Source organism: Ctenopharyngodon idella, chromosome 20, assembly GCF_019924925.1.
Source record: "Ctenopharyngodon idella isolate HZGC_01 chromosome 20, HZGC01, whole genome shotgun sequence".
Taxonomy (NCBI): Eukaryota; Metazoa; Chordata; class Actinopteri; order Cypriniformes; family Xenocyprididae; genus Ctenopharyngodon; species Ctenopharyngodon idella.
Window position 1 is genome coordinate 23844185 of NC_067239.1, and position 72089 is coordinate 23916273.

Consider the following 72089-nt stretch of genomic DNA (forward strand, 5'->3'; position numbering starts at 1 on the left):
TAAGAATAATATTATGATGAAATACTATGAAATATTTAGAAACTGTTGACAAACTGTCTGTTCTCAGTGTGGTTCTCTTAAATTCTAGTGGGGATCAACCTTCTAGTATGTTCCCGTAGGCTAAGATTATATGAATAGAAAACAATCTTTCACTTGTGTCATACATACAGCAACAGAGTGTGACAGATGCCTGGAGCACAAGTCTGGCAGTGTCTGCAGTGACAGCTGCGCATCAAGGTCACATCAAATGATGCTGGTGCTTTATAATTCAGAGAAATGAAACTTTTGTCCCATTAAATTAATAACACATTTGAATGGGTTTATTATTTGAATGCATATCTAATGATACTGGGGTAAAGTACAGCATCTAACAGTTTGACAGTTTAATACTGTGGGGTAAGAAGTCTTTAAAGTCGAGATAAACAATATTATATAGCATCACTGTCCAGTGTCCATATTTCTTCATTTTTTTTTTTTTCATAAATCATTACTATTGGCCACCCTTTACGTTTGACTGTGGATTTTGCAAATATTCAACCAATGAAAAGTATTAAAAAGAGCTTGTGGCTAAACCTTGTACCTCCATTGGATCCTCAAACTGGTGGTAAAACCTAATAACTCAACACCGTGAATGAAGCGCACACATTTTGGACCGTTTCTGCTTGTTTGCAGTGCAAGGGTAAATAAAGAACTGAGATTGATTGATTGATTGATGGACTGAGTGATTGATTGATTGATTGATTGATTGACTGAGTGATTGATTGATTGATTGATTGATTGATTGATTGATTGATTAATTAATTGATTGATTGATTGATTGATTGATTGATTGATTGATTGATTGATTGATTGATTGATTGATGGACAGTCCATTTCAGGTTGATTTTGGTAAAATGTTAATAATACAATTACACATGCAAGGGTCTGACCATATATAAAGCCACAATATCAACATTGACAAAACAAGTTTTCCACCTGATGATATGTATTGCATAATTGTATATTGTTTCTGACGTCACTTTGGTTAGTATGTTTAAGTGTGAGAGAGAAGACCTCTCTAAGCATGTAGCTGGATTTGCTGACCTGGCTTAAGTCAGACTCTTGGGTCATGTATTTTTAAAGGCTTTCAGATGATGAAATGACAAAGAATCAGAGCTGGGAATGCCCATCGGTGGAATCCCAGGTTGCCGGGAATAGCCCTAGTTGAGTAGGCCTACTGTGCATTTAATAAAATACAATACCCATTATTGAGAGAACTCAAATAGTTCAGAGAAAACAATTCCCTGAGCTAATTTAGTTTAGTTAATTGTCTACTACATGAAGTGTGTCTTGTGCTATACATTAAAGAACACAAGTCCCATTTCAGTAGATTAACAAATAGATTTCAAACAGCGCAAAGCCTCACATTAAAATGTTCATTTAATATGTAGAATGCTGGTCTGAATCATCAGTGGACTTACTCATCTCAAATGACTCAGAAATTTGTTCTTAAAGTCACTGCTTTCAATTAAAATATCAAATAGCACTTCCTGTATTATTGTCTACTGGCAGGAAAATAAAGTACTGCATATTTAATGGAAATCAAGGAAATCAAGTGTAATATTGCTTTCACTCATGCTCAGATTATGAATCAAAACTGTGACTCCAAACACAAGGAGAGAGACAGATGCATGCATGAAGAAGTAAGGGACTGTGACAGGCCACTATTACATATTGAAATATTGCTCCATTCATCCACAGGCTTTATAAGCTGGATGTTTTTCTATTCTGCCTGCTCGTACATCACTGTCAGCTGTAGTCTCGATCACAACTCCAATGACTGCTTTTTAAATCTCAACTGAATTGTCCTGCGTTCATGCAGGCTATAAGTTGTCTGCTGGGTGGTCATGCTACATGTTCTTATAAATGATCGTGCTCTTATGAGAAGGACAGCTCTAATTTTCCACCAGTGTGGAAGTATGTCACAAGACATGAGTCTTTTATGGTGTGGCCTTGGTAATGGTGCATTTGATGCAACAGAGTAGGATACATAAAATGCTGTGCTATAAGCTCTAGCAAGACAAAAGGAATCAGCCATATTATTTGAGAGATTTTTTGGATTTTTAAAAAAAAAAGTATCTAGCTTTCGCCAGACCGCCTTCCATATTCAACTTACAAAGAAAGTGTAATGCCTCTCGCAGTTTAAAACGCTTACGTCCTACGCCTTCCATATTCAAATTATGAAAAACGTTGCATCACTTATGCTTTTTTTGCAAGTTGAATATGTTACACAAACGCATCGCTTCATTTCAGAAGGTCTTTATTAACCCCCCGGAGCCGTATGGAGTACTTTCATAATGGATGGATGCACTTTCTTGAGCTTCAAACTTGTTGGTCCCGTTCACTGCCATTATAATGCTTGGATGCGTCAGGATATTTATTAATATAACTCAGATTGTGTTCATCAGAAAGAAGAAAGTCATATACACCTAGGATGGCTTGAGATGGGTAATTTTCATCTTAAAGTGAACTAATCCTTCAAGATACATTAGAGTTAGTGAAACAAAGGAGTTGGTAATTTCATTCCAAATAAAAAAAATCAAATTCCATCACATCATCTCCTCTACACAATGCTATTAAACAAAACATATGATGGCAGAAGTGATCATGACTTTCAAAAACTTCTCGTGATGAAGGTATACCCACATTTGCACATTGCTATTGTACACGTTGTGCTATAGTGAGCATGTGAAAAGTGTATTTTAAACAAGTTTTCTAAAAGTCCACATCATTAAAAAGTGCTTATATTTGAAATCTTCATGAATGACAGCACTGCAGCTTTTCCAGGAGGAAGCCCTCAATTCAGCATATCGTGAGGTAGCTCTGGAGAAAACTGCATGCTAAATAATTGATTATGTACATAAAGCAATGCAGGAGGAAAGAGGGGCAGGACAGAACCTTAGAAGCCTGTAAATAAATCCACAAACACCTAAGCTTCAGCACAGCGCCCTGGTATCTGTTTTGTTATCTGGTGTAATCCACAAAATGAGCCCACGAGTGACTGGGGCTTTCTAATATAAATCTATTGATAAAACTGTCAGTCTGTCATAATTGTGGCTATTAAGAAATGTATTAGCTGTGGCACAGCATCTTTGTGTGAGATCTTGAAGGAGTCTTTGGGGACTATGCAAATACACCACAAATTGCACAGGGTGGGGGAAAAAACTGTTTTGCATTATTCATAAAGGATGCCTTCAGAAATTACAGCACACTACACTGCAGGTGCACTTTTAAATATGAACTGATATTAACAGGAAAGATTAGTGGCCAAGTCATTTATTTGTGATTTGTAGTTGTTTGGAAGGCATGTACATACACAAAGCAAGCTGTGACATGAAATTTGTTACAACAGACAAAGGAGTAAACTACACTAAAATATACTCATTAAGCAGCTGATCCTTTGCCGGGAGTATGATTGACAGGCGATCTAACCAATCATAATGCAGAATCTGCTGTTTTGTCCGACAAAGCAGTCAGGGGAGTTAGTAGATTAACGTAGGTTGACTTGAACTTGAAAAATGGTGTACTGATGTCTTTCCGCGGTTGAAACAACATTCCTTCAGATGTTCATTGATGTTTATTTGATGCTATAAATGAACTAGTAGGAAGGAGATGATCGGTTCACAAGCTGCTTGAACTGAGGCGCTACAGAGATCTGTCAAGACACATTAAAGAGCCACAAAATGGTATTTATTGTTTACATTTTTTTAAAAATTACAAAATTTGAGACTTGTTGGACATAGCAACAGTAACTAAAGGGAAGGGCTTTGCGAAAGGGTCAATTAATTTGAAATAAATATATAAAATAAATTAATCAAATTCATTTGATAGTGTGCAATAAAAGGAAAATGTGTAAATATCTCCTAAAAACAATTCCGCATTGAATGTTTTAAGATATTTGCAGTCCATACATTTACAAAATGTTGTGTACTGTATCTGAATATGTTCCAAAGCTTATTTGAAATTCCATTTCAATGGCTGGATACTTTTTAAATTGCCCTTACAAATCCTATTTACATCTTCTGAAATGTGAACTGTCAAGACCAGTCAAAATAAAAAAGGTGAATTGTTTTCTTTCTTTTTAACATCATCTTGTCAGAGAGAAGAAATTGCCTCAAAATACTGAGACATGCACCATTTAAAAGAAATAGAAGAAATTCCCCCCGGGCACAATGTTAGTTATATATTTTGCGATGTTTTCCAATCTAACAAGCAATCTGTAAGTAAGATAACAGATCACAAAATTACTGCTTTGCACTGAATGATATATAGTGGCTTGATTTTTTTCATTACCTAAATAAATTCCCAAAGCCAATGATGATGACAGTCATTACTCACAGGGATTGTAAAGGCTTTTAATATTCCAAAGAGCAACTCAAACTACAGCTCCATGTTGCAGCATTAGCCGACAGATGGTTGTGCCAGCATGACTATAATGGTAAATAAACGTATCAGAGAAGGCCTGAGCTGCTCCTTAACCATCCAGGTGGACATGGGTGTGAAAGTGCACGATTACACACATAGGACACAGACAAGCTTAAATTATAAAGTACAATTGGTGACTGCAGCAAATGGCTGGCTGTTGGTATTTATACAGCTACTATACATGGCAATGACAAAACCAGGTCCCTCTATAGCTGCTCTGATCAAAAATTAAACTCAAAGTGCTTCACTTAAAGCTCGATTTCTCCTATCCAATTTTAATGTGCAGAGACAATTACAAGAGTGCCATTCGCGGGTTGACTTCCAGATAAGTGTTATCATTGTGGCGCTTTTAAAATATTGCTTTGTTTATTTGAGTTGTCTGAAATGTCAACTTTTAGCTCAACTAATGGCATGAGAAACAGTGGTAACAAGTAGAGGAAAATTTGTCAGATCTACCGAATAAGAGGAAAAATATTTTTGTGCCTTTGGATGTCAGAATCAGAATGCAAAAAAAAAAGAAAAAAGGCAGAAGTTTTACAGAATACCATCATCAAAAGCCCTTTGAAGCTAAACGCAGACGTGTATGGTTGCAAATCATTAAATGGACAGACTGGACTGATGGAACCTGCTATGATTAGCCTACTATTGAAGCATGAATTTGATGTAAACAATAGATCTACATAATTTTCACATATGCAGTTCGGGGGCATTTATTAGCCCTACAGTTACAGAATGAAATAATATTTAAACCTATAACATTTTATCTCACAGTTCTGACTTTTTTCTCACAATTGCCACAATTCTGAGGGAAAAAGGCAGAATATCGAGTTTATATCTCGCAATTCTGATTTTTCTTCTCAGAATTGTGAGATATAAATTCGGAATTGAGAGAAAAGAAAGTCAGAATTTTGAGTTACAAACTCGAAATTACCTTTTTTTATTATTTTATTCCGTGGCTTCCATAGACACCTACTGCTGAACTGTAATTTTCTTCCACAAGGAAGGCTCCGCCCACAAAACACATCATCACATGTTTTTAACCAAGACTGATCTTAGCACTGGGAAAATGATCAATGAGCTGCATGTACTTTCTGTTGACAGTCTTGGGTGCTTTAATGTTGAAGTGAATCATGATGTACTGCAGGGGTTCCCAACCACGTTCCTGGAGCCTCCCCAACACTGCATGTTTTCCAAGTCTCCTTGATCAAACACACCTGATTCAGATCATCAGCTCATTAGTCGAGACTCCAGGACATGAAATGGATGTGTCAGACAAAGGAGACATGCAAAATGTGCAGTGTTGGGGGGGGGGCTCCAGGAATGTGGTTGGGAACCACTGATGTACTGCCATTGTACTGAATTCACCCAATTGGATATCAATTCAGTTATATCCTTTTGCATTCCATATAAAAGCAAGAAAGTCACACAAAAAAGAAGTGAACATGAAAGTGAGTAAACGATGACAGAATTTTCATTTTTACTGAACTGTCAAAAGGGATAGTTCACCCAAAAATGAAAATTCTGTCATCATTTACTCACCCTCAAGTTGCTCCAAACCTGTATGAATTTCTTTCACAAAAGAATATATTTTGAAGAATGTTGGAAACCAAACAGTTGATGGACCCAATTTCATTTTTATAGTATTTTTTTTTTTCCATACTATGGAAGGCAATTTGGTTCATCAACTGTTTGGTTATAACCATATTCTTCAAAATATATTCTTTAGTGTTCAGCTGAAGAAAGAAATTCATACAGGTTTGGAACAACTTGAGGATGAGTAAATGATGACAGAATTTTCATTTTTGGGTGAACTATCCCTTTAAGGGCTCAGCTGGTGAGGAACTATGGCTCTCATAGCTATCCTTTCACAATTTTTCACAGTAAAGCAGTCTCTATAATAAAATGCTGAAATTGGATCTAGAAAGTATCGATTTAGAGTATGTAACTGGATTATTAAGTGAATGTTTATCAGTAAACGCAATGACTGCGGCTTTCTAGCAGACATACACTCCTACACTTGCCCCAGCACTGAAATAGATCAAAGAGAATCCAGAAAGTGTTGATTTCCTCTGTGTATGTCCTTATTTACCAGAACAGCAATGATGAGTCAGACTGGAATACCCTGCAGCTCTGTTTCATCAAAACTAAATTAACATTTGCTGAAAAACCACGAGTGGGGTTAAAGAAAAACAGGCAACTTTTCATTGCGTTTGCCGAACCACTTAAAGTAAGGTGGTCCTTTTCAGCTCTTCATGTTACTAAAACATCTTTTCAGTACTAATAAATCACATTTGTTCTTCACAAGATGTCCTGATAAGGTTTTTGAATCTATAAAGAGAATATCTGTCTCACCATTAGCTATATTCTCAACAATATTGGCAATTTCTTGTTTTTTATCAGCGATGCTTTACGAAAGACGCAGAATGCCTGAATGGCTGCACGCCGTCCATTTTTATCTCTCAGGCATGTCATACATAATGAAGTATAGTAAGAGTGTGTGAAAAAGGATTTCTGACACTCTGAGGAAGAATCGGTGCTGAGCAGACGTCCACAGAGCATGTCAGCTGGGGATTAGCAACTCAACAGTGGAAATGAGAACAGATTCCTCCATCTTTCTCGCTTAATTCCTACCTACAACCATATATCATGGTGTCCTGACAGCATGAGAGTACAAAGGACAACTAAACAGTAATGGAATATAAAATCCCTGGGATGATGGAATGCAGAAATAGGAATAAAATGAGAAACTTGAAGTATTAGCACACAGGATTCCTTATTCACCTAATGTTACAGTAGTCAGATAAACTGGATCCTAGTCCCATATCTGTTGTTTAACTACAATAGCTGATACCTTACCCAGTCTACTGCCTATTTTAAAGGGTTAGTTCACCCAAAAATGAAAATTCTGTCATTAATTACTCACCCTCATGTTGTTCCAAACCCGTAAGACTTTTGTTCATCTTCGGAACACAAATTAAGATATTTTGGTAACACTTTACAATACGGGTGCACTAATATGCATTAGTTCATGCTTAACTAATGCACAGATAATCATGTGTTAATGTATGACTCATGAAGAACTAAACCATTAATTAATGATTATTGCATCAGCAACTAATAAAGAGTCTATATGATTAATAGATTAAGTAATATATGAATTGTTATGAATTAAATGTGTCATAATGTATTAATTCCTTAATAACATATTTTATTAACTAAAAGTGTAAGTTAATGTGTTAGTAACAACATGAGGGTGAGTAATGACAGAATTTTCATTTTTGGCCGGGTGAACTAATCCTTTAACATTTGGGCCAGTCCACGGATCTACGATAGGCCACATCATTCAGCATGGAAAGCCCACTGTGCATCCTCTCTCAAAAGCCATTACCAGAGGAGAGGAGAGCAGGTGTGTGGGCCAATAAGCGAGGAGACCCCACATCAAGGCTGTAATTCACTTTTTCCATCTCCATGAACTTATGTGATTATGATAAATATGGTATTTTTTTTGCAAGGGGGCATTTGAAATGAAGCATTTACAAAACAAAAATGAAGTAGGGCAATGGAAGGTGGACCCAAAGACAGGCACCCACTGCCTTTCTCTTGATTTTCTCATTTGCTTTTATCACTGCCGTCACACGTCCACAGGCTATTTTTTTATACCTGGGTAGAAAACAGGAGTGTTTTTAGATTAGCCTCGATTTCATTGCATTAGTGGGGTGTTTTGATTAAGACACCTACCCTGAGGGTGCTTCTATCCGATAATGAGGTGAAGGGGAGACAAGTGAACTGGCTAGAACAATGCTAGTAACTAGACTAGAGATACAAGAAGCCTTTTCTGACATTCTACTCATTGTTTTCCAAGAGCCGTGTGCCAAATGTCTCCTTTTGGAGCTGGAAGATGAGGAGGATTTGAATAATGAAAGCGCAGTCATGACTACAAAAGAGAGCTTGTTATTTTCTTACTTTTTGCTGGCAGTTGCTATTTGGCGAAACAAGTACTCTTGATATAAACTATAGTCGAACCTCAAATGCACTTCTCTTTGAAAATATACTTCAAAAAGAACAATCTTTGACAACTCCTGATTTAAGAAAAAAAAACCTTTGTAGTTAATACAATGAACAAAAACAACTATAGAACAATTCATATACAGTACACTGATGAGCCAAAACATTATGACTAGTCATAGGTGAAGTGAATATCGTTGTTCATCTCCTAACAAAGGCCACATATTAAAGGAATAATTCACCAAAAAATGAAAATTATTCCATGATTTACTCACCCTCAAGCCACCCTAGGTGTATATGACTATCTTTTTTCAGACGAACACAATCCGAGATATATTTAAAAAAATATCCTTAGTCCTCCAAGGTTTATAATGGTTGTGAATGGTAGGCCAAATTCTGAAGACAGAAAAAATTTATCCATCCATAAAAATGAAGTCGACTTGTGCCAAATGAGTAATCCTCTGGCGCGATGTATGACGCAGGATGTTGGAGTATCGTAAGCTTAGACGCCTCTCGCAGTTCAAACAAATACGGCTGGGCAACAAACTCAAGCGTCATTTACCTGGGGAAGTGATGGCAGCAGGATGCACTGTGGGATAACATCAAGCCAATGGAGAGAGTGTGATGCTCTGGGCAATGCTCTGCTGGGAAACCCTGGGTCCAGAAACAGTGACTATTTCAACGTTTATGGATTGGTCTTATTTACTTCTTTTGTGTTGTGCATCACTGTAATGCAGATTTTTGCTTTTTTTAATGAAAAAGCTTTTACAAAATCAAAATATGTGTTATAGTGATGATAAAAAAAGGAAGAAATTGAATGTATTTCTGATTTGTTGTTTCTGTCGGCTGCATGAGGATACAGTTTAAATATGCAACTTCGCTGGATAACAAATGCATAAAAGCAAACAAATGGATATAAACTAATGCAAATAGATGGTAACAATCGTGACATTAAACAGTTGGGTCAGATTTGCGTGTGTTTTTGTCACATTGTTTTAGGTAGGCTACTACTAATGTTAGCATCCTCTTAGCCTCGACAGCAAACATAGGCTGTTCTCCACTAATGCAGCATCTAGTCAACAAACTAATTACTTAAGTGAAATGAAAACAGTAGTGTGCTGTGTAACATACCACTTTGTTGTCTACGTTTTAAATCCGTTTTTAAGTGTCCAGCTCTGTGCAGCACGCAGCCTCGCGTGTCAAAACAAACCCCATGAGGCATCAGTGAGTTTTTATTTCGCCTCTAGAGGCCGCTTTCATGCTGTTCAGTGACAACACACTCTTTTCCAGCAACGGACGCAATCCGGAAAAATATATAATCAACTTGCAGTCTGTGTTCTTCCGACTTTATTTTGTAGTAAGTAACGAAAATGCTTTGGGGAAATGTATCGGAGTAAAAGTATACATTTTATTTAGGAAATGTAGTGGAGTAAAAGTAGAAGTTGACAGAAATATAAAAACTCAAGTAAAGTAACATTACAGATTCTCCCAAAAAAATACTCAAGTAGCCTAGTGTAACGAAGTATTATTACTTCGTTACATTACACCACTAGTTGCAGCAGCTCAGTATAGAGTATTACATGTAGTAAAAGTGCTGCAGAAAAAGCTTTCACAGTCTGGAAGAGATAAACTGATGTTTGGGAAGGAAAGTAGGTCCTCGGGACATTTTCATTAAGCCTCCTCTCAGCTCAAGCCAGCCCAGACACGGGTGGGTACCTCTTCCATGTCCTCACACATCCAGTTGGGCTTATGGACACAGTTAATGTGACGCCTTCAGGGAGTTCTGGAAGTGCAGTGAGTAAAAGATGAAGGTGGAAGCAGTAACGTCCTGATGCAACCAGCCACTGTACGCTGACGATAGCGTGGCTCTCTCGAGGTAGCGCCAGAGTTGCAGAGTGGTGATTCAAAATGTGCTAATAGCCTGACGGAGGCCCAGAGAGAAGTCGAATCTTGTTACACCCACACTCACACTGTGCTCATTATCACCCATAACACTAGAGGAGCAGCGACAAAATGAGGGAGGTTACACATGCATCTAATAAGCAGATTTGTAAATGTCCATTTTATAAACGTGTAAGAAGACATGCAATCTGTGAGTTGTTCTTTATGCACAAATGCAATACACCTTGAAATGCAATGTAAAAGCTTTGGATTAAACCATCTGTATTTAAAAAGCTCAAACCAAAATATGCACAGCTGCATTTTTAATATGTTATTATTCCACTTACTCATGCAAAAAGCACTTACATATTACACAAGAGGGTGACTTAGCTAAAACATTTCTATAATTTACAGAACTCATTACAAGATAATCCAAAATCCTTTTTAAAAATGTCTTGCATTTCCTTTTTTTTAACAAACCTCTCAGTAAAGGGTGTTAAAGTCACGTTAAAACAAAATAGCGACAAATCTTTTCTTCCGTATTGACTAAATGACTGTATAAGTCAGGCATATGTCAGAAGTCCACTGTTTCTCCGTAATATCGAGTTATATTTGAATTAAAGATTACGAGGTACATTTTTAAAAAGTAATAATAATAATTTAAGATATATTAACTTACTATAAAACTTTGTTTGCAATATAATCAGTAACATGCATTTAGAAAATAGTTTGGTTGAAATAGATTGAAATTTCATTTCATGTCGAGAAAAAAAATGCAGAAATAAGATTACAAGTGAAATAATACAATGAAATAATTTGATAAATAATTGCATACAGGAGAGCAAAATTCAAAAGCAAAGGTTTGTTCCACATTAAAAGAACCAATTAACAAGAAAGTTACTCAAGTGGCATATTTTATTATTTGCAGTGTAACCTCATTGCTTATTTTCAACGCATTTGCAATAACCTTCATTAAATGTGGTCAGAATCCATCCCAGACCACCTCCAAATGTTTTCAGTGATCCAAACATTATCACAATGTACCTTTAGTGAATATAAATGCAAATTTTATCGTGGCAAAGTGCAATCCAACTGTGATTGGCTCACCAAAAACACTCAAAAACACTAATATAGGCCCACTCAGTCCAGCTACCTGCTTCTCAAGCAATTACTGCTTCTGTATAGTATTGATTATCAGTGCATTTCCATCAAGATGAACTTGCAGCATGCATAAGGACACTAGTTAATAGTCTAGAGCAGCTGTATTCAAAAGGCTGACAGCTGGCTTCACTAACCACTTAAATTAAATAGCACAGGCCATGAGTGAATGCAGAGGAAACGGAGCAAAATAACAAAAGACACGAATAGGGGAGCAACAGAGGAGAGGAGGCATGAGCTCTGCGAGCATTGTGGGCTGAAGATAAAGTGCTGATCCAGCAGACAGTGTCCTACACAGATTGGCTCATGCGATGGACAAATTAGAGCAGTGCCCAGACACATGGTGCAGCTCCAGCGGGGTTTGACTTTGCAAGGCCTGTGGTGCATTTGATTTAAACACTCACTCAAAGAAATTGGAATAAAGATTCTGATCTTCTGAAAGGCCTCTTCTTACACATGTGGTATACTTTCTTAAGTGGAACACAAAAGAAGGTTTAGCAGAATGTCCAAGATGCTTTGTGATTATACTATGAATGAGAACAGCCATGATCACCATTCACTTTTATTATAGAGCAGCTCAGACAATCTGCAAGTAGTTGACTGTTCCACAAAAAGAAAGTCAAAAGGGTTTAGAACAATATGAAGGAAAGTAAATGTCTTTTGTGCGAAATAATACTTTAGAAATTTAAGAGTATAAATGTCTTTTGTTTTTATTTTAGATCATTGTCAAAATAAAAATCAAGTAGTGGCTGCTTTCAGTGCCCATATTTATATCAGATTTATGTTTTATTAAATGCTTTACTTTGATGCATCAAATAAAAAATGGATTAAGCAATTAAATCATCATGCATAAAAGAATATGTTCCAATCGTAGAGTAAAATAAAATAAACTGATTTTAATATTTTAGTGGAAAATAAAAAATAAAAAAAATAAAAAAAATTATTAAGACAATGATTTTGCATTGTATCCTGCATTCAGAAAACTGCATTTTGCCAGTGAGACTCAAATGCAAACAGAAAATGAACAGTGTCATCTAGTGGTTGCTTCAATGAGGACAGCTTTCATCTCATAGAAATATACCAATCTCCACTGATCAAATCAATGTACAACCATAAGAATATAACAACAGCTGTCAGGTTGATATTTTCCTTTGTAGTATGTTTTAAAATGCCTGAACAGATAGTAAAATCCATTAAAGTTTGCAGTGACCTCACTGTGTATAAATTGACTCCTGGTGACCCATGACAAATTCCCAACTAAATTAGATTTAAAATTTGTGAAAGCTTTCATTAATATTTGATGAACACAGCAGACTACCATCATCCTCCCTTAGCATAGTTTTTCCTCGCCTGCATTTAACCAGAGAGCCTATCAGTACAGTAGCCTTGTTTAGACAGTGCTGGTAGTTAATCAGTAGGCACTCTACTTAATACTGTCAGTGTACAGCAGTAGCACTGTCAGAAACAAATCCTTACAGAGTGCTGTGTTGGGTGTTTCTCTGATGGCAAAGGATCAATGAGTGATCATGGGTAAATCAATATGCTCTGGGGCCCTGAAAAAAAGTAAACTCTACGCCTGTGGTTTGGAACAGAAATCACCTCATTTCAATAATCAGCCAATCAGAAAATCTCTAAAGTAGTCTTTAAAGATGCATAAAAAGATGAATATATAAAGAAATCCATGTATTGGTGGCAATTAGCCTACGCACACTGCAAATTAACGTGGCCATTTAAGCCTCTCTTCGCTTTTTAAAAAAAAGAAACTTTGGCTGAACATAATTGCTCACTTCGTATTCTGAATGAATTTATTCCAAAAGGAGACGTTAAATTAGTATGCTATAAGTGATGCAAGATCTCTGATGAGCTCTGTGCGCTTTTGTGCCAAGGATTTGTCTTCCCCTTTTGACATAAATGCGATCAAAAGGTGATCTGTACAGCTTAGAAATTCTCATGGGAGCTTGTCACCGGCTTTAAAGATTGTCACAATGTTAAGTGTTACTAGGTGGAAAGCCATTCTCGAAATGTCAGGAGGCTCTAACATGTCAGATGAAAATAAAAGCATTTCTTCACATAATATCACAAAGTCATTCTGAACATGAATGAGCAAAAGATGAGTGTAATGGGCCTTACCAATGGCATTCTTGATATACCTTTAGAGACAAAACGGTAAACAAATATCTGACTGGAGAAATGAACATGTTATTGACTTCAAATGGCTTAAAATGGCCTACAAATGACTTGTTGCCTTTAACCACTGTGTTCTGGCATCATGTCACCCAAGACATTGCATACTAAGTTGTTCATGTTCATGCACGCTAAATTGGAAATGAGATTTGATCATGCTCAAAAATAAGTTAAGACTGTGAGGATCATATATTCAATTGTGATTTCTCTGAACAAAAAAAAAGCACATAGTTATCTTCTTTCTAAGACTTTTTGTAACACAACAAAACTAAACAGACACCACAATCTCAACTGTTTTCCATTTTCTAAGTTCAGGAACTAGAAATCTGGAACTAGAAACGGCGCCCTCTGGTGACTGGGATGTGAATACAGGGGGGAAAAAATCTAAACAAGGACTGAGTATATGGACCAATGAACAAATGAATTGTGCTAATATGTCTGTAGTTAAATCTGTGAAATGTAAAAATAAATAAATAAATAAATAAAAAAGCTGTGCAGTTTCACAAATCCTTATGGAGATTAAAAAAAAAAAAAAATAGATCTTGAAATAGGCCCGAAAATATTGATATTTAGGCTAAAGCACAAACAGCCAATCAACATATTTTTTTTAAACAAAAATCTATTGGTTGATTATCTTCAGCAGATGGGTCAGGCAGAGAAATTAATTATGAAGTAATGATTTATGAAATGTTGATTCCTATGTCATAAGAGAGGGGACATTTTTTTTTTTTTTTTTTAAGTTTTTTAGTAGCCTACCAGAAAAACATATGTACAGTTTAGTAGAAAGGTGCAGTTACTGGTTTTCATATGCCATCTTTGGTGAATAAATGTGTGTAAATGAAAAAAGTGTGTCCTTTCATTTTGGGAAACGTTTACTTTTACTCTACGATATTCCAAAGCATAATAGGCTCTTACCTTTTAGTTGACAACATTTCAGAAAAACATGCTGTTCCTTGTTATAAGTAAGGAGCCGGGTGTAATAAAAAAGACCTGATAAAGATGTCTGATGTAAAGACATAAAGACTTGTGTGAATGAATCATTCTTTTGAGCTGATTCTTTTCAATGAACAATTTGGTTCACAAATCACTTTGAATGATTCATTTAAATTCAGCTGATCCAGTTGCACTGATTTAAAGGATTAGTTCACTTTCGAATGAAAATTACCCCAAGCTTTACTCACCCTGGTGTATATGACTTTCTTGTTTCTGACGAAGACAATCAGAGAAATATTATTAAATATTCTGATGCATCCGAGTTTTATAATGGCAGTATGTATTACCAAACAAGTATGAGCTGAATAAAGTGTCTCCATTCACATCCATCCATCATAAACATATTCCACATGGCTCTGGAGGGATAATGAAGGCCTTCTAAAGTGAAGCAATGCCTTTGCATAAAAACATATCCATAGTTAACAAGTTATGAAGTAAAATATGTAGCTTCCTCCAGACTGCCTTCTGTATTCAAAATAAGTTGAATAGAGAAGGCGTAGGACGTACAGCATAAGCTTTTTGAAGAATATGGAAGCCAGTCTGGCGGAAGCTACATATTTAATTTATAACTTGTTAAATATGGATTTATTTTTACACAAACGCATCGCTTCGCTTCAGAAGGCCTTTATTAACCCTCTGGAGTGTGGAGTACACGTTTATGATGGATGGATGTGGATGGAGACACTTTCTTCAGCTCATACTCGTTTGGTAATGCATACTGCCATTATAAAGCTCGGATGCGTCAGGATATTTATTAATATATCTACAATTGTGTTCGTCAGAAAAAAGAAAGTCATATACACCTAGGATGGCTTGAGGTAATTTTCATTTGAAAGTGAACTAATCCTTTAATGATTCAGATGGAATGAGTCAAGTTAAAGAACAACAATGTGTGTAGGCCTTCTCTTTCTCCAAGTTACCCACACTCCGATCACCAGGTTTAATTGTGAGTCTGCTGAATGACACAAACCGCTTTTGACATCTCCAGGGCTTTTTGTTAAAACTACAGATCATACTTCTGCATTTTTGTGTCCCTGTCTCCAGACAGTTGGATCGAGCAGTATTTCCATGTTGCCTGTAAGTGCCAAATTCCACAATGTGCTACTGCATGGTTCAAGTGGCTGCCATAAACTCTAGAAATGCCATAGAAAATTTCAAACAACTACTAAGAGTGGATCTGTAAGACCTCTGTCTGTGCACTTGGACTCAACATAATACGTTTCTCTTGAGAAGACAGAAACACCTTACAAAAGGTCCTTACATTAATTCTCCCTAGAGTGATGCAGCAGGTCTGAAATGACTCGCAGGCAAGTGCTCTAGAATACAGCGAGGCCTGTTTGCACCAGATAAGGTAATACTTGAAAAGTGCTGTGCAAGTTTCAGGATGCCAAATTGCTCCAGGTGGTCCTAGACCCCTAAAGAGGGATCTGTACACGGCTGTCTTAAATGGACACACATTTCGTGTGTAAATCAATATGCTCTAGGGCCCTGCAATGGTCCAATGAAAAAGTGAACTCTATGGCTGTGGTTTGGAACAGAAATCACCTCATTTCAATAAACAAACAGCCAATCAGAAAATCTCTAAATTAGTCTTTAAAAATGCATAAAACTGCAACTGCAAATTAATGCTGCCATTGAATGCCTACAAAGAGAAACTTCAGATAAGGTAATACCTGAAAAGTGTTCTGCAGGTTCAGGATGCCAAATTGCTCCAGATGGTTCCAGACCCACAAAGAGGGATCTGCACTCGGATGTAGTAAATTGACACACTGTTCAACCTGTCTCACACTCTCATTCATCACTTTTATTGTCCTTAATGATAAGAGGAAAACGCAAAAAAAAAAAAAAAAAAAAAAAAAAATGGCATACACTAAAAGGTTTCTCACACATTTAGCTAAATGACTAAACATCTTCCATAATGGCCCACAAATTTGTGGTATATATAAATATGAATGACACTGTGGGCTGGTATAACCCTGTGGGTAGATTTTATGGAAATTTTATAGCATTATTAGACTGAAACAATATCATCTATCTCTACTGCATAACTGTGATTCAAGTCAAGGTATATTATTAAAGTGTGCTGCTGTGTGAGGTCAGAGACAGTCTTGCTGCACATCAATGACAACATACAGGCTGTGCAGTGTTGATAAGCTCATGGGTATTATTCATCTGCCTGTATGAACCGAATGGACAATGAATATGCAACAAAACGACCATAGAAAACATTATTACAAAAGAAAATACACCCACTGTAAAATATGGTTCAGTGCAAAAATGAAAACAAAACTTTTGCTTATAATGACAATAAAATGACAATAAAACTTTCGCCTATAATATATCATACAGAGTATGAAGGATCCATATACTCAATTCTGATTATCATAAAACAAGAATGTGAAAGACATTGTGTTTATCTTTTATTAACTATTAAAAAGCTACATGCCAACACAACTACTGCTCCCTATTCTATTCTGTGATTAAATTTTGGCAAGTGAAAAGACTTTCATTTGTCTTTGTCAGGAAATTAAGGAAAATCTAGTTGATGGACCCCTAACTAATATGTCAAATAATGCTTCAGTCCTTTCCAATGTGAAACTAGCGCTAAACCATACCTAAATATTGTAAGATATACTCAATGGAAAGTACTTATGTTACTTCGATAAAACTGTAATGTGTCTAACTAAAGAGAAAACACTAACAATAACAACACATAAGAACAATAAATATATGTAAGCATGGTTTCAACACCTTCCAAATTAGGTGTCCTGCAAGACGGTCCTGTCATAGATGTCTGGTGCTGGCCTCCAACTGCTCAGACTCTGGACTTCAAGAATGTCCTCCTCTCGCAAACGACTTTTACGTTTCTCTGCATACGGTGGACTGTAAATATATACAGTACATACATCTTAAGAAATTCAATACATATTTCTTATCAACCATGAAACTGTATTTTGCATTATTTTATTAAACATATTAAATTTTCTTTTAAAAAATACAATTATTTAGCTGCTTTTCCATCTATATTAGTGACAAATTAAATAAATAAGAGTATTTGTTTTACCTACCTGATGTCTTTTGGTAGGGGTTTTAGGTGAATAAATGATTTAAATGTGGCAAAAGATCCAGACCTGGAGTAATATATGAATAAATATGTAAGAAAGATTCACTCATTTAACTGGTGTTTCCCTTTTTATGAGGTTATGATCTATGTCTGTGCTCGTACATTAAAAATTTGTCTCTTTGCTCTTGTTTTCCAGAGGTTTCTTGTTAATTAGTATTTATAGCCCTTGTCTTTGGACTAATAATGTTCCAATTGACCTATAGTGTGCTGTATGAGCACAAGTGAGTGTCCAAATTGTAGGGGGTGTGTGTGTATTTAGTTTTAGTGGGGAGCTTTGAGATGTTGTACTTTGATATTCTTTCACAGGAAGTGGAAAGGGTTTTATGTTCATTAATTTGCATGAAGACATGGCAACAGACCCATCTTTTTGGTCTATCTTTCTGCATCTACAGTAAATATGTTGGTCCTTACCCAAAAGTGGTCCTGCGTAGTGTTGATTCATATTTGTGAAAGCCAGGGCTGTACTCAGGAACTAGAAATGTCCTGACCTTTTTTAATGGGTAGATGCTGCATTTGCCTGTGAAAAAAATAGGGTTTATTAAAGTTCCAAATGTCTCTCAGGCTAAAAAAGTTTCAAATTTTGTATATAAGAAAAAAATACAAATGACCCAAGATCTAAATCAACATGGGGTGCACTGATGTACACATTACTATACAACTTCTCTTTATATAAATGGTTGGGAACAGAAGCAGTAAGTAACATTATTAACATTGATAATGTTGCTCTTACCCTGCTTTTTCCTCCCTATGGATGATTCCAGGGAATTTTCTGAAATGCATCTCATGCTTCTCGTATGATTAATGCCATCCATAAAACATCTCTTTCCAGTGTGATAGGTCTTGGGCTGTCCAAAGTTTGGATAAAAGCTCCACTCGGATTCAGACATCATATTAGCCTCTAAATGGACATGCCGATAAATATAAAGATTCTGAAAAATGATCTCAGAATCTAACGACAAATTCCAAAGAAAGATGTAAAAGTGTTTTAGATGATACAGTTACAGATTACTCTAATGAAAACATAGGAACGTTTCCATGTACAACTGCCAACACTAGAGATCCTTTTATTAAAGGTACAATATGTAATAATTTTGTCCGCTAGAGGTCGCTAGAAGCCTATTCAAAACAAAGGCGTAGCTTGATGACGCCAAGTTTTAGAGCGGAATCTTGGGACATGTGGTCTCCATCTCAACGGACGGTGCAAAAGAATAGGGATTGGAGTCGGGAAGAAATCATGTTCATGGATGTGATTATTAACGTAGTACTGTAGTATGAAGCAGAGCAGGACCGAGTGTTGTGGGAGCTGAACAAGGCCGCTGGAGCGATTGCGCAACACACGCTTCACGAGCAGCAGAATTTTTATTATGACACAGTCGCCGGCGCCGCTTCCGCTTTTCCGGTCATGAGTATGAGGTAACGCAGCTCTGTTTATCATATTAGATACATTTGAGTGTGTTGAAAATGTTATAACGTTACTCTGTGCGTTTGCTCGGCGGCTGCTGTGAGACACTTGTTACACACTGCGGTAAGATAGATCGATTTTAGAATATCATATTAAATATTGGATGACTTGTGTTGATAAATGGCATGCAATTAATTTTAAAACGTATTGTATGATGGAGAAAATTATGTATTACTGTTACTAAAAATAAAGCTGCATCTGATTATGCTATGTTAGCTATTTGACAAAATAGTGTTTTCCTCTGAGGCATGGAAAAGCATGGTACTCGAAAAAAATCAAGAAAATTGATTTAAACAATAAGACTAAACGTGTTGAGCTATATAACAACAACAATTCGTTTTCTGTCTATAAATATATCAAAACAGATGTTCCCTTGTCTATTAAAACGTGTAATATTTTAAAGCGTCTTTGGTGTTTCCATGGTTTCTACAAAATAAAACCGGAAACCGAGGCAGACTGAGGGTTAATGCGGGTATGACGCAATTGACAGGCGACTCCTCACACGTCCCGGAGCCTTGGTTAAAATTGCAATTTTCTCACGATTTATAGTTGGAAACATTTGGGATATTGTAAGTACTCAAGTGAACAAAATATATAACACTGGCCTAGTGGTTTTTGGATATTTTACTGCAAAAAATATTACATATTGCACCTTTAACTTGAACAGATTTCTGCTGATCAAAGCCTAACTCACGTGGAAAGGATCTCATCAGTTTCCTTTCATCTGGAAACTTTATGTCTTTGATGTGTGGAAATGGGGCATCGCTGTATCGAGGTTCAGGTATCCAGCGCAAATGGGATTTCCAGTCAAGATCACATCTAAAACCATAGGCATTGGCATCGGCATCATATTAATGTAGAGTAAAAGAAAAACACCTAAGTATAGGATACATATAGACATTCTGTTGGACTTGAACATCTGAAATACTGACAATGGTCAAAGACAGATCACAAGTGTATCACAATTAGCTGTAATGTTGTAACCCCAGAGCTTTCATATCTAGAACCAAGAGTCTCTTATGTGTCCCAGTCAAAAATTCAGTTCAATTTATAATTCAGCTTATGCAATAAAACTTTGACACTTTGCATCCACTGCTTCAAGTACTAGGGGTAAAATTGAAAAGCTGTCATTCACAAGTAACTTCAGCTGTTGTTTAATCCATTTTTAATACTTTATGGGGAAGAAATTGATGTATGAAATACTTACTCAGTAAGAACAGGCTCAATGTGTCTAATGTGAGGCTTGAAGTCCTGCTCTTTTCCAAAACTCCAGAATGAGTCACCGATGTCGGTGTGTTTCTTCATATCAGTGTATGACCATGATGACATTTCACTGTAAGTGACAAGAGGAAAAAAAAAATCATAAAGGGAATGATCTGTTATGCAGTAATTTTTGAACTTACATTGCTTGTGTTGTAATTAAAAAGTGTTTCTATAAAACGGTTTCACAAATAGTGCCTGGTCGAGCTACAGTAGGCTAATTAATTATTTACACAAATTTACAAAACGAAAAGAAAAAGAAATGATTTCAACATATCTGCCATAATGGCAACCTGCAAATCAACTGGATGCTAATCTTCATCTCGTGTGAGTTTACATTATTTTAAAAAAAATTTACTTCTTGAGGGGTAAGACTTTTTTAATGAGGAAAATTACCTAATGAAGCGTTAATACAGTCAGTTAAGTGTTACTTCATGTGATTGTGAGCAAATGTTGCAATGAGAGTCGTTTTTAAAAATACTTTCTCTCAATTGAGCCCATGTCAAAGCGACAAATAGGCTATAACGTTAAATATTTTTAGTAAATAAATAGACCAATATAGCCTATTTGGCCTAATTTTCTTCTGGATACCTTACCTCCTGTCCATTATATATGCAAATGTTCCGTTAATATGGAGTGATGATCTTTGTACTAAGAATTGAAAGCGATTAAACATAATCCGTTGCCAGGAGAACATAAACAAAACTGCCAATACCAGTTTACCGGGTTTGTATACAAATGCACTAATTCGATCGCGTATTTATCAGTTCACTTATTCACTTACTTACTGATAGGCTATGTATGCATTATTTATTCATAATGGTAATTCTGTCGATCGATTTGTTGTTTTGTTACATTACAAAATAGGTTATAAAGCCAGAATTTGAATTTGTCTGACTTTGTCGTGTCGAAACGCAAGATGGCGCAAGAAAATAATTTATCCTTACAAGGATTTTACTTAGGCTAGGCTGCTTGTGGTAGTTATAGCCTATACTATATAAAGCATGTTTAATCCTCTGCTGAAATGAAAATTAAAATATATATGCTAAATGTATAATATATATTCTTTTTTTTAAAGGGAAGTAGCCTACTGATGAAAATGACTAGAGTCACTTTATTTTGCACTTATTCTTGAGTAGGCCTACTGGACAAAACAGGCAAGTCGGCGGGAAAAGTTTATGTATCATTACTGAAATTATATATTAAAAAAAAATTAAATTCTTGAATGAGTGGTGTTTCTGAACTCAATGTGGTTGAAATATGGAAAGTGGACTGTCAGGATGAGGACCGACTTTGATATTAACTCATTTTATAAATATCTGAAGGTGTTATTTATAGCGGTGAAACCTTATAAAAGAGGAATATTTTTAAAATGATCCTCTTCCTTTTGTCAGGACACACCAAGTTGTGATTCTTTAAAAGATGCACTATATAGCCTATATGTCTTTTTATATTTTAATTTATATGAAATAGCCTACGTGAGTTATGGTGTGTAGACAGCTAGTTTTAGGTGTAGCTAGTAGCCTACTATTGAGTGATAATGTCATAACTGCGATGAAATGTAATAGTATATTGTATTTCATTTAAAAGTGTAAATATCGCTGTTTTAACTTTGACCCACTGTATGATTAGAGAGAGAGAGAGAGAGAGAGAGAGAGAGAGAGAGAGCTCTTTAAATCCACCTGTTTGCCGGCATATATTCTTGCGCCTTCGGTTTGGGAAGGTGAACTGATCGCCAGGACCGTATGTCAGTGCATTAACTCAAAGTTCTGCATTTCCCAAGTCCTCACCGCACACAATTTCCATCTTTAATGGACTATCACTGCCGACGACACCATATGGGACAATGTTAATGCATCATTTGCTTAACCGTCCACAAATGCCTTGATCTCGCAGGGACTTCGCCACACTGCTGCAACTCGCGCAACATCGACACACCACTGGACTTTTTTTATTTATTTATTCGTGAATATGGCAAAGCGATCGCAGTGAACTGTAGCGAAAGGTTTGCAACACATTGTTGCAAATATTTTGATGAAGAACATGATGCTCTCCCTCTCGCGTGCCCCGTAACTGCTTCCTTTCATTCAGTCCAGTTTGGCGCTGAGCACCGTCTTCTCTCCTGGAGATTTTCCTTCCAGTTTCCTCTCAATTATGTTCACTTTCGCTGCCTTTTGCTATATGCTTTCCCTTGTCCTCTGTGCTTCTCTCATCTTCTTCGCGATCTGGCATGTAAGTGTTTGCATCTTTGACGTGCTTTATGAAAATATATTGCTGCAGGATGGCATGCTTATGTGTTAGAGCAGGGGTTGCTGCATCAGACAAAACTGTCCATCACCTGATCAAAGCCTCCCTGACATTATGAATGTCTCCGGCATGTCTTACATCACCAAACTGAGTGATCATTTGGGTGTAAATTGATTGTGAAATTCAGACTTGGGTGACAGCATTGGCGCATATCCTGGCTTGGTGGCAGCAGCTTGTGTCAGGGAAGTCTTTTGCACACCTTTCGTGGGTATTCCCACCTCTCTAATGACCAAAACACTTTTGTGGGTTGTTTCAGATCCTTTTAATCCATACGGATTACATTTCAGGAGCTGCGTACCTCTGTTAAACCCCCTTACAGTTCAACTGTACAAGCCACATTTCAGGCAGCAGTTTGTGCCTGACCTGTTTTGATGTTACACTGTCCTTTATGTCTGTGCACTTTATGCAAGGTGTAACACTTTTTTTTTCCTCAAGGAAAGCTGTATTAAAACACTCGCTCACATTCACAGCACTGCAAGACTGCTCTAGATTTGGGTCAGCACAGTCGTTTGCCCTAGGCTTGCTTTTGCATAGCAACAGACATTATAGCCCCAAGGGTTAAATAAGGGGTAATTATGAGCACATCACATTCGACCCAGACCTTTTAGTTAGACATCATATAACTCAGTCTATTTCTAATATTCCTAAAAGTGTCCTTCATTTCTTCTAAAAGAAGTTCCTTTTATTTGTCAGTTATTGTGTGAGGAAGGCAGGAATGCCATCCTCAGCGGTTTCAGCTTTTGAATCTTTAATAGACTTAATTCGATCAGCTCACAATGGGAAAATCCTGACACGTCAATCCCCTTTCACATCTGCAAATCGAATGCCTTTTACACTTTAGGTTCTGACTGTAGGTTCAGCATGGTGTTACGTAGTCTACAGTATGTTTTGATGCAGTTTTTGTGTTGCATGCACTGTCCTTTTAAGCCATGCTGGAATAGAGTATGTCACCCAGACATCAAAGAGAGCAGCACCTGATTTAAAAAGGACCTATTATTATAAAGTCATGGTGAATATCAGCAGCTGGTTGCAGTTGCATAAGTTAAGAAACCTTAGACATAAGGGTAGCTAAGGGTTTTCTTGGCTTAAGGGGTTTGTTGCAACCAGACCCAGAACATTAGTTAAGTGTCCTTCAGCCAACATCCTGAAGGTGATGGGTTTTTTTTTTTTTTTTCAATAATACACATACATTCTTATTTATACATACACTTATCAGTTCTTAATGGCTGATGGCACCACACAAACGCACACAATCCCAAGAGACTATCTTGAGCTGTAGTGTGAAAAGCAGCAGACAGGGACAATAGCCATGAAAGTACATTTCACGCTTTTAAGAGCCCTCTACAAAGGCACTGGCAATACATCTACTATTTTTTGTGATTTATTTATTGCTAGCAAAAAGTTTTTTTGGTTAGAATACCCTATTGTTATATACCCATTGTGACAGTAAAGACATTTATGATATTTCAAATAAATAAATACTGTTCTTTTGAACTTTCTATTTATCAAAGAATTAAAAAAAGAAAAATGGTTTCCACAAATATATTAAAGGGTGTCCTATAATGCCCCTTTTAGAAGATGTAATATTATTCTCTGGTGTCCCCAGAATATGTCTGAAGTTTCAGCTCGAAATACCCCACATGATAAATTATTATAGCTTGTCAAATTTGCCCCTCTGGGTGTGAGCAAGTTTTGTGTATGTCCCTTTAAATGCAAATGAGCAGCTGCTCCGGGCCTGCTTTCCAGAAGAGGACGGAGCTTTAACAGCTCGCGCTTTGGATGCTACAACAACAACAAAGCTGGAGAATCTCACGCAGCCAAAAAGACGATTGTCAGCACTCTACTACAACAACTCTTCCTCTTATCTAAAGCAGCCCAACATGGCCTCGCCCCCTTTGTTGCGTGTTCTTGGGGGCAGGGTTTATGTAAATTTTAGGATTAGTGATGTCACTAACCTGGGAAGAAGCTCGTTGTAGTCCCTACCAGCCGTTTGTTGTAGTCCTTAAACAGAGAATTCTTTAAAAGAAAATATCTCCTTTTGCATTGAACTTTGAGCGTCGTAACTTTGCAGATGTTGTTTATGCTCTAACAGCAACATTACACACTAACCAAAGTTAAAAAAGTGAAATCATAATCAACCACCCCTTTAAGCAGCACAGTTTTTTTTTATATATATATATATATATATCAATAATAATAGGAAATGTATTGAGTAATGATTTTGAAAAAAACAGAAAAAAGGTTATTTTAAATTGTAATAATATTCACAATATCGTTTTTACTGTATTTGTATTCAAATAAATGCAGCCTTGGTGATCATAAGAAACGTCTTTAAAAAAATCTTATACAACAAACTTTTGAACTGCAGGCTACTTTTGTATGGCCATCAAAGGAGAGGCTCTTTGTCCCCAAAATGGTGTAGTTGCTAGCAGCGGTTAATAGGGCCAACCTAGCTAGAGAAACTGTAGCTAATCAGAAAATGCTTTCTGCCTTTTATGTTTTTGGGTTTGGTGACTTCAGGTTGTCTGACACAAGAAAAAGAAGGACCAAAAAAGAAAATGTGGTTAAAAGAAAATCCTTGAAATCTCTAACAACATCTTTTAAACGTGAAGCTTAAACTAGTGGCTCCAAACAGAATTGCAGAAGAAACACAGCTAGTCTATCTTTCATTATCTCAACTTAGATTAGTATCACAGCAGAATCTGTCAGTTGTCCTTTTCAAAGAAATCCTGTTTAACAGCCAAGGGAATCCTAATCTGCATATTTCCCCTTGTGTGTTATTCTACATCTGAAGGGAAATGATCCCCACATTAGCTTAACTAACTCAGAGAGTCAAAAGCTCCCTCAGCAGATGTTTCGAGTACTTTCACAGCCAGTGGAAACCAACACATTAGTGCCCACAAAACGCCTGCCAAAGATGCACAGTTTAGAACAGTATTTAACAGATTATCTGTGAGTGCAGTGGTGCATTCATCTGTGAAGGATTGAATGTATTATTGAGATGTATAGTGGTCGTCCTAATTGTGGCACGTTTAATTCAGTAATCCTGCAAACTACTACAACAAGCTCTTGTTCAACATCAAAGAGCACCTTTATCATGCTGCAAGGTGAGCTGCACCCTAATGTGCTAAACACAGTCTTACACATACAGTACTAACATGACTTGAATAAAATTAGTATTGAAGCACAATCCTTTTTCGCCAGAAAAACTTCTTTTCTGTACTGACTATCTTTTCACTTACATCCATGTTCACAAAACAACCCTGAACAGGCTCATTGGAAAATGATATTATGTTGCTTCTGGCACATTTCTCTATACTTTCAAAATGAAATTATTCATTTTATTACACTGATTTGTTGTATGTATCATGGCAGTTCTGAAATGAAATGTCCGGTGTGTGGCGTTAAATGTTGAAAGCTCTATCGCGTTTGAAGATAACATGTCCCTCCCTAAACCGATAGTGTTAACAAAAGAAAATGTGAGCTAAAACGCATTTTCTGAAGTAACCATGCCATTTAAGTCAAGTCTTTGAGCTCTTTTATCGTGACTTATGATTCATGGCATTTGCTCATACCTGAGCGGTCTGCATCGCAAGTGCAATGCTGTACCAAGGGAGCTACCAAGCAAATTTACTACATCAGAAAAGCCATACATATGGAGCCATACATATGGACACAAAAATATACGTAGAGGCACGTTTCCAATGTTGGTTTTGTCATTTACTGTAGCTTGAGCTAGTATTAGGGGAGGTCTCTAACCCAAAAATCATGGGTAATACCACTAAGAGGATTTGTAAAGTTAATACTAATACAATTCTGGATATAATAGGTATGGGGTCAGTGTTAGAGAATGAGGTGATAGATGAGGTCAAGCATGATAAAATTTGTAAACAACAGCAGGCAATCCAGCAACAATCTATCATTTCTCACAGCCTGATTCCCTCTTACTGACAGCAACACAATCTGTTATAATCATGAATAAATATGGGAGTGTTTATGAGGAAATCACTTCTAATCATTTTAAAAGATCTGCACTGAAGCAGTTTACTGAGCAACAATTAGGCTACCATTCTGTGCATCACGTAAGTATGTTTATATACAGTACAGTTCTGCAGTCAGCTTAGCTCTTTTCAGTAACATAATCCCCAAATGGTTATACTGATGTCACATAGGGAACAAAACAGCAATGATTCCACATGGATGCATTATGCACATGTTACATTCTTTGTTGATTTTCTTTTTTAGTAGCGTTGCTTTGTGAATGCACCTTACTTGCACGCACAGTAGAATGCATGGAACTTATTCAGAAACATTTTGAACTGTGATTAAAATTCACAAGCTGCGGTCAGGTTTAAACCCAGCCTTATTTTAAATGAACCTGTTTTAAGTGGTTTTTATGCTTCATCAACATTTAGAGAAGTGTTCAGTTATTTATGTCACTTGTGTAGTTTCTATGGTTCAGTGATCCCCCTTTCGTGGTGCAAATCTTAATGTGATTATTAAAGGATGGCCAGATTTAAAACCGTGCATTTAATGCATTTTATTTTCTAGTTATGTAGCAGTTACAGCTCACACATGCTTATCTGATAGCCAAGCAGAAAAGCAGTCGAAATCAAACCCTTTTACTGTTCGTGTCGCTTACAGAATTGAGAGACCATTGTATATTATGAAAGAGGCAGTGTAGGAAGTGAGGGCAGTTTGGTCTGTAGCAGGGGAAATAAGCTTGTCTAATTTGATCTAACTTTAATTTAGGCTTCTCTTGCATGTGCATGTGCTATAGCCATGAGGCACCACAAGACCCTTTTTGCTCTAATGCACTTACTAAAGGGGATAATTTTATATGCATTGGCAATCTGAAAAATTTTTCACGCATCAAGCACTACTTCCACATCCATGATGTAATGGATATTCAAGATTTTGCTGAACTCAAGATTCAAGAAAGATCATGAATATTATTTTAGCATTTTAAATGGTCTTTTGTCTCTCATATGTATATATTTAAATACATATATGTAGATACACCGATCAGGCATAACATTATGACCACCTTCCTAATATTGTGTTGGTCCCCCTTTTGCTGCTAAAACAGCCCTGACCCGTCGAGGCATGGACTCCACTAGACCCCTGAAGGTGTGCTGTGGTATCTGACACCAAGATGTTAGTAGCAGATCCTTTAAGTCCTGTAAGTTGTGAGGTGGGGCCTCCATGGATCGGACTTGTTTGTCCAGCACATCCCACAGATGCTCAATTGGATTGAGATCTGGGGAATTTGGAGGCCTAGTCAACACCTCAAACTCGTTGTTGTGTTCCTCAAACCATTCCTAAACCATTTTTGCTTTGTGGCAGGGAGCATTATCCTGCTGAAAGAGGCCACAGCCACCAGGAATACCATTTTTCATAAAAGGGTGTACATGGTCTGCAACAATGCTTAGGTAGGTGGTACGTGTCAAAGTAAGATCCACATGGATGGCAGCACCCAAGGTTTCCCAGCAGAACATTGTCCAGAGCATCACACTGCTTCCGCCAGCTTGCCTTCTTCCCATAGTGCATCCTGGTGCCATGTGTTCCCCAGGTAAGCGACGCACACGTACCCGGCCATCCATGTGATGTAAAAGAAAACCTGATTCATCTGACTAGGCCACTTTCTTCCATTGCTCCGTGGTCCAGTTCTGATGCTCATATGCCCACTGTTGGTGCTTTGGGTGGTGGACAGGGGTCAGCATGGGCACCCTGACTGGTCTGCGGCTATGCAGCCCCATACACAACTGCGATGCACTGTGTATTCTGATACCTTTCTATCAGAACCAGCATTAACTTCTTGAGCAATCTGAGCTACATTAGCTCGTCTGTTGGATCGGACCACACGGGCCAGCCTTCGCTCCCCACGTGCATCAATGAGCCTTGGCCGCCCATAACCCTGTCGCCGGTTCATCACTGTTCCTTCCTTGGACCACTTTTGATAGATACTGACCACTGCAGACCGGGAACACCCCACAAGAGCTGCAGTTTTGGAGATGCTCTGACCCAATCATCTAGCCATCACAATTTGGCCCTTGTCAAACTCGCTCAAATCCATATGCTTGCCCATTTTTCCTGCTTCTAACACATCAAGTTTGAGGACAAAATGTTCACTTGCTGCCTAATATATCCCCCCCACTAACAAGTGCCATGATGAAGAGATAATCAGTGTTATTCACGTCACCTGTCAGTGGTCATAATGTTATGCCTGATCGGTGTATATATATATATATATATATAATATAGAGAGAGAGAGAGAGAGAAAGAGGGGAGATTTCAAACTGTCAGTATTCTATATATCTGAAATACATAAGTCTAATTAAAATACATAATTATATATTAGTTATAAGGACAATCATATTGCACAATATATTTCAGTTATATCACCCAGCTCTACTTGTACTTTATACCAATGAGATGCTGAAATAATGGAGGATAGATCAGAATGAAGTAATAAAGAGAGCATGTATCCTTGAAGATTGCGCAAAGGCTGCAAATCCATGCGTCTAGCCTAATGATAATGATCGTGTTCCTTTTTTTCTTTGTGTTTTCAGATAACAGCCTTTGATGAGCTTCAGGCAGACTTCAAGGTGCCGATCGATCAGGGCAATCCACTTCACGCGGTAAGTCATGCAAATAATGGACTTGATAATTTGATTCATTGCCCTTTCCTGCACTTCCATGGAAATGAATGAGTATATATTTGTGTGTGTGTCTGTGTGTGTGTGTGTTTATTTGTTTATGGTGGGAATATATTTCGCAAGCCCTGTGATCTTTTGCAGGCACCAGGTGTGTTGCCTACCCCAAACTCTGAAACATTTCCTGTCATCCGCAGCATTGCATGAATAATCCATAGAGCAGCTGTCTATGTGTTGTCTTTCCTCTGCTGGAGGCCCTGGCAGCTTTAATCTCGCTAATTAATTCAACTTTTCCATCTTTTTGGATACACCAACTGTTATCCAAAAGTTTAGAACAACATTGTCATTCTAGATGCTAGCATTGCAGAATAATTTACATGTGTGCGCTTGATACCTTGCCAGGCTATGTTGTGACAGAAAACAAAATCAAGAGGCGAATGCAGATATTTTTGGTCTTTTGGACTTGGTGTCAGAAAGTCTCACTCAGAATGGGGCACCGTGATATGCAGACAAAGTATCTGATCTGTTCTGCACAAAACTTCTGTAGTCGTAATTTATTGCTGTCTTCCCAACAAAGTGTCAAAGCAAGAGATACACTCTCTATATGTCACCCACCCCTCTGTCAGACTGGAGGGAACTATGGAGGATCTGGAAGGTGGGGGGTGCTAAAAGATTGATGGCCTCCTAGCTGATCTCACCACCCAGTCAAGTCAATCTCACACCCTGCCTGGCTAATTGGTGGCTTCTGTCAGTCTTCAGCTGGGTGGAAGTCAGGACTTCATCCTGTGATTCTCATTGGAGCTCCCCTTGTGACTCACTAGTCTACACAGTAGTGCTGCAGTTACTGTGTTCATTCTTTCAGGCCCCTTTTACATCTGGCATTGTGCGTTTCACATCCAGACAGAATAAATATATCTTATTCAGTATTTTTTTAAGGCTGAGAAATAATTTATGCAATTAATATAGATGCACTAATTCACACAATTAATACAGCATTGTTTTTTTTCTTGAGGCTATGCTAATGTTTTGTTTACTAATTTCCTGTGGCTAGGGTTATATTCTTATGCTGTTTGTGTTGAAACAGGATGCTACGCATGTACCCTATAAATACTTTTTTTCTCCATTTTATCTTCAGGTATTGGAAAAAAAACAATTAATAGCAGTATCGATATCACTATTGGTATTGGTATCAATATCGATGATATCATTGACAAAATTAGTTGTTCCAATTTAGCAGACTTTAAGTATATCAATTTAGTATACCAGAAGTACAATTGCAGGGTATTTATATGAAGTACATAAATATGTAAATGTATTTGTAGTATACTTAATATAAATGTATTTCAATACATTTTGGTATATTTATTTTTCACTAGAGTAATAATATCGATTTAACTGTGCTGACAGACAAAATTTGAACTGGATTGAGCTGGATAATGACACTAACTTGACACTGTTATTGAACTGAATTTGAATTACCATTGAACTGATTTAAGCTGAATAATGACACTATTGTCTTCTGTAGAGCTGCTTATAGCTGAATTGAACTTGTTTCATAATTGATGAACTTTACAACTTTGACAGTGAATTACAAGTGAAGTGAATTGAAACAACATTGAACTAAACTGAGCTGAATAATGACACTTATCTTCTGTAGAGCTGCTTTATGGCTAAAAATTAATTTACTTCTATAACTTATGAGTTTTAAAACATTATTTTCATGTATATTAATATGAAGATAATTTGAAAGTGTTATATAAATAAAGGTGACTTGACTTAAAAAAGATGCCTTACATTTTATGTAAAATATAGTTTCTTTTTGTTGATTTTACTTTAATTTGAGGATTCAGTGTGCAGTTATTATTACATATTTAAATGTTAGATGCAATTGACATTAATTAATCACAGAAAACTGTAATCACTTAAAAATGTTTACTCGAATCACAACCCTAGTATTTTTGTCTTGTTTTCCAGTAAATAATATCTAAACATATTTGAAGCAAGATACTTGTGAATCAAAATTGCACAAGGCAGAATACATCTTGAATTAAATGTACTTTTCTTACCTCATTTGGCAATTTTTAGGCATAAAACAAACAGAATGTAGTGAGGTTTAAAAGTTTTAAACTTTAATGTCTCTGATAAATCAAAGTGCAAGAGCTAGCAGAACTGTCACATTTAACTGCCCTTGACTACCGCTGCCCGGCTAATTCTGTGAAGGCATTCAAGACATAATTCTCCAGCAATTAAACACTTCTGATGCTATTCATTTATAAGATGCTCTAATAATCCTTGATGAGTTTTCTTTATGTGTTGAAACGAGGCATCTTTCATGTTAACGTTATGAGCTCATTAGACGGAATTTGTATCTGCTGTGCTGCCTGATGTGCGCAAGCTTTTAATATTTTATCACACTAATGTTCTAGACAGACTTTACCACGCATGTGGTTGATTTCAATGTAAAACAACACTAAATTAGAGCTAACATTATGTTGCTTGCATGACGGCAAGAGTTTTATGATCCAGATGTTTGTCAGCATTCACAATATGACCGATCCAACACATCAGCTCAGCTTTTCTTTTTTTTTCTTTTTTTTTAAGATTTGGGTCATTGACGAATAAGGTTTTTAAAAGTGTGAAAAAAAAAAAAAAAAACATAATGGAGATATAATTAATTTTAAGTTTTAATAAGTTTTATCAAGTGTTAACAATGACATTATGGGATTTTTATGATCAATTAACACTGCTTTTGTCATTTTTTACAAGATGGACAAAATTTGTCACCAAAAAAGTCATTCGGTTTAACCAAGATTTCAGTTTTACCGAATGACACTTTTGGTTATACTGAATGACAATATTTTCAAACAATGCTAACAGGCTGATATCTAGCTCGCTAGCTAGTTAGCTTGCTAGCTAGCTTGACAATCAAGACAATCAAACATTTTATATTTAGTACAAGTTTTTAAAATATTACAACATTTTCCATGTTTTATAGCAGTTGTACCGAATGACCTGATGTTTCGGGACATGCATATGAGCGAGTGAAAACATGAATTTTTTTAAATAGTTAAGAGAGAGTTAGTTACTTTTCTTCATGACCATGTGGTCCTTTGCAGGTGTCTGAATGATGTTACATCCTGTCACATGAAATTGAATGCATGACTTGATCCAAAATGGTCCCTTTATTTTGGTTACTCTGAATGACATCAATGAAATTCATTTTTCTGGACATTCTTTCTCATAACAAAGGGACTTCTACACATAATTTTAATACCATTTTGCACTATGTTAATATATGATGTTATAAAATCATGCCAGAATAAAAAATATACACATTTATAACATTTTAAGATATTTTAATCACAAATGAAATGGCTGTATTGGCCTTTGGATGGTTAAACCGAATGACATTTTGAAACTTCAAAATCTTTATATGTAGCAAAATATAATTAAAACCTTTTGGATTCAATAAAAGAGTTGTACTACCTTACATACTTTGGATGTCATATCTTTGTTTTTTATTATTATTAAGGCCTTGAAAAAATGACCTGTCACGTCATTGACTTGTTTACTTTCATAGACATGTAATCCAAAACAACATTCAGTACATTAAGGCTTTACATTTTTTTTTTCAGTATGTGTGATCCCTGTGAATCAAACCCATAACTTTGACGGCACCAAAATGTACCAGTTGAGCTACAGGAGAATTGCTAAAACATTTGCTAATTGTCTAATTCAGAGCTTATGGTAACAATATTACCTACCACGTCCGCCTTAGTAGAGGTCACACAACCCTCCTCAGGGCACACTTTGAATTGGATACGGATGGTCCCTTTGGGGTCAAATAGCATCTGTTACTCTCCATACCACTCAATTAGCTGCATGATCTGAGCAGCAAGTCTGACCATTTTACTCTGGCATTGAAACTTAAACTGAAGAGGAGAGAGAGAGATAAATGAAGGGTGCTTCAACAGACACAGCAGTAGTGGGTTTCTAAATCCACACAGCTCTTATATTTTTACTTGAGTCGGAAGCTCAAAAAATATTTCTCGTTAACCGGTTTTGTTTCAGGGCCCATATTTTACATTAGAAAAGCCATATATTATTTATATAAAACAATTGAAAATTGAGGTTTCTAAAACAGATTGAGTTATCTAAAACAAGTGAACCACTATTTAATGTAGTCTAGGTAAATTTTATTATAATTTTTTCTTTACATTGCATGTTTTGTTTATGATTTTCAAGTATGAGGGGATGCCAAGCTAAAGTTTGTTCAGAGGCTGAGATTTTGATCACATCTGTTTATGCTCTTTTCACGCCATTGTTATTGGTATGCTGAATATTATTTGCACAACAGAGATGATAGACTCAGTTCTGCTGTGTTTGCATTTGTATCTCCGTCAAGGATTACTCATTTGTACATTGCAGATTCCATGGCTCGAAAACATTATATTCTCGCTGCTGTATTGACTCTCAGTCCTGTATTTAATATAATGTTTACACTGTATGCCAGCACTTGTCAAGCAGAATTTGTGCTGACGAATATTTCAAAGGGAGCTGAGTCTAATTGCCTGCTAATTAAAAGTGCTGATATGGCTGCAGTTATCTCCAGTCGCTTTGGCTGTCAGTGGAATATATTTGCATGCTGTTGTTGAGAAGGGGAATAGTGTGAAAAAATGTCTTAAGCAAATTTGGAAGTAACTAAAATGAGGTACGGGCCAAAAATAGTCAGAGTTCAGTGTAACTTTCATGGATGTTTGGTGTAATCTCTGAAACACAGCTGTGTGCTGAAACAAGACAGTGGGAGGTTGCCAATCAAAGCCTTAGAAAAAACTGTTTAAAATGCACTGAGGAAAACTTTTGGGAAAATATCTGCATATATCAATTATTTTTAGCAAATTCAGCAAACAGAAGCATCATGAAGTGGATTTTGAATTATTTGTATCTTTGATAAATATATTGCAAGATCACTATAGTAAAAACAGTTTAAATACATCAATCTAATTTATAATATAATATAAAATAATGAAATATAGTATTCTATTCTATTCTATTATATTATAGATTAATATATTTAAACAAAGAAACTTTTTTTACTTCCATATATATTATTTGAGCCTGGACATGTCTTATATTAAATTAACAATTAAGCAATTAAATCTCTCATGTGTTATTTTGCATCTTGCATTGACTTCTATTGGTGCCTCTCAAGAAAAACAGGTTTATGACGCCCCTATCTGAAAATCATTTGTACATGTAAAAAAAAAAAAAAAAAATTAGTGTGTGTGACTAAACTGACTAACAAGGCCTTAAAGACAGTATTCTTGCTGAGAAGGAGTTTTGTTGTGGTCACTGTAGTTCTGTCTATTAGTGAATATCAGTACATTATTTACAAGTGCAGGCTAGTAGTGTAAATAATGCATTGGGTTGAATGAAGTTAAGTTGAAATGTAAAAAAAATAGCAATCAAATATGTATGTTTAGACTTCATTACTGCAGAAAACAACATCTTTGCACTCCTCCTGCCAAAATGCATAAGAACAGTGCTCTTTTAGGCAGTGCAGCCGTTTTTCTTCTGTGCCACTCATGTAAGATTTATTTGTGCCCGATGTACATCTATACATGCCTCCCATTGAGTTCTGCTTCTATTTGTGCCTCAAATATGAAAAATTATTCCATAGTGCATATAAGAAAAAAAAATGCATGCAGAGAAAGTAAATTATTGGTGCAAAAACAAAAAAAAAGAAGCTAACCTGACCTAACCTGAGCTAAGCAGACCTTGCATTCAAATCTCTGTTGAATTAGATTTAATCCATTGCACACATGTGATTAAATGATAAAACACTGACTATACTATGTCTGGGAGTGTGTATATAAAAATAGATTTTGAAACATTCTCCCTTGAGAGTACCGCCACTTTTCCCGCCCCCCAAAACGTACATGTTTGGATGTAATGGCCATATGCCACTTTCACATGCCATTCAAAAATCTCCCTGCTGTTTTTTCCACCTCTTGGCTGTTGTTTTTTCAAAATGCAAGTCCCTTGATGTCCTTGCCAGTGTATAGTGCTCTATGATTCTCCAAGGGAACATGGGCCAAGAGCTGCAGAAAACACAAGCTTCAGGCAGCAGTGGCATGTCAAAGCCATAACCACTGTGCCACAAACACATATTCATATACAATCATAGACATTAAATCTAGTTAAATTCTAAAACTAAATCTACTCCTGCTATTTTGATGCATCACATGAACTTTTTAGCAAATGAATGATGTGGCCTTCATACTAGTTTTGTCCTTGAGACTGGTGTTTTAGGTGTTATGGGAGATTTAACAGATCTTTATTTCTCTTAACAGCGTGAAAGGCTGCGGAATATTGAGAGGATCTGCTGCCTGCTGCGAAAGGTATGTAACGTTTGTCTTTTTCTGATGGGAATTTGAAAGTTTTAGAATCAGTCATTGAAAAATCCATGATGATCGACCACTTTTACGTACACTGTGAACACGAAAAGGCTGGCAAAACTCAAAAAATTTGAGGCAATCAGTTGCCTCAATTTTTAAAGGGTTAGTTCACCCAAAAATGAAAATTATGTAATTTATTACTCACCCTCATGTCGTTCTACACCCGTAAGACCTTCGTTCATCTTTGGAACAGAAATTAAGATATTTGATGAAATCCGATGGCTCAGTAAGGCCACAATTGCCAGCAATGTCACCGAACTTTTAGGTATTCAAAACATATTTAAAACAGTTCATGTGAGTTCAGTGGTTCAACCTTAATATTATACAGTAAAGCGACGAGAATACTTTTTGTGCGCCAAAAAAACAAACAAAATAATGACTTTTCAACAATATCCAGTGATGGCCGATTTCAAAACACTGCTTCAAAGCTTTACGAATCTTTTGTTTCGAATCAGTGATTCAGATCATGTATCAAACTGCCAAACTGCTGAAATCACGTGACTTTTGCGCTCCAAACAACTGATTCGAAAACAAAAGATTTGTAAAGCTTAAGCAGTGTTTTGAAATCGGCCATCACTAAATATTGTTGAAAAGTCGTTATTTTGTTTTTTTGGCGCACAATAATATTAAGGTTGAACCACTGTACTCACATGAACTGTTTTAAATATGTTTTGAGTACTTTCTGGATCTTGAGAAGTTCGTTGACATTGCTGGCAATTGAGGATTTAATTAAAAATATCTTAATTTGTGTTCCGAAGATGAACGAAGGTCTTACAAGTGTAGAACGACATGAGGGTGAGTAATAAATTACATAATGCTAAGTTGCTAATTTGCTAACATGTTAACAATAGCATGGTATAGAACTTGCTGAATGAGTGCGGCAATTTAAAGCATTTAACATACTTGCTCTTAAACCAAGCCGCATACACCACTTCTCACCATGATGGCAACTCTCCAAAAACCCACATTAACAGAAACTCTTCTAAATTAGCATAAAAAAACTTTAATCACTACTAAATCTCCCACTTAACATTAATCTTGCACAAGAAAACATTATATAACACTTAATTTTAGCATTTACTCTCCCTTTCGAGTGCCATGGGCAAAGCATGATGGGAAATAGAAATCCCAGCCCAGTTTCAGTTAAACTTAAGTTCGTCTAAATTAAAAGAAATAAGTTCATAAAACTCAAAACAATGAAACAGGTCAGTTTACTTAAAATGCATCAGTTCTGTGAACTTGAAAGAAAAAGAAAGTACTAAATACTCATAAAAGTTAATCTGACTGAACTAATTTGTTTAATTTAAGTTTGTCCTACTCAAACCAATTAACTATTTTGAGCGTTAGTGTTTACAGTGTACATTCAAGGTGACGTACTGCTTTTTACGCTTACTTAGATTCTCCTTTTGTCTGACATAGCCATATTATATTGTAGTACTGTAACAAAAAGAATTTGTCCTGGAGTCTGTGATGAACGGGGTCCAGTTTTAGCAATGACACTTTATATTATATTATATTATTCCAAAGGTCTGAGACCACAGTGATGATCTATAATTCAAAATCTTATCCTGTAAAGGTTTAGAATCTTTTTTAACAACAACAACAACAACAAAAACATCCTTCTAAAATGAAGAAGAAATATCTAGAAATTTCAAGGTCACTAATCAAATGTAATGACCATGGGGTCTGATGTTCTTCTCAAATCATTTTGGAGAGCTTCATCATCATCAGGTTTTACACAAACTTGTGGAGTCAGCTTGAACATTTTGGCTAACATTATTATGCTGAAAATATAATTTGAGTTTATTATTAGAAGTTTATTGTTTAAGTTTGTTAAAACTGTTTTCACTTGTGGTCTCAGTTGTACTAATGATGACTTCTTAATCAATGGTATTATAAAGTGTTTCCCACGCATTTTTAGTGTGAAACTGAACGCATTGTTGTGGGTGTTTGAACATTTGAATCGAAGCACTGTTACAGGGAGCCATAACCTGTTATGCTCCATATATATATTGTGCCAACATCAGCAGAACGCCTTACAGTCGCCTTCATGAGTAATATGTCTCGTCGTATGAGGCTCGTCTGGAGTCCCAGCTGCTCTGTGTGCATGTGCACCTAGCTGAAAAGGTTTCTGCTGTCACTCGGTTTCACCTGACTGCAAATGTAAAAGAAAACACAGCCTGACAAAAACACTTATCCAAACAGTGTCCACAAGAGCTTCATATGTTGAGCTGAATTATCTGCAATTTTACAGACACACCATTTATAAAATGGTTTACAGCTTTAAATTGTGAATGAACAAACCACGTTTAAAGCGATTGTAAGGTTGTAAAGCTAGCAGAAAGGTGAAATCTATGCTCTTGCTCCTTCTTTCCCTTCCCTCTTTGTCTCTCGGTTGGGGTCTTTATGCACATGGGGCATGCGGTTTGTCATTTATTATCATTATTAATTATCTTGGTTGTAAACACTTAGCTTAAGGCTCTTATCACACCCTAATGGGCCACGGTCTTTGCTTTGACTGACATGAGCTCAATGATCATATGTAAGAATCAAGCCAGACAGTAAATAAACAAAAGTTCATTTTTATTCTGAACAGGTAGTCCTAATAGTTGCGGATCTCTTTACTCAGCAAATAAGAGAGTTTAATATATTTGTGCAAGAGAGAATAAACAGTTTTTGCTAGTGTGACAGTTTTATTGCTGAGTGCATCTGTGGATTGTGCATCTTTTCAGAATGAAATATTCAGTTATGCTCACAGGTATTCAGTGCTAGGGTGACAAAAGGTAGCATGAGATCATTTATTTTCCCCCACTAAAGGTGCAGAGTATTTTTCACAGCCGACAAACAAACATGCATGTTTTCTCATCTTTGTTAGCCCGGTATAAATGCCAATCTTTGACATCTGTGTCATTTTGTGTGTATTCACCAAAACACACAGAGCATGAAACGTCTGGAAAAACAAGAAAGGAATGGTGGTTTGTTTGAGTGACTTATGCTGAGTCACACAGAGCTTCTCTGCAAAGTGCCAGCATATTTTTAGACAACTGCTAACACGTCCTTTCAGGATCCATAATTCAGATACCTTGCACCAGTAATTTATACATATACAGTAGAGTGTTTTGTTTGTAACATATTTAAATATATTATACACTGGATATGTAAGTAGGGGTCGGTAGGATTTTTTAAATGTTTTTGAAAGAAGTCTCTTATGCTCACCAAGGCTGTATTTATTTGATTTAAAATACAGTAAAAAAAAAAAAAAAAAAAAAAAAAGCAATATTGTGAAATATTATTAGAATTTAAAATAAATGTTTTCTATTTTAATATGTTTTAAAATGTAATTTATTCCTGTGATGGCAAAGCTGAATTTCAGACATCTTCAGTGTCACATGATCCTTCAGAAATCATTCTAATATTCTGATTTGGTGCTTAAGAAGCATTTCTTATTATTATCAATGTTGAAAATGGTTGTGTTGCTTAATATTTTTGTGGAAACTGTGAAACTTTTTTTCACAATTCTTTGATGACTAGAAAGTTCAAAGAAAAACAGCATTTATTTTGTAACATTATAAATGTCTTTACTGTAATTTTTGATCAATTTAATGTGTCCTTTCTAAAAAAAAAATTATTTATTTCAAATAATAATACATTTTTTTTACTGATCTCAACCGATATGAATTAGGTTGCATTTTAGTGAATTAAAATTGTTTCATTAAAAAATCTACCTTGTATTTCTGTCAGAAAAGAATATTATATAACACTTAATTTTAGCATTTACTCTCCCTTTCGAGTGCCATGGGCAAAGCATGATGGGAAACAGAAATCCCAGCCCAGTTTCAGTTAAACTTAAGTTGATCTAAATTAAAAGAAATTAGTTCATAAAACTCAAAACAATGAAACAGTGCAGTTTACTTAAAATATATCAGTTCTGTGAACTTGAAAGAAAAAAGAAAGTATACTCATAAAATAAAAATACTAATTAAAAAGTTAATTTGACTGAACTAATTTGTTTAATTTAAGTTTGTCCTACTCAAACCAAATAATTTTAAGCATTAGTGTTTACAGTGTACATTCGAGGTGACGTACTGCATTTTACACTTACTTAGATTCTCCTTTTGTCTGACATAGCCATATTATATAGCATACTGTAACAAAAAGAATTTTTACTAAAAAAAAATATTAATTTATTTCAAATAATAATAAAAAAAAATCTTACTGACCTCAACCGTTTGATCGGTATAATGTATATGAATTAGGTTGCATTTTAGTGAATTGAAATTGTTTCATTAAAAAAAATCTTCCTTGTATTTCTGCCAGAAAAGAATATGGCTCTGAATATATTATAAATTATATTATCACCATTCACCATAGAAAGAATAAGATACCTGCACATGATAGTTTACTGTTCTGTAAAACAGTTTTCAGTACAACACAATTCAGAACCAATTTATGTATAATAATAGTTTCATTTTGCTGTCAAGTTCTGTCCCTGCAGTGTACCATCATTGTTTTGACCCTGTCTTTCTCTTAAGCTAAGCTTTTCCCTCTAACTCTGAAGGTCAAGGTCAATATTCCATCAGCCAATCAGAGCCGTCCACTGGGGGAGTGTGGCGTAATCCCCTATGGTTGCCAACGCTGTGTGTTTGTTCTTCAAACGAGAAGCTACTTTTTGATGTTGCAGTACAAACGTTTCTGTCCTCTCATCACTCCACTTCACACTTGCATTCATCACCAAAGGCATTTGCACAGAATTTGCAATAAATGGAAATGACAAGGTAGAGCTGAAAGGCAGAGAATCATTCATAAAAGACCTGTATGATATGCAGCAGCCCCTTTCACTTTGGAAACTGATGTTCTGGTACATGGTGAAACACATAATTCAAGATATGACACAGAGCATAAAATATTTGATAAGACTCTTTTGAACTCAGGGTCTGAGATCTGTTATTTTGGATCTTTTCAGAGGACCACATTTGTTCTAGCTAGAGAGTTCCACTAAATGGAATAGCAAAATGATTGTTTGACTGTTTTCGAATAGGTTGCCTGAACATTGGTCGGACACAAAAAAAAAAGGAAAAATGGGGCCTCCAGTTTCTTTTTATGTCCTAAAGAGGACATACTGGCACAGCTTACCCCATTCTCTGTGATTTATGTAAGCAATAAGGTACTCAAGGCTAGTGCTGTATCACGAATAAGTCACGGCTGAAGGGCGTTGTTAGGCACAACGTGAAGCGGAGTGCCTGCAACCCCTTCAGCCGTGACTTATTCACGATACAGCACTAGCCTCGAGTACCTTATTGCTTTTATAAAACGGTTACCACACAATACAAATATTAAAGCCAAAAAAATATGTATCAATGCAACTTTCATGAAGTAAAATCACTAAAAACCCTCCTTCTGCTGGTCGCAAAGACTTTTATATTGAAAAGACTGAATTGCTGTGAACATGGAACAAGAAGCAACTGACAAATGCTTTGACTAGCACTGTCAGTCACGGGAAAACCCCTTAACAGTTAAAAGGACAAGATATTGCAGCGGACATTTAAACAGATTTTTTATTATGAACATAGGTCTGACCTGAAGGAAAATGCTAAATCTGAATGCAGGTAATAAACTCGCTCAATCGATCTCTTTCTCACAATACTCTTCTACATAATACAGTAAGCTTCAATGAACAGTATCAATTGAGAACATACAGTTTACGTTGCTAAGAGTGGTTGCTAAGGGTGTTGTGTAGTGATACACAGAACCGTTGGGTGAAGCGGTCATAGCCATGTTTTATCGCAGAACACAAAAGAAGATATTTTGATGGAAATTGTAGTCCATTGACTTTCATTAAATGGACCAAAAAAAGCTCTGAGACATTTTTCAAAATATCTTCTTTTGTGTTCTAGGTTTGGAACGACATGAGGGGGAGTAAATGATAACAAAATATTCATTTTTGAAAATATACACTTTAAAGTTTTTCTGACATTGTATAAATGAGATTTTATACACGTAAATACTGCCTTTGTATTTAAGGTCAGACACTATCTTGCAAGACAATCATCATATTTGGGGATCTTTGGCATCAAAAATTTTGGAAACCCCTCTTTTAATTGACTACTTGCTTACATTAAAGGAAAACTCATCTCAGATTTGTAGACTGCTGTGTTTTGCCTCAAACATCCTTAAGTCTCTCCCTCTTATGACTTTTCCAAGCAATCCTTATCTCATTAGAGCAGGAAATGTGATTTTTCTTTTTCACACCCTACACTGATATACTTGGGGGTGCAGAAAGAAATACTGCCTCTGCCTGGAGAAAAAGCTCAATTTGCCTTCAAAGGGCTCAGGGCAGAGAGAGAGGAGGGAGCTTTCTTGCACTGTTCTCAGTCTCTTACCAAGCTAAGACAGTTTAGTGCCGAGACTAAACTGCTGCTGCCGAGGCGTAGCCCAGGAATGAATTTGCATGAGCCGCCTAGATCAGTCGTGTGCAATGAAAAATGGAGACCTGCTTGAGAATTTATCAGCTCGTGATGTATGTGCTAAACTCTTTTCAGAAAGAAACCCACAGTTAAAAATAAGCCTTTGTTATTAAGCCTCTTGTAGCTGGCCCCACACTGCTGGAGAAAAGAGCATTCTCCTTTGTGACTTTTAAAAATAGCAACATCTGGCTGATAATCAGACAGTATCTTGTCTCTGTATGCATCTTGTTAGGTCTGAGACTTGGGTGTGTAGGGGGCAGCAGGGGCCTATTAGCCTGTCACCAGGCTCTGAGACAATGTGCTCTCATCAGAGGTGTGGCAGTGCTGCTGCTGCTGCTGCTGCTCTGTGGTATAATTAACTCTGCCGCCTAAAAATCACAATGTTACACTATAACTTTCAATTAGTGTATTCCTTCCAGCTTGACGTCACTGTCTCTTACTCAAGGTTGACTTACATTTGCATGTTTATTATAGTTTATTGTAGTGTTTAGAAATGTTTTGTTTCTGCCTGCACTGAATATTTTGCCATTCAAGTTTATAATTGATTATTCAATAAATTCATATTATTATTTATACAACAGTTCATTCTGGTTCTGAATCTGATTGGCTGAGAGGTCTTTCCAGCCATGCGATATTCTACCAGTATCGCCACGGGAACGGTTTCACCGTTTGAATCACTCCTGCTGTCAGCTTTGTCGCAGCGAGTGTCATGGCGGATGAGCAAAGCCAGCGTATTTTTATAGATACTACTGTTATTTTGTAACAGAATGTAGTTTTAGTGTTTTAGGCGAGAATGTAGTTGTTTAGACCTCAGATATGCGATTTATATGTAAACATACCTATTTGAAAATTCATTTAGACGCTTTTGGGGATGTGAGCTCCAGGCCATCAGCGACCGTTCAGCGCTCATGTACACGCAGAGAACAGCTTCATCTCAGCCAGTCCTTCAGGAATTTGCCGCTGGCTCTTATGTAGATAGTGTTTAAACATGAGGTATAATTCGTTTTGGGTATATCAAACAGGCACTCTTTGGTCTTATTAATCTATTACTTGTTCCAGAGCTAATAGATTTGGCTTAAGGGCTATATTGCTCATATATTGCATGCTTTTGACAGAAATTATATTGTGGGGCTATAGAAACAGCATAATGTACTACTAATTTTTTTTTATTATTATTATTTTATTACTTGCCAAAAAAATGTTATTTATTATTCAGTTGTTTTTTATTATATGTATTATCTATTATTCTGACAGAAGTATGTTGCAGGGTTGTAGAAATGCAGCATAATGTATTACTAAATATTATTTGTTAATAATAGATATTATTAATGTTAACTTTTGGTTACATGTTCAGTAACCATTCTCTTTCACATTCATTACTATGACAATTTGAATATTTTTTTCAATTCATTTTATTGTTTATTATTCAATTGATTTATATTATTATACATTGGTTTATTCTGAAAGAATGATATTGCAGGATTGTAGAAATTCAGTGTAACTTAACTTTAAAAAAAAATCTTTTTGTTGTAATTGCTTTATAAAGACTATACACAATACAGAAAGAAAGAAATATAATCTCTCGTAGTGCATCAGATAGGACAGTATATTTTTTATTATTATTATTTTTTCATATACACTATACCTTTCAAACGGTTGAGGTCATCTTCATCTGTGCCATACCCTAATATTCAAAATGGTGATAATCACATTCTGAATAGTTTAATGGAGAGCCAGTTCATATGCTATCCTGTCTCATGGGGTTAGGTGTTCTTTAAAGAGAAAATATGTATAATTCTATGCTGCAGTTAATTATTGGCTGCTGCTGAAAGAGAAAGACAGTAATTGGAGACTAGCGGCTATTCTGATCTGCTAAGGCCGAGAACATTTTGCTGTTGCTAATCTGAGGGCACAGTCAGATTTGTCATTGAAATAAGTGAATGTGAAATGGAATGGTTCCTGAACATATATGAATTTATTTATGGTTACTAGTACTATATGTCAAACCCCTATATAGGCTACTTGTGGTCACTTCTTTACCACAAAGTTAATACCCCTCTAATGGTATCAATGGCTCTTGCCCATTTCTTTTTTTATCTCCATTCTTAATATATACATTGTCGAGACATACTGCCTCATTAAAGAGATATCTACAGGTTTGGTGCTTGCTCACTTCTGCACTAATGGTGGGACATGTCATTAGTGGTAAGTAGTGTTAATTGGAGAGACCTGCAGTAGTAGGCTGGTGTGAGTTTGATAGGAACAGAGAGTTAGAGAGCGTGTGAGGAAGAGAGAATGTGAAGGACACTCCACAGTACAAAGCTCTCAGCTACAGTAGACCTCTCATTAGGTGACATGATTCTGAAGAGGCTCTTGTGATTCCCATGGGAAGGCAACTTTAAAAGTTATACTTAAGGCACTCAAAGTCTGTGTGGTCCTTGACCACGGCCTCATAATTAACATATATAAGTATAGCAATGGTGTATAGGAGAAACTAGCTCCTTCTGAATGGTTAAATGTGTGCATTAGTTAAAATTAACATTAGTTAATGCACTGTGAACTTACATGAACAATGAATAAAGATTCATAAAAGTTGTGAAAAAATATATTGCGCACTGTTTGTTAAAGTTAGTTAATGCGTTAACAAATGAGACCTTATTGTAAAATGTTACCAAATTATCTTATTATGCCTTTATTTTAACAGGAAATCCTGTTAAAGAAGAAGAAATCCTCCAGACAGGAATATATTTACTTTGTATTGAAATTGGTGACACAATATGGCTTTATTTATGCAGTTTTATATTTAAGACATGTTATTATTAAGTGTCACAGCTGACCTGCTAATTAAAAGTTAATGTCACATAAATATCACACATAAAATCACCCCAAAATTGCTGTTTTTTTGTTGTTGTTTATTCATGCCACTGAAATGAAGGACAAAATATTGTGCCTAAAGTTAGTCAGATGTTCAGAAGCCCTGAAGTCTCACAGATAAAGACTGATCTTCCAGATGGGCACTTCCTGGCCCAGCTGCCAGTCCATATTTACTTGATTATCCAGAATTTATCTCTGCCCTCAGTTGCTCTGTACCAGAGTCTATCATTTAAAGGCATCATAGGCTCAAAAAAGCTGTTTCAAAAGGTAAATATGCTCATTTATAAAATAAGTAAAGCCAAATTGGAAGACAGCTTCACAAGCAGAATGCAATCCCAAAATGCACTGCAACAAGCTCAGTGGAAAAACAATAAAACCAAGATGGTGGACAAGGTGAGAGAATGCTGATTATAAATAATTTGAATGTAAATTTTTGTTCAAGACTAAAACTGATTAGACTAATTGCAATATTGATTATAGTACTGCATTAGGGTAACAACATGCCAACATTAAACTCTCCTGAGTCTCCCATGTGGAGCGATGGCAAGAAATTAATTTATTCTAGTGAGGAGAGTGAAGTTTTAGAAGAGAAACTTTGCTTTGCCAACGGCAGTTTACAATTCAGCTAAAATCCAGATAAGAAATTACCCATGAGCCTCAGCTTGAAGCGAATAGATACACTAAGGGAACAGTTTGAATAATAACTTGAATTTATGCAAAATATGTTGAAGTCTTTGTTTAATGGCCTTCAGCGAAGACCATGAGAACCAGACAAGTCTTCTGCACAGACCCTATGGCCAGCTTCAACTCTCTCACCAAATGCTGGTGTATATACCCCGATCTTCAAGTAGAATGAACAGGATGAAATATTCTGAATAATATCAATCCACAATCTGACTTGTGGTGCAGCCTGGAATTGAACAACACCATGTTTGTTCATCTGGCCAGAGGAGAACTGACCCCCCGATTGAGCCTGGCTTTTCCCAAGTTTTTCCCTCCATTTCTGCCAGCCGTGGAGTTTGGGTTTCTTTCCACAGTCACCTCTGGCTTGCTTAGTTGAGGACACTTAATATTTAACAATATTATTGACCTGACTGCACTGACATTATTGAATGAGAACTGAACTGAGCTGGATGATGACATCACTGTTTTCTCCAGAGCTGCTGTATAGATGAATTGATCTCATTCTATAATTGATGAACTTTACACAGTTATTGAACTGAACTGAATCAACACTGAACTGATTTCAACTGAATAATGAAACTGAACTTTATTCTATAAAGAGCTATATTAATAAAGGTGACTTGACTTTGATATTTCTCTTGTCATGAAGATGAGAATGTGGCACAAAGACAAGAAATACACAGGACAAGACACTTTCTCTAAAGCATTTATCCTTTTCTTTTTATATCCAGGATATTTCTGTAGTAATGATGAAATATTTTGGGCTTTTTTGCACTAATAAGGTTAAATAGCTGGGACAGGTCAAACTTTAATGAGCCCTCTTACATAAAGGTTGGCCTGAACCACATTTTCTTTAGCCTGCTGTGGACTCCACAGGAAAGGTTTGTGCCTTAGGATGTTGTGTCTTAAATGATAAATGATTCACTGAAGCCAGCCCTCAGGCTGTGTCAGGTATAAACTGGAGTTAATGGCTATGAAATTGCAGGCCTCTTCCACAGTGGTTTTTGGGATTTTGTTGCAAAGGAAATCCCACTGTGATTGGGCGACACAGCTGAAGTACAGTAGTTTGGGTATTAGACATCTTTGGTAGCAACCTCAAGTACTGTCCAAAGTAACTGCCCTAAGAGTCCCCTCTCTTGTCCATTTACAGCAAACTGGCACAGCAGTGTTGCCAAAAATTGTCCTGTTCTTCCTCAGCTGAAGGTGAACTAACATAACCTAGAAACCATGTCCTGAAACTCACAATGTTAACACCAGTGATCACATTAGATTTTTATTGATTCCATCAAGTACTCTGCCTTAGAGTTTCCATGAAAAAATTCTTATATAACAGAAATCCAATTTTTCACTGATCTCTGAAATCTCTTCAGAGCAACATATGTGATTATAACAGTCGCTTCCCTTCTTAAAGGGATAGTTCATTCAAAATGACAATTCTTTCAGTTTTTTAATCATGGCCTAATGTCCTAATCACTCTTAAGTAAGTTTGGAAATGACATGAGGTTGAGTAAATAATGACACAATTTTCATTTTTGGGTGAACTATCCCTTTAAGAATGAATCAAAGACTTCAAATCTATAGGTCTACCTGCATGAATCAGACCCTGTTTTAAAGAACTGAGTTCTTTATCTGTGTTCTCTCTAGTTGGTGCTTCCAGAGTATTCTATCCATGGACTCTTCTGTATCATGTTCCTGTGTGCTCAGGAGTGGCTTACTGTAGGCCTGAATATCCCTCTACTCTTCTACAACACATGGAGGTGAGCACCTGAACCAGCCTTTATTCCCCTTAAACAACCTATGAGGACTATACTGGTCCTGCTACCTGTCAGATATCAGTGAAACAGGAAGAAATCACAGCAATACTTCTAATATTATTATACCTCTATTAAATGTATTTTTTGTGAATATTTAAGGATAAAAATGCTAATTATAGTCATTTAAAATTAAAAAGCCAATATCAACAGCTCTATATGACCGAGTGATGAGCTATATATGGAGGGGGTTCTTATCCAATAAGACATCCTAAATCATTATTATTAAATAAAAAAAAAAATCGGTAACACTTTATTTTAGGGTCCTTTAACTAGTTGCTTATTAGCATGCATATTACTAAATATTGGCTATTTATTAGTACTTATAAAGCACATATTAATGCCTTATTCTGCATGACATTATTCTACATTCTTAATCCTACCCAATACCTAAACTTAACAACTACATTACTATTAATAAGCAGTAAATTAGGAGTTTATTAAAGGAAAAGTCGTAGTTAATAGTTTATATGTGTTCCCTATACTAAAGTGTTACCTAAAATTCTATATTTTTGTGTGAGGACCAATCCTCTTGATACAGCATCAGTAGTGGAATTATCAATATTTCAGATCAATTTCATTCCTAATTTAAGCTGCAAGCAGTGATGAAAGGGCCCTCGTACCTGGGCTCACCACCACCCTTTGGCCTTAGGAAAACAGTGTAATCGAGTGAATACAGGAGAATTACAGCAAAGTCATTTCAAAGTGCCACACTTCCTGCTGCCAACAGGTGGCGCTTTGACTGTAACTGAATATTGTCATGTAGATGACTCCAGGCCAGGACTATTATCAAATGTGAAGTCGGACATTGAATGCCTGAGTTACAACAACTTCCTGTTTCTTGGTGTTAATCGCATACATTAACACTTAGCCAAGTGTTGGATGATTTAACGTGTTTCTAGTATGTTTGGTACTTTGTAGCATATTGAAATGTGTTTCTGGGAGTGAATTACAGTGTAAAGCATGCCATTTCCTGTTGACAACAGGTGCCGCTATGACTGAATATTTGCGTGTAGATGTCTTCAGGCCAAGACACACATGTAAAGTTTGGGGCAGGTCGGACATTGTATGCATTCATGGCGAAACATCAAAATTTGTCAGGCCGCCACGGACACGCCCTTCAACGAAAACTCAAGATCTTTGCAATGTAACATCGCTAAGGCCTTAAGATTAGACAGACCAAATATGATGTTGTTCTGGTTAAATCTCAATGAGGAGTTAATCATAGTGTAAAACATGTAATTTTCTGTTGCCCGCAGGTGGGGCTATGACTGTAACTGAATATTGGCATGTAGATGTCTTCAGGCCAGGACTATTATCAAACATGTGAAGTTTGGGGCAGATCGGACATTGTATGCCTAAGTTACAACAACTTCCTGTTTCATGGCAAAACATCAAATTTTGTCAGGCCGCCACGGACACACCCTTCAGTGAAAACTCAAGATCTTCGCAATTTAACGTTGCAAAGGCCTTTAGATTAGACTGACCAGATATGATGTTGATCTGATTAAAACTCTAGGAGGAGTTTGTTAAAGTACAAAGTCTGGAAATGGCAAAAACTGCAAACATTTTGCAGAGAAAATTCAAAATATCTCACTTCCTGTTGGGTTTACAGATTTTGCACCCAGGGGCTTTTTTGTAGGGATTGGGCTGTTACATGTGTTTTCCAAATTTTATACCTGTACGTGAAACGTAGCACGAAGGGCGCTTAACTGAAATTTTGTAGGTGCCGCTATCGAGCCATTTTGCAACACCTAATTCTGAAACCCATATCAGACGTAAATTTTCACCACTTCTGACGCATGTGCAAAGTTTCATGAGTTTTCGAGCATGTTTAGGCCCTCAAAAATGCGATTCATTTCTGTAGAAGAAGAATTGACCGAGCAATTTCAAGAGGGTCCTCACACCATCGGTGCTCGGGCCCTAATTATCCTACATTAAAGCTCCATGGCACTAAATGTACAGTGTGTTCCTAATCTTGTCATTGCGCATTCGTCTTTTTAATTTTTTGGATGAATAATAGGAGACTGAATGTTTCATCACACAGTGAAACAACTTGGAAATTCATAACTTGGATAAAATGAGTTTCAGTCACTTTGCAGTGGAGCTCGAAATCTTTCTTCAGGGTTTGTTACTAAATATTCAGAGCTGTTGTCAATTACTGCCACAGTCCTCAGAATATGAGAGATCATTCTTTTTAGGGCCCGAGCACCGATGGTGTGAGGACTCTATTGTAATTGCTCAGTCAATTATTCTTCTTATCCGAAATGAATCACATTTTTGAGGGCCTAAACATGCTCGAAAACTCATGAAACTTTGCACACGCATCAGAAGTGGTGAAAATTTATGTCTGATATGGGTTTCAGAATTAGGTGTGGCAAAATGGGTCAATAGTGTCAAAATTTCAATTAAACGCCCTTCGCGCTACATTTCAAGTACAAGTATGAAATTCGGTAGACAAAGTCTGATGTTCTGCCATTAAACAGGAAGCTTTTGTAAGTCAGGCATACAAAGTCCAACCTGCCCCAAACTTCACATTTGATAAGAGTCCTGGCCTGAAGACATCTACATGCAAATATTCAGTTAGTCATAGCGCCACCTGTTGGCAACAGGAAATAGCATGCTTTACACTGTAATTCACTCCCTGAAACACATTTAAATACCAAACATATTAGAAACACGTTAAATCATGCAACACTTGGCTAAGTGCTAATGTATGCGATTAACGCCACGAAACAGGAAGTTGTTTTAACTCAGGCATACAATGTCCAATCTGCCCCAAACTTCACGTTTGATAATAATCCTGCCCTGAACACATCTACATGACAACATTCAGTTATAGTCAAAGCGCCACCTGCTGGCAGCAGGAAGTGTGGTGCATCAAAATGACTTTGCCATATTCGCCATAGAGACTTCTCCTCTATTTATCCGCTTAAATGAATATCGCCCACTTTTCACAGTTTTCTTAAGGCCACCGGATGGCAGTGAGCCTGGGTGCGAGGGCCCTTTCATCGCTGCTTGCAGCTTTAATTTTTTTATTTCTTTTGCAGAATGATGAATGGTGAAACACTAAACTTAATCAGTACAGTAGTAATGATGGATTTTGATTATTGTTATGAAGTTACATTTGATTAGCTGGTTGAATTCACTATCATTAATTTTCAATAAAATCATTCTACCTTTTTTCACAGATCTAATGATTCTGCTATCCAGTGCACTCTCTCTCTTTTTCCCTTCGTTTTGCTACAATTCTTCTACGTTTTTCTTCCTAATGCACTTAAAGCCTCCACACCTTATTTTTGATTTTCCTAATAGAATTATTACACCAGGGGTGGCGTTTTCCCTCATCTTTCCTCTCTAAGAACTGCCTAGATTGACAGAAATAGAATAAAGAGTCTTAGACAAGCCAAACTTTGCATTAGACAAAAATAAAATAAAAAATACAAAACAGAAAACACAACAAAGGTGCACATAATTTTTCAAGAAGCACTACCCGCCTCGTGTTTTTTCCCATTTTCGGCAGGTACTTTCACAGCCCCACAGATACTAAGGAGCTTCTCTATGATCCAGCGTCCGTCATGAACGGAGACACGCTCAAATTCTGCCAAAAAGAAGCCTGGTGCAAGATGTCCTTCTTCGTCCTCTCGTTCTTCTACTATCTCTATTGGTGAGTAAATATCCAGAAGTTGTCTCAACCAAACTTTATCGTCTGCTAATTCGGTTCTGTTCAACATCTTCACTGATTTTTATTTTTTTACAGCCAAATATGCTTTTTAGTGTATGCCTTTGCTATAGTATAAGCTATATCAAGCCTATAGCATAGCAGAGATGTATACTTAAACGAGCATTTGAACTGACAAGGACGCCAGCAACATGCCTTTAGGCAGAATTCCTGATTCTTTTTTCTTCCACACTATATCACGTCACATTAAATGTTAATATACACATAAAAACACACATATTCTATAAAGGTTCACCCTTCGAGCGAACAGGCCTTATGACCTTTTGTCAGATCAAAGGCAGTTCTTGTGTATCAGCCAAATTCTCTATTATTTAACGCTATTTGCTTCTGGAATTGAAATTCTAGGGCAAATACAGCCATTTTACCTCCTTTTTCTCCAGCATTGGTACGCACTCAATCTTTGAGGAGTGATGGTGTTGGTGCTTTTCTTCACAACGGTCATGCCATCTTGTGAATCTTGACCTTTCCTCTAACTGCTTGCTTTTTATTGCTACTTTTTTAAAGAAATGTTTGGTAAAACTTTATTTTACAGTGTCCTTGTTGCATATGTTACATGCACTTACTGTAGTAACAACAATAAATTATGTATACATGCAACTAACCCTAATCCAAACCCCATTCCAAATCCTAACCCTGTAGTAAGTACTGTACATGTTGTTAAAATAAAGTGTAACTGAATGTTAAGTATAAGTTAAACTAAATCAACAGCATTTGTGGCATAATGTTGATTACCACAGAAAATCATTTCTAATTCTTGGAAGATGGAAGGAATGGAAGTTAAATAGGCCAGACAATAAATGTTAAACCACACAAAGTTTATAGCCACAAGCACCGTGTAGTATAGCCACAATACTTATATATGTTAATATTATAAATATTATGGGCTAGATTTGCTTAACAGGGCAAACTAGCGTGAGAGCCAATTCCAAAAAAGCACCAATGGTAGTGGAAATTTCTGCAAATGCAAATTAAAGAACACAGACGCAGCTGGGTCATTTCCATAATGACCAACACAATCTAGCAAGAGCAGCACAAATTAGCGTCTAGTTTAAGACATGCTTTTTTTTGGGCGGTAAATAATGGCGCAAAAAACAATAAATTGACTAGTGCAAACTTTAGTAAATCGCCTTACATGATTCATTTACATACTCTCCTCCCATAAATTTTGCGTCTTTAAGGGAAACTCCTACAAATGCATATGCAATAAGGTCAGCCGCAAAAATAACTGTGTCCACTCCTTTTCAGCGCTATTTTTTCACTACATGTCTTTAGCAAAACCTGACAGTATTTTTTAACACCAAAGGAGGGTTTGGGCTGGCGTAAGCTGTGAGTATATTTGGCCTATGTGTGTTAGCATGACACTTATGTGATACAATCACTTACTAAACTTGTCTGTTAAGTTAACAGGAATTATCTCGGTGCCAAATAACTAGTTTATCTGCCTAGAACATTAGTTTAACCAAAATGATGATTTAGACAATGTTACTGCTACAATTATGCACAGGATGGAAAAGTTTTATAGAGCTTAGATATGAGCATCACATTTTTGCCTTTATAGTCTTTAAAGACTCTTTTATTTCATTTCATTTTATTTTTTTTTTATTTTAACTAAGGGACCAGTTTTAATTATTTTCTGTGGTTATCAACATTATGCTTAACTTGAACTTAACTTAGAACATTTAGGCCTAGTTCACAGACAGGGCTTAGATTAAGCCAGGAGTAGGCCTTAGTTCAATTAGGACATTTAAGTAGCTTTTATGAACGTGCCTTAGAAAAAACATTACTGGTGTGCATCTTGAGAAAAAACAAGAGCACTGCAAGTTGCATTCAGTTAAAACAGCTCAAACATACATTTTCGTCTAGGACTACACTTATGCCTATTCTGTGAAACCGGGGGGTTCGTCTACACAGCGATTTAAAAGCAACAAATCTAAACTTCTTAATTGGACTGTCTTATTTAATGTCTGATTTGATGAATGCTGTTTTTGTCTGCACTGCCTAGTTTAACCCCTGTGGTTTGAACTTCAAACTTCGTTTGTACTCTTACCCTTCGTAATAACCGCATTGTTGGGCGCCCTCTTACGAATCAATCTTACAAATCAATTGCAAATCCAATATCAGCGCACCAGGCCATCACCCATCCAATTACAATAGTTTGTTTCCCGTTCCCTTTTTCTAAACACCATCCAAAACCTAATGACTCAAGAAAGGAGCGTGCCACTTTGATAGAAGTGAAAGAGAGAGATCTGGGCAAACGTCACACTAGTTCTCAAGTGTTTAAGCCTCACAAAGATTGCAAAGGCATGAGGAACATTGTTTGCCTCAGGCTCCATCAGGATCATATCTATGATCATAGCTGAAATACATTTTTCATTGATCTTTCACTTTCAACACTAAAAACGTGTTCTCGGAACGCAAATAAGCCACAGTCTTTAATAATACAGCAGTTCTACATTTAAAACATCTTTATGTTTGAGACCAGCCTTGAGCTATGTGCACTGAATATAATCATGACACTCAACCTTCAAAAAACATTTTCTGATTAGGTTAAATATATATGCTGCATAAGCAGCAGTGATCATTTCAAAGAGAATAAATAGATCTACTTTATTTTTTAAAAAGATTAGTAATATAAAAGGAACCAACGTCACTACTTTTCCAACCCCCACACACTGAAGATAATAAGACACAGCGAGCCAAGAACTGCTTATGCAGTTTTTATCAGGGCAACCCCTTATTATGTATTAATGCCTGTGGACAGCATTCTGGCATGACATCAATGGCCCCTAGTGTGAAGTCAGCACAGAAATTCAACGTACATCAACATATGGCAGTGCATTCTAAATAAATACAATCCATATCATGACCTGCCCGGAGTGATCCTCAAGCTGGTGAAGCTGTCATTTTCCATAGCGTCAGCTGCTTTGAAGCCTTTCGCCTTATATTTCCACCAGCTGAGGATGAATGCTGCAGTTTCAGCTGGATAATTTGGGGACAAAATGTGTCTTTGTGTTTGTTGTTAGCTCGGAAGAAATGAACTAATTAAAGCTGTTCCCTGACAGAATGATTGAACCCATGGGCACAAGCTCATTTCACAGAATCGAAAAGTAACGTGCATAAAGAGAGAAGTCCCTGTTTCTCACCAAATGCATAGGGTGGAAGCTGAGAGTGATGTTTGGAATGGAGTTAATTAGCTATTCTGGAATTATTTCTCCATCCATCCATCCGCCTGTCTGTCTCTGTCTGTCTATCGTCTGTCTGTCTCTGTCTATTCATCCATCCATCCGTCTCTGTCTGTCTGTCTATCGTCTGTCTGTCTCTGTCTATCCATCCATCCATCCATCTATCTCTGTCTATCTGTCGTCTTTCTGTCTGTCTCTCCATCCATCCATCCATCTCTCTGTCTATCAATCATCTGTCTCCGTCTATCCATCCATCCATCCGTCTCTGTCTATCTATCATCTGTCTCTCTGTCTATCCATCCATCATCCATCCATCCATCCGTCTTCTGTCTGTCTGTCTATCTATCGTCTGTCTGTCTGTCTCCGTCTATCCATCCATCTGTCTTCTGTCTGTCTATCTATCGTCTGTCTGTCTCCATCTATCCATCCATCCATCCTTCTTCTGTCTGTCTATCGTCTGTCTCTCTCTGTCTATTCATCCATTCATCCATCCATCCATCCGTCCGTCCGTCTGTCTATCTATCTGCCTATCTATCATCTGTCTGTCTCCATCTATCCATCCATCTGTCTCTGTCTCTCTCCGTCTATTCAACCATCCATCCATCCATCTGTCTCTGTCTATCTATCGTCTGTCTGTCTCCGTCTATCCATCCATCCATCCATCCATCCATCCGTCTTCTGTCTATCTATCGTCTGTCTGTCTTCGTCTATCCATCCATCCATCAATCCATCTATCCCTCTGCCTGTCTGTCTATCTATCTATCGTCTGGCTGTCTCCATCCGTCCGTCCATCCATCCATCCATCCATCCATTTGTCTGTCTATCTATTGTCTGTCTGTCTCCGTCTATCAATCCATCCGCCTGTCTATCTATCATCCGTCTGTCTCTGTCTGTCTGTCTATCCATCCATCTTTCATCTGTCTGTCTCCGTCTATCCATCCATCCGTACATCCATCTATCGTCTGTCTGTCTCCATCCATCTCCATCCATCCATCCATCCATCCATCCATCCATCTGTCTATCTATTGTCCATCTATTTATCTATCTATCTATCTATCTATCTTGAAAAGTCTAATCTGTTTTTATCAAATTTTACTCTGTAGTTATGATTTTAGTATAACTTTTTGAACACAATGTCAGCAATGCCTGTTTGTTTTGTCTTCCAGTATGATCTACTCCTTGGTGACCTCATAACAGAGTTCTCAACACTGAAGTCAAGTCCAGTTTTCAGAAAGCTCTAAACTACATTTGAATGAAAGAAGAGCACCGCTAGACACAAGTTCAACACACTGCAATGTCTGAACCTACAGAGAAGACTTGACCCCATCTTCCCAGAGTATCAGAAGAACCCTGTGTTGTTTACAGATCTGACTCAACGCCCAAGATGTCTCATGGACCTGGTGTGACGCGCTATTCACAAGCTCACAGTAACGTTTGCAAAGATTGTCTCAGGCATAGCACAACATGTCCTTTACCACTTTGAGAAGCAAAACCTGCCAACCTTTACTCACTATATGTAGCTTAAAATTCATGTCGGATTAAAACAAATGAAAGGAAACGATGGCTAACTTGATCAGCGAATGTTTCATTTTTACCAGTCACACACTAGGCCACTGAGTTTGATTACATGTGTGAGAAGCTTTTGTGAAATATTTTATGTGTATTGGTGCACTCCTAACATAAGCATTTTTAATATGAAATATGTATCCGTTGCATTACTCGTGTACATAGAGAACTTTGTGTAATGCTTTTATGTGTTGGTGTCAGTTGGTTGAGATGTTTTTGGACTTTATATTTACAAATGCTAATATTGAGGCTTTATTATAGAAAACAAAAGCCACTTTTCCACAATTTTGCACAAAGTTGTTATGAGTTTGCACAATAGATACAGTTATTGGTTGTGGTGGAAAAACAAGTCATATTTATATACCCAGTACAAGTCTTCCAATATATTACAGTGTATCAAACTATCATAGATTTTCATTCTAGGGAAGAAATTAAAACCACAGCTCATGATCTACAAATTTCACTTTCTCATTTTGTATTATCATTATTATATTAACTGTATTAGTCTTATACAACATGGTCAGCAATACTGATTCTATCTATCTATCTCTCTATCTATCTATCTATCTGTCTTTCTATCTCTCTATCTGTGAACCCCTTCTTACACACACACACACATTTCTGACTTCTTCTTTCTACAGATTTTAAACTAACAATATTGTTGGATCAGTCAGGCTAACTGTCCAGAGTAACCACATGATGCATATGAGCATAAACCCCTCAAGACTACGTGATGCTTCGGTTTGGGCACCATATATAATGCAGAGTACTGAAAATAGCAGTAGACATACTACATCATTTTCATTGCCGTGTAGGGGATAATAATACCAATCCCCAGCAGAACTATACTCTGCTGCTGTCATGTAGCCTGCTTTTGTATGCCTTATGTAGTTACACATATGATGACCAAACATTTTCTATATCCTTACTGTGGACGTGTTCACTCATCCAAATATCATTTAAGAAATTTGTATATGAAATAAAACAGACTATTTTAAAACTGTTATAGGTGCTTTCTTATGCATGCAGCGCTAGTATGCTTTAATACCACTAAGAGAGGTACTTTTTCACTCCATAATCATATTAATTTCATCAGTCGTGCGGTTCGTGATCCATATGTGGTTATTTCACTCAATTACCCACAAAGCATTTCTCACATCTCCTCATTAGAATCCACACCCTGGAGTGACTCTCTGAAAAACATCCACCTCAGACTGACGCGTGACCCCATCTCTCAGATGTCTCTTCTTCAGGGAACGTTGCCTCCTGCTCATGAGTCGACTATTATCTGCGTTTTCCGCTGCCAAGCCCTGTGTGGCAGTGACTGGCTGACAGATCGGTGACAGGCTGTCCTCCTGCTCCACCTGCTATCCGTCCAAATCACTGCCACATGCTCTGTAATTACAGTTTGTAAAGGATGCAGCTCCATTTGCCAACGATCTAACACTTTGCCACTTATAGCCGTGAAATGAACGTCATCAGATGTCTGCAGGTCCTGGCACTCGAAGAGCTTTCTGCCACCCTTTCGACACTCATCTCTGACCCTGCTTAATATGCTGTGGTGCAAGATAAGTGATGAATTTTGGCTCCGGCCTCAAAGGGACACGAAAATCTGAAATGCATAACTACAATAAAGGAGTATTTTTGGTTTATAAAAAATAATCGTTCTCATGAAGAAACGCCTTATCTTTGCTCTTAAGAGTTCCATGTGTTCCACTCAGAAAATATCCTTGCCCTCAAGCAAAGAGCTTTGCACATTATGTGCTTTGACAAGTGTGGTTGTCCCCCACACAGTGCTGGATGGGCAACCTGTCAGCTTGCCGGGTTTCTCAGATGCCCAACCTGTCAGCACAGATTACCTATGAGGCCAGCTGAGCATGGATTTTACTTGCCTTGTTTTTCTAGGATTGGATGGCTTTTTCACCTTGCTTCCTGGCCGCACAAACAAACGCACACAGATTGGTATAGTCTGGCTTATGTTCGCATTTTTCAAAACTTTGTACAGTCTGCGATCGCTGGCACATCTAGCCAGTGTTCTGGCAACGAATCATTAAACCTAATAGTTACCCAAGAGAAGAACAGTCGCCAAGGTGCTGGTGTTTTTTTTAAATCTGGCAGCTGTTTACAAAGATTTTGTTCTTGACTTACTAATACATTCTCTTAAGTACAAAATAATCCTTAAAATGTCTAATAAAGGATCCAGTAAATCTTATTATCTATTGTTCTTGATAACAATAGCAAGTAATAACATCTGTAAACTTTCATAATCTTTCCAAGCTACATAGTTCTTTGTGGCACCTTAGCTTAGTAAAATACTTTTTGTTTTTCTATTCTAAGATTAGGACCAGCTATATATTTATATATAAAAAACTCATTTATAGTGTGTTAGAGAAATATTAGGCTTTTATATTGTCACTGTGCCGAAGCAAATGGTTAAAATATTATCAAGGAAAACATTTACTTTTTTGTAAATATTGACAGCGTATATAAGATACAGTTTTTTTGCACACTCCAGACTGTCACTCTGTGCAGTGGTGTGGATTTTTTGTGAATCTTACATAGGCGAAAAGTGACTGTCTTTATAAATGAGTTAGTGAATCATTCATTCAAATAATTCATTCAAAAATGCTGATTCATTCTGAAACAGAACAAGTGTCTGGCTGCATCTGAAATCGCATACTTCCCTACTATATAGTAAGCGACAAAACAGTATGTGACAAAAGAAGTATGTTTGAATTTGATGACCTACTTCTGGCGAGATTTTTGAAGTGTGCCTACAATGGACACTTTACTATCCCCTGAATCCACAGGAGAGGATTTGTGAATGGCAGTGAAGCAACGCAACTGATGCTGGTAGGTCACGTGATAATGACGACATGGTGGATGTAGTACGTCCGGATTACATTCATACTACAAACTACATACATACTTTTTTAGTGGTTGTGAAGTAATTACTTATTCAAAATAATTACCTACTCGAGAGAGTGTGTGATTTTGGACGCAGCCTCAGTCTTTATGAGTAAGTCATTGAATTGTTCAGTTAACCGATTCATTCAAAATCACTGATTCATTCAGGGATGAAACAACAATTTTTTTTCGTTGGTGGCAGCAAAATCAGAAGAACATAAATATTGTAATATTGTGCAAGTTACACATTTTTTATTCACTTTTCCTCAAAACTATATACAGATTTGTTGTTTTTTTCTTTCTTTTGAAGCTTAAAAACATTCTGCTGTCAACTGGCATGGAAACCCTTTTTGGTTTTAAGTGAAACTTTTACTTTTTTTAAATGTACTATAAGAATAGGGTTTTTCTTGCCTTATTATTGGCTATACTGTCATATCAACTAACAGAGTTGACTGTCAAAACCCTTCAACTACCGCCATCTGTGAATCATAGCTTGTGGTTGTTAAAGGCAGATGAGCACCATTTAAGAGGAATGCAAGGAAATAAAAGCTGATCCTTGCAAAAGAGAGCACACTCTGATCCTTCCTAGTTAGATAACAACACTGATGCCTGTATATGATGCATAAATTGGTCCACTGGGTAAAATAAAAAATGAGAGTTCTGAGCAGACATCAGAGGATGTTGTCCTCTACAGTGATTCCCCAGCTCTCAGTGTCTGAACCTAAAATCCATTTCAAAACACGCCAGTAGGGATGCAGAAAGGCGATAACAACACCATCAGGTGGAAGAAGAAAAAAAAAAGACGCCAAACCTAAGATCTCTACAATCTAACCCATTTAGCATAATACAATGGCACTTCCTATACAGTATATCTGCAAATCTGACAGAACCTAAAACAACTCTCTCTGACAAACAATCTGCACTTTGTGTAAATGTCCTTTGGCTGGATAGTATGGTAAAGATATACAAATATATACATTTAACAATATGCAATATATGCATATGTGACCCGTGCTGGCAAAATGAGTTGGAATGCGTACGGGCTAATTTCGAGCTACACTGCTACAGGCAAAACAAGTCAAAAATGTCCATTTTGGTTGAATTTGAGGTTTTCACAAAAATGATTTCATTAAGCCCTCATCTAGCAATCCAAATGCTTCAAATAGCAATTAAACATCTAAAAGTATCTATATTTGTATGTTTTCTGAGAGGAGTACCTTTCCTTTGACCATGAAAAATGCAGTTTTTCTCTGCTCACTTCACCACTCGCGCTTCCCCTCAGCATCTTCCTCATTAGTCCAAGTTTGGTATCATTTTAAAGCGCAGCATTCCAACTTTGTGAATATTCATTGCAAATTTTTGACGGCATGAGTCTGAACCAGTGAAATGTGATTTTCAAACTCAAGCTGATGTAAACAAACCGATCTTACTCACGCTGAGTGACTAAGTCCGAAGCGCTCGCACAGCGCGAGATCCCAAAATACTGTACACATCATAGCCTATAAACTGTACAGTACTTCAAAATATTGAAGTAAAATATTGAAAAAAGTTGAATTATACATATTTTACTATAGATATTTGGTTTTGACGAGGTGTGTGCCGAATTAGATGTTATTGAGATTTTAAGGTATGGTTGCTAGGTGATTTTGTTTTGGAGCTTTCAGAAAACTTTAACTCGATTTTTCTCAAAATTGACTTTGGTGACTCTATAGACTTCAAACAGGTGTAGCGGATTCCAACAAATCATACATAATTTTTACGTTTTTTAATAGAGATTATGAAAATAACAACTCATTTTTGAAAATTTGCTCATTGCGACTCATTTTGCCAGCATGGGTCACATATAGCTCATTTAGGTACCGGTACTATTGGTACTATTGTGCTTGGTACCCCAACAGAAAGGTCCCAAAAAAGTGGTACGGTACAGTTCGGAATCAGGGTACCATTCACAACTTTTGACAATGGAAACGGCAAAAATTGCGTACCATACTGAACCATACCGCTCAGTGGAAACGAGCCATTATTGTAGTAAAATTATATAGCCTACATTGTTTGCAGACAGTTTTGGCTCTGATTTACTATATAATAAACAGTATCACCTAATTTAAGAGTGAATGAGGTTGATTCAGTCATGGGTAATTCCAGTGGGTTGAGAAAGGGCAGAGTCAGTCATCTGACTTTATTAAATGCATGTGGGTGCATGAGGTGATTCAGTGACCTGAAGCAAAAAACTAAGGACTTCTAACTCATGAGGATGTGCATATTAAAATAGCAGACTGGTCAGAGCACCTAGATTCAGTCAGAAAAACAAATATCTATATCCACAGAAATAAGCCAGTGAGAAATGTATATAAAGCCCACATGGAGCTCCACAGACTTTGATGTTTGTTTAATAAATTTAATATTTCATGTTTTAAATATTTTTGGGTCATTTCTAGTTCTTTCTGCTCCATTTACGAGATTTTACCATGTTTAAATGTCTTCCATAGAATTCCACAGACTTTTTCACCAAAATCAGCTCTGAAAAGACAACACCCCACAGATTCCATCTGGAACTGTTAATGACATATACATTTCCAAATAAAAAATGATCGGTTCATAGAAAAATTCCTCTGGCATGAGAAGTAAAATGATGAAATGTTCTCATGAGGCCTTCAATTCGATCTCAACACATTCCACAGCTATTAATAACAATTAGCAGTGTTAACAGACGCGCTCCCCTATAACGAGGGTGGCTGTTTGCATTAATCTTGGGCTCTTGGCTCTGGCTCATGAGTGGATATGCCTCAGTGAGTCTGGTGGAGGACAACGCAAATGCCTGAATCTCTGTGAGTCTGTTAATTATGGTCGATTCGTGCTGCTGCTTTACTCTGTCTTAACCTTCAGCCTCGTCCTTTGACTGCCTCGGTCATATCGCTCATACCTGCACAGCATGTGGGAGGGCGATGGAGAGGAAACCACTTAAGCAGACTGTACCGATGTCCTTTACTGTAGGAAACAGCATGCTTCCTTTAATTCATGCTGAACTGGAGATGTGTATTGATTGGATTTACTGTAACAGCTTAGTTTGTTCTGATGGATTCAATTTTCTCTAAAGGATGGCATAAGATGTTGTGTTTTTGTTGTGCCCCTCTATGAATCTGCCAGTCTGATCTCTTGGCTGCCATACTCTTGGATTGCTCCCGCTCACACCTGTGCATGGATTATAAAAGATTTTTGTGCCTTCTGTCATGCTATAAACAAGCATGTGAAAGCAAAATATGGCCCAGAATAGCCTAGAGAGTATATATATACAAAATATTTCTATTTTTAAATATTTATTTTCTATTCATCAAAGAAAATTGAAAAAAATTATCATGGTTTCTACAAAAATATTAAGCTGCACAACCTTTTTTCAATAACATTGATAATAATAATAATAATAATAATAATAATAATAATAATAAAAAAAAAATGTAACTTGATCACCAAATCAGCATATTAGAATGATTTCTGAAGGATCATGTGACACTGAAGACTGGAGTAATGATGCTGAAAATTCAGCTTTGCTTTCATAAGAATAAATAAAAATAAAAAAAATAAAAAAAGAAATCTTTAAAAAATTTTCATTTTAAAGTGAACTAATCCTTTAACTGAGAGTACTTAAGATAAATAAAATGCTAGAAAATAGCCATAGCAAGACACAGAAAAAAATAAGGCCATTTTCACTAGTATTTTGGACCTCACTGGGAATGTGGCAGTGGGGATTTCTCTAGTTTTTAATATTCATATGAGGTGGTATCCTGGCCCAAAAAATGGCATCCCCTAGTCCAAATAAATCTCTGTCAGCTTGCCCAGAACTAAGGGCTGAAGACTGGCCAGCAGAGGGGAACAGACACGGTGCTGGCAAGCGAACGTCACCTCCTCATGCACTGGTGCACATTCAAATTCTCCATGCCCTTCTCTACTAGCACCTATTTAATATTCAAGAACATTTACCTCTGCCGACGCTTTAAAGCACTGACTCCATGGAAATTATTCTGCAGAAGAATAGAACATATATATGTACGTCAGTCTATGTTTTGGTTGGTTCTAAATCCACGCAACCAATGTTTGTATGTTTATATTTATATATTATTTAATAACATTAAGTCACATGAAAATATAATCAAGTGTAATGCATTTTAGACATTTTTACATTGCTTCAAAAACAATAGGAACACAATGAGCTCAAGGGAGGCAAAAGAGACACTGCTACTTGAACTCACATGTTATATTTGTTTTGTTACAGTATGTTTTTGTACTGTCAATTATTTTCTCATCCAAGGTTTATTGAGGAAGCACTGTCTCCTCAGAGAAAATGGCCTTAATGTGAGATGCTCTTGAGTTAGACCTCTGTCTTTATAATAACCACACAGATTCAGGGATGTTGTACTCATAAACAAATCTAATAACAAATTGTCTGCTGCAGACAGCCTGAGTTCCCGAAATAGCTGTAAGTATGTTAGTGGCTACTGGGGATCTGCAGTTCACCCCCATGTCCACACCAAAACCCAGCACAGAAAACTCATCTGAGCTTGAACAAACAACCCAGCCTTCAAAGCAGCGATAAGAGAGGGATTTTAATTCCCCTGGTCCAAATCATCATCTTCACAGCTTTCTTTCTCTCTAGTGTTTTCACAACACACTTTGCAGTATGTCTTGTATCATCCTGTATTTTGTGATAATGACTGGCTGAGTGAATGTTTAACAGGAAACGTGCAAGTTATTAAAGGTAAAGGAAACACAAAAATTATTTAAAGGGGACCTATTATGCCCCTTTTCACAAAATATAATATAAGTCTCTGTTATCCCCTGAATGTGTCTGTGAAGTTTCAGCTCAAAATACCCCACAGATCATTTATTATAGCTTGTCAAATTTGCCCCTATTTGGGTGTGAGCAAAAACACGCCATTTTTGTGTGTGTCCCTTTAAATGCAAATGAGCTGCTGCTCCCAGCCCTCTTTCCAAAAGAGGGCGGAGCTTTAACAGCTCACGCTTTGATTGCTCAACAACAACAAAGCTGGAGAATCTCACGCAGCCAAAATGACGATTGTCAGTAAGTGTTCAACCTTACATTGTTCAAACCGGAGAGAGACTCAGGAAGAAGTTACAACTTACAGAATGCATCTGGATGTTTCTGAATGGTTAGTGGATAAATTGATGTAGTTGACGTGGAGTTGATTCAACTCATTGACTAGCATGTGCCGTCTTGTTAATCTTTTGTGCAAATCCAGCGTAAAATGACGGCATGGTAACAACACTACTACAACAACTCTTCCTCTTCTCTAAAGCAGCTCAACATGGCCTCGCCCTCTTTGTTGCGTGTTCTCGGGGGCAAATTTTGGGTTTGTGATGTCACCAACCCAGGAAGAAGCGCGTTGTAGTCCCTACCATCCATTGGTTATATTCCTTTTAAAAGCGATTTCTGTAAAAGAAAATATCTCCCTTTGCATTGAACTTTGAGCATCGTAATTTTGCAAATGTTTATGTTCTAACAGCAACGTTACACACTAACTAAAGTTAAAAAAGTGAAATCATAATCAAGGACCATTTTAAAAAACGATTTTCTAAAACTCCTACAGAAAATGCTACTTCTCTTCCTCATGTTAAGGACTACAAACTGAATAGCTTAATATGAAAATGAACTGATAAGTTTGGTTGTTAATGAACCTTTTCTTAGCTGTCTATAACTTACATTAATCCTGTTCTCAGTTTTTGCCTTCATACTTCAATCCATAAAGTAAGGATTCCTTATCTATCTTTAATTTCTGAGGATTCATTTTTCATACAGATGATGTTGAGAACATGTTTGTGTAGATAATGATGATGAGTCACCGACTGCCTCTCGCCTCTCTTACTGGATTAAAAGCAACGGCAGACCAACACATTTGCACATTCACTCATTATTCATCAATTGGTTTGTTGGAAATGCAGCATTCAGAGGGGGGATCTTAGCTTTCATTGAGGTCGAATTAATGTCTTGAGTGATGCAGAATACATTTGGTGGCACCGGATTAGTAAAATGCGTAAAGAGATTAATTTAGAAACACTGAGGGACAAAAAAGCGAGGGTGTGAGAATGTGAGTTTCTCACTGGCTCGACAAGCCAGTTTTTGGTGGAAAAAAAAAAGTTGTTTCCTTTTTTTCCATTGATGTGTGTTATTGGCACCATTGCAATTCAACTAAATACTGATATCTAAGCCATGTATCGAGATATGAGAAGGGGTGGTTAGGAAATGCTCTTTAATTATCACAAGTACACCAACTGCATAGAATATTTTACTGACGGAAGCATGTGATGTGCCAGTATGACCTTAAAGTGTCTTGACATTTCTGTGACAGGTGCAGTTTCATTGAGAGATGGAGAATGACTCATCTGGAATGACAAAATGATTGTACTGTTTGTCACTACTATATGCACTGAGAAAAAAAAAAAAAACAGGTAAATAATTCATAAGGACATTGCATTCAGCTGATCAAAAACACATTAAATATTATTGCAATTGAAAATAAGGTTTTCTATTTTAATGAACACTTTAAAATTTAATTTATTCCTGTGATGGCAAAGCTGAATTTTCAGCATTATTACTCAAGTATTCAGTGTCACATGATCCTTCAGAAATCATTCTAAAATGCTGATTTGGTGCTCAAAAAAACCATTTCTTATTATTATCATTAATGTTGTGAAAGTCAGCATGAAAGAGAAGTTACTACAATCTTTTCTTCACTATTGCAACATACTGTATATCAGAGTGAAATGGCTTCTTGAACTTGAAAAACTGTAGGGCGGGACTTGATTTTGTCCATTTGGGAATTGATTGGATGGTTGTGGATTGCTATTGCTGTGATCTCATTTGAGTGACAGGACTTGCAGCAGTAAAAACGTCATCAGAGAAGAGAAGAGATATTGCTGCAAGAGGGAGGGGGAAGTTATTTTGATTAAAGATTACAAGGGCACATTGAAAAAAATGATGATGTGCACGATTAAATCATTTATAATAAATACTGCAATATTACCATTAAAAACAACAACAACAAAAAACAGTCACAATCTTTAAATTGCTTAATATTTTTGCTGAACCCATCATATTTTTTTTCTTCTAAGGATTCTTTGATGAATAGAAAATTCAAAAGAACAGCTTTTATTTTGCCTCAAGCCTTAAAATGACATGTCACACAAAGTCTGCCTTCTTATGCACCTGCCACCTCAGTTGTCTGACAAACAAACACATCACCACACATCCACTTCTCATAAACAAGGTGATACAATGACTCAAAGTCATTCAAAAGAGTGGTCTGGATCAATACTGCAGCTCCATTGTTGCAAGCTTTTGTCCTTGCACCTTCCACTCCCCCACAAACAGCCTGCTGTTTCCTTCAGCGAGTCCGTTTGATTCATTTAAAATGTCTCCTACTTCTCGCAATGCTCAAAATGTAATCCAGTGGAAAGAAACAGATACTTTCTGACAGAGTTTTTGGTTTCAATGATACACACAAAGTTGTTGATAAGTGCAAAGGAGTGATTTACGAGGTACACTTACAAATAATCAGAGTGTGCATATTTGGCGTGCTGTCCGAGGGGATGGCTCCGAGCTCGGAATTTGGCCCGAACCCCGTATCCCTCGCTGGGATAGTAACCAGCCAATAGTGAGGAGTCGGGGTGGCGGAGGGATGCAGAAAACCGTCGAGGAACATAAGTGAGTCAGCTATGTATATATATATAGGCCTCCTCTCGTGCTGATTGGGTAGATCAGTTGAACTTGTTCCTCACAATTTTTATTAATAAAACATAATTTAAAGAAATTTCACAAAAGGCTGAATAATTCAAGTATGTGCATCAGTGATGTCAGCCAGCTTCAAAGGCTTGAAAGTGTGCAGGATCATGTGGGGGAGTTTCTTTAGAATGACTTCTTGGCAAGCCAGCCTTTCAACTACCTTTTGTGCCCCACAATTTTTCAGCTTTCCAAAAGGGAAAAAGAACTCCTTTGAAATGCTTTTAATAAATTACTCTGCCATGCAGCAGACTGTTAATGACTCGTTGAAGACCCAAACCGAAACACAGCTCTGCTAAATTGCGGCGCACAGAGCGGGGCATTTCTAATGACGATGTGTGTTACAATGGCAGTTTTTCAGTATTCCACAGAGGGATTCAGGAATGCTAAGGCACAGTGGGAGGCGTCAAATTGCCTCTCTTAATTTGCCATTTGCAGCCGGTGAAATTGAGATCTATATCTCCGTAGTGATGGTATTGATCCATGGGATTGATCCACGGGATGTGACATGTCACATCCCATCACCACCACAGGACACAAAGTCCTCTGCTGATTAATGACACCCATACAGCACAGTGAACCGTGCAATTACTAGAACCTCGATTGGGATTTAATAGAAATTTGTAAACCATTTTAACACCAATTACAACAAGTATTTTTTTAATAAAGAAATTGGTCAAAACATATATATTGAAAACTGTGCTGATTTTGTCACTGTACTTGTTTTCACTATAGTAAGCATTGCAGCTTATTGCTTATATTATTATTGTGATTAACTTACTGTACTTACTGTTGGTGGGCTAAACCATAGACATATACAGTTTACATAGATGTTTGTTTATGGGCCGCTATACGTAAGCCGTCAGCCATATTGGAATGGTCAAAGCCGGTCCATGAACACTCCATTATACTCATGTATGAATATCTATATCTGCAATAGACTTCAGCAGATGATTTTTGCTAAACTAACACAATACAACAAGGCGAAGGCATTAGCAACGACAATTAAAAGTTATCATAGTTTAAAAACCTGTAATATTCAACCCAATCTCACGGCAATTCATACGTACGTATTTTACGAAGTGGCTAAATTTTTTGCTAAATCGTATTTATTATACAAGTTGCCAAATTCGTATAAATTCGTACCCCTAACCCTGCCCCTGAACCTATCCATGGGGTTTAGACAAATCGTATGAATTCGTACAAATTAGCCACCTCGTAAAATACGTACGAATTAGTCGTGAGATAGCGTTGGTAATATTGGGTTAATACATATAAAAACACAAACCAACACATTCTCCACTGTAGCCGTGTTTTCCATTTGCGCAAAACTTTTGTGATATTTTCTAAATGTCGATAAAAGACTATTGTGAAATGACGGCATTTCCATTAACCGATGTTATGCGACTAAAACTCTCGCGATGTAATTATTAATTACTCTAATTATTAATTGTTAATAGATTAATACTATTAGTATTAGAGATGTCAAACTTCAACATAAGATCCCTCGAGCCTCAAGCGCAGATGATGACGCTTTAAACTAACGCTCGAGAGATTAAGAATATTCCAGTATATAAATAAGATTTCCTTTGATTACCCGTCCTTGTTTTCTTTTCTTCCATCCTCCCGTTGCATCTATGGAGTGAAGCTGAGGCGCAAGGAAAGAGATGCATAAATAAGAAAAGAAAAGCACACCCTGTCTCAACTTCTTGTACAAACAGACCGCGCTATCTTTGAAGAATGATGATGTGACTGTACGTCAGGTGACCTGTAAATGCGAAAAAAACTGTTTCCATTGCAGTTCTGCAAAATATTCCTTTTTCGAATTGCCTGAAAAACCACCTCATGTGAGCGTAAAAACTTTTTTGCGATATTTGGGAGTTTTTGCAAAATTCATGTGTTTCCACTGAGCGTAATTTCAATTAGCAATTACAATTTGCTCAATTTGGGTAATGGAAACGCAGCATGTGAAATGTTAGGCCTATCCCATTTTTTCTGGAATTTAAGGCCCGGTATTTTAAACAACCAGAGGCTGCGCAATGTTATGGCATCTTGGAAAATGTATTGATTTCATTGTGTGACGTCAGCATCTGGAATGGTGGCCGTTCTAAGATGGCAGACTTGGTAATTTTGTTATGTGCTTTAGTCATTTTTTATAATTTTTATTATTTCTAATGTAGCTTTAATTTATATGTATATCAGTTTTAGAATTTTTAAATTTTTAATTTCATTTAGTTGCTAAGACAACATTTCTATTTTGTTTAATCTAATATGTATTTTATCATATTTCATTGAGCGAAAACCACTTTTAATAGTTTTAGTTTTAGTTAACAACAACACTGCATTAAACCAAGTTCCTAACCTGATATTTTATCCTCAATTTTAGCCAAACACCAATTAATCTGCCTTTTAAACTAATAATAATTTACCCTCCATTTCATCTAAGCACTTAGCCGAGCATCATCCGTTTAATCCAAACACGCTCTTTCAGATATACTAATGATGGTCCCCTACTGCGCTGTTCCCACCGTCAAACAAAAAGCACTTATTCCGTTGAACAGAATGAGGATACTTTGTGGATCCATGGAATGTATATATTGCATTTAAAAACTTGCACACCATGTCAGAGAGAGAGCAGTCAACCTCATTACCAGATAAACACACACGCACATATACACACAAGGGGGTAGTATCATGCCGGGGAAATGACCTTATTACTGCCTTAAAGCCTTAACCCAGGCTGCTTCTAAATATTCATGTACTCGCCAGGGAATAGGGCAACAGCTCCCAACATGACATGATAATGAATGCAGGCACTCTGAAAGGGGCACGAACAACATACTGTATGTCTGAGGCACAAAAAATCACTTTACTGTATAAATAATATGCCATTGATGCATTTTGAGCTGCATGTCTAATGGGCCAGAGACTAATATTGCCTTGGGAAAGAATTAATGCGTCCGCCAACTGACACAATCCTCTGGTCAGGCTGAGAATTAGATTACTGAGGATCTCAAAATAATCTTGTCTTTAAACAATGCTGTATTTTCAGACATTTTTTCAGTGGCATTATGTCACTAACGACTTTGGCTGAGCAAGAAATGACCTTTTTTATTTATTTGGCAATATGGGATTATTCATCACATAGGCTTTAGTTAAAGCATCTGCAGCCAATCAAGCTGAAGTATAATTCACATTCAGTTCAATTCACATTTATTTGTATGGCGCTTTTCACAATACATATCGTTTCAAAGCAGCTTTACAGAAAATGCATGTCAACATTACAATTTAGAGTAATCTGTTATCAGAGGTGACTGTGTCCAAATTATGTAATTTATACGAATCACGCAGTTAGCTAACAATGTACTAATTTAAGCAATGTATTAAAGGCAGAAACACTGAGCTCATTGAAGTATAAAGTATAAGAATTCTTTATTTAAGATGACTTTAAAACAGTTTAAATAATGTGGAAACAACAAATGGTACATGTGATGTATGATTGCTGTGTTTTGTTGTTGGTGTGTGTGTGTGTGTGTGTGCGTGTGTGTGTGTGTGTGTGTGTGTGTGTGTGTGTGTGTGTGTGGTCCTGTTAAACCATATGTAATAATGACAAAATGTCCCAACAACGATGGCAATATCCAAAATCCTTGTCCTTGTGGAGACACTTTTTTTGGTCCCCATGAGAAAAACAACATATAAATCATACACTGTAAAAAAGAATTGTTGGTTTAACTTAAAAAAAAGTTACTTGGTTGCCTTAAAATTTTGAGTTCATTGAAATTAAAAATTTGAGTTTATAATACAATGAACAGAAACTCAAAATATTATGTTATCTGTACCACATTAATTATCTAAGTTGATTTGACAAAAGAAAAAATGTTGTGGTAACAAATCATGAAAATTGTTTTTTGAAAATGCAAAGTTTTTCAAGAGGTTATCATCAGTCCTTGAGTTTTTTAATGTGATCTTTCTCTAAACAAGTTGAGAAATAAAATCATAATGAGCTGACTCTCTGGGCCTCATTTCAGTGCAACATGTACCATTTGTTGTTTCCACATTATTTATTTAATAATGTGAAACATAATTGTGAAAGAAAGCAAAAGAAAAAACTTTGTTCCAAAACCGCTGCCATAAAAAGTGCTCTAAACAAGAGGCTCAACTCGCAACTTATTTCAGTAAAGTTTAAATTTAGCACGTTGTTAAGCTAACAGCATCACTGTTTGTTTTTTTCACTAAGCTTCTCACAATGCATTCTGGGATTGCTTTCTCCATGAAGGATACATGTAATGCTTACTTAGAATTTGTCCAAAATAAGGCAGCATAATTACTTGCCTACCTTTTAGAACAGCTCTGTGTTAGGAACATCTTGTTCACTAATGTCTTGGAATAAAAACAAAATTATAAGTGACAATGAGAAAGCAATATTCATATACTGACTCCTCACACACTGCGCTCAAGATGCTTTCAGCAATAACCATTTTAATTAGTACTGGATGTGGCATCTGCAGTCTCATACTGATCTCCTCAGGCTGTGCATGAAGATAAGTCTGAGCGCTCCTCACGTCTACTGCTCCTAGCCACACCACAACAAATAAAATCCTACTCTGTTCTATCATTATTCATCACAGTAGAATATCATAAAGATGCTTCTCTCAATAAAATATATATACAAAAATGGTAATATTTGCAGATTTAATGTAGTGCACACTGTTCCACTTTATTTATTTAGTACTTAATATAGAGATTTATTGAGATAAAATCATTGTTTCTTTCTAGCAAGCATCAACATCAACTTTTCAAGTAAAGCACATTTTTATTAATATCACTGTTACAACATTACATATAATGCAATGTCGATCATAGAAAGAAGTTATAGAATTATTGCAGTAAACCAGCACTACACTGGGACAGGACACCTCAGCAATAGAAACACATACACAATCTGCAACCTAACATCCAGTTTTGGACCTGTTTGCAAACCTGTTTCACATAACTCCATGACTCAAGGAGTATTTAAACTCAAACCTATTCAGAACTCACAGAGCCAAAGCTTGCGTAAAGTCTAGTACAAAGTAGGGCCTCAAACTCCTTTTTTTAACCTCAGGAGTTTAAGCT

General features: G+C 36.7%; 2 protein-coding genes across 3 annotated transcripts; one reads left to right on the forward strand and one right to left on the reverse strand.

Moving 5' to 3' along the window:
• Positions 1–16691: 16691 nt before the first annotated feature.
• LOC127502862 (spermatogenesis-associated serine-rich protein 1) lies at positions 16692–20600 on the reverse strand. Its single transcript, XM_051876290.1, has 6 exons — positions 20479–20600; positions 19966–20090; positions 18540–18707; positions 18221–18326; positions 17754–17816; positions 16692–17568 (listed from the first exon to the last, which is right to left on the reverse strand). The coding sequence occupies exons 1-6, from the start codon at positions 20598–20600 to the stop codon at positions 17445–17447; spliced, it is 708 nt and encodes a 235-aa protein (XP_051732250.1). The 3' UTR covers positions 16692–17444.
• A 1614-nt stretch (positions 20601–22214) lies between these two features.
• cnih3 (cornichon family AMPA receptor auxiliary protein 3) lies at positions 22215–57272 on the forward strand. Of its 2 annotated transcripts, none has more exons than XM_051876289.1 (6): positions 22215–22763; positions 29411–29479; positions 35848–35895; positions 47619–47731; positions 51309–51452; positions 55876–57272. In XM_051876289.1, the coding sequence occupies exons 1-6, from the start codon at positions 22686–22688 to the stop codon at positions 55901–55903; spliced, it is 480 nt and encodes a 159-aa protein (XP_051732249.1). In that variant the 5' UTR covers positions 22215–22685; the 3' UTR covers positions 55904–57272. The 2 variants fall into 2 exon arrangements, with proteins under 2 accessions (XP_051732249.1, XP_051732248.1); XM_051876288.1 differs by having other exon boundaries at positions 22216–22763; positions 47619–47730; positions 51305–51452.
• Positions 57273–72089: the final 14817 nt, after the last annotated feature.

Excerpts from the sequence above, each read along its gene's own strand:
- LOC127502862 (XM_051876290.1), bottom strand. The coding sequence starts at position 20,600 with ATGTCATCATGGTCATACACTGATATGAAGAAACACACCGACATCGGT. Across the intron at positions 20,091-20,478 it reads ATTGAGCCTGTTCTTACTGA|ATGTGATCTTGACTGGAAAT; the intron begins GTAAGTATTTCA and ends CTATGGTTTTAG. Across the intron at positions 17,817-18,220 it reads CTACGCAGGACCACTTTTGG|GTCTGGATCTTTTGCCACAT; the intron begins GTAAGGACCAAC and ends ATATTACTCCAG.
- cnih3 (XM_051876288.1), top strand. The coding sequence starts at position 22,686 with ATGTTCACTTTCGCTGCCTTTTGCTATATGCTTTCCCTTGTCCTCTGT. Across the intron at positions 29,480-35,847 it reads AGGGCAATCCACTTCACGCG|CGTGAAAGGCTGCGGAATAT; the intron begins GTAAGTCATGCA and ends TTCTCTTAACAG. Across the intron at positions 47,731-51,304 it reads ACTCTTCTACAACACATGGA|GCAGGTACTTTCACAGCCCC; the intron begins GGTGAGCACCTG and ends TTCCCATTTTCG.